This window comes from Neltuma alba, unplaced genomic scaffold (assembly GCF_004799145.2).
Source record: "Neltuma alba isolate B1F8T4 unplaced genomic scaffold, ASM479914v2 tig00010857_pilon, whole genome shotgun sequence".
Classification (NCBI taxonomy): Eukaryota; Viridiplantae; Streptophyta; class Magnoliopsida; order Fabales; family Fabaceae; genus Neltuma; species Neltuma alba.
Window position 1 is genome coordinate 291428 of NW_021635651.1, and position 72089 is coordinate 363516.

At 31.8% G+C, this 72089-nt stretch overlaps 1 protein-coding gene and 1 long non-coding RNA gene across 2 annotated transcripts; both read left to right on the forward strand.

Annotated features, from left to right (window-relative positions):
• The first annotated feature begins 20600 nt into the window (after positions 1-20600).
• Positions 20601-21422, forward strand: LOC114759505 (uncharacterized). The gene is made up of 3 exons (XR_003741925.1): positions 20601-20670; positions 20918-20997; positions 21383-21422. It is a non-coding gene; the product is annotated as an uncharacterized LOC114759505 (long non-coding RNA).
• Positions 21423-32610: 11188 nt separating this feature from the next.
• LOC114759511 (BAHD acyltransferase At5g47980-like) lies at positions 32611-35298 on the forward strand. The gene is made up of 2 exons (XM_028948690.1): positions 32611-33466; positions 34646-35298. The coding sequence occupies exons 1-2, from the start codon at positions 32611-32613 to the stop codon at positions 35296-35298; spliced, it is 1509 nt and encodes a 502-aa protein (XP_028804523.1).
• The last annotated feature ends 36791 nt before the right edge of the window (positions 35299-72089 follow it).

The window sequence follows — 72089 nt, forward strand, 5'->3', positions numbered from 1 at the left end:
AATTCAAAAAGTTATGACCAGCAAGGGCAAAAATGGAAGAGTGTACAGAAAATTTCAAGAAAATCCCAGAAAATGGGAAATAATATTCTAAGACTCTTCTATGAAGAGAAAAGACAAAAATACCCCTGAGATAGTTTAAATGGAATTTATGAGGTTATGGCCAGTAAAAAGTACACTGTTTGAGGTAATTATTTAAAATAGTAAGAGACCTCAAAAATGTATGTAAAAATGAGGATTAATTGGATCAAAGGTTATACTAATTTATAAAATTAGTCCTATAACCAAAAGGCCAGTGGAATGGCTTTAATAAATTAAAGAGCAGATTATACTGATAAAAGGGTATTTTAGTAAATGATTTTTATACAAGGCTTAGAGGAAATGTTATGGCCTGAGAAAATTCATAGATACTCTTTAGAATGAAGAGGAATTTATGGAGTAGACAGAAGAATTTTCTGAACCCTGGAAGGCCATAAAGAAAGTCAGAGAAATGTGGGCCAAATAAAATAGGAGGAAACTTAAGGGCTAAGTTTAGATCCAATGGTTATGATCTAATCTTCCTTCTCCTCCACCATTTTTGCGACACGTGGCCTCTTCTAGAAGCATGATGCAAGGATGATGTAATAAGGTGATGCAATGATGATGCAAAAGTCCACTTGAACTTCCAAAATTGCCCTTACTCCTTCTAGCTACCAAGGGCATTTTGGTCCATTCAAGCCAACTTTTTGGCTATAAATAGGCACCCTTCTTCCCCCCAATTTGGCCAAGCTGATGAACACTAGGGGAAATTCTGCTGCCCTTGCATCTAGAGAGAGAAAGAGCTATTTCTAGTGAGAGAAAGTCCACCTAAGTTCAAGTTTCAAGATCAAGGTATATGGTGGCTGTAGCATCTGATTTGATACCTATTTTGAATTAGTTACTGTACCTATCTGATTCTGAAATTTTGCATGCTTAAATTACACTCTGTAAGCTTTAAATCCATAGGTAGAACACTTCATTTGGATATGTGTACGATTTATGGTGATTTTTCAAAGTTAGGGTTTGAAATCTGGAAACAGTGTTGAACTTTTGGAAGAGTTTCGAGTTCCGTACAATTCCGGTACTGTTTGGCATAGAATTGGTTCCTGAAACTATTTTTCCTTTAAATTTAACTTAAGGAGCTTTCAGTGAGACTCGGAAGCACTCAATTTGGATGTTTCTAGATTTAATTATGAATTTTCAAAGTTGAGCAAAAATTCCGGAGTTTCTGCGTGAACAGTACCCGCGAACCAAAATTTTCAGATTTGGTATTCTTGAATCTAAGGCCATTTAAAGTGGTCCTAATTGACAAGAAATGGATCTTAAGGATGGAAAATGATAAGATTTATATTAGAAAAGTTAGAAAGAAAACCCTAAGACTAAGAGAAAGGGTTGAGGTTCAAGAAAGCTAGTCTAAACTTTATGTAATCTAATGGTCCTAATGGATTGTGTGATCATTATGGTTATGTTTAGGACCTTTGGAACATCCAAGAGGATGTTTGGTGATGTTGACTGAATGCCCACATGGTTGGAAAGTCAAGGGAGTCAAAGGAAAAGTAAGAGGAAAGCTTGAGGTGCAAGGTAGTGAACTTACCCTTTATGTGCTTGACATGGTATGCTCATGTGTTGGTTTGTATTTGTTGTTTGAATGATGTTGTGACATAATGATTGTTGCTGGAAATGCTGTTTTTAATATGTTCCCATGGCCATGCATTTTTATACCAAGCATAAAGCATGATGGTATGTCACTAGTTAACTTAAGTTTATGAAAAACTACATACCATACACTAGCATCCATCTTGTGCATGTATGTGGTAATGTTTGCTACTGAGATTCCCCCGAATCTCACCCCTTCGTAACCAACCATTTAGAGTCAATCAATGATGGGCGCTAATGGCATCAGAAGCAAGGAGAAGAAGTGGAGAATTATTGATGTTAATGATTGATACTAATATTCAATGTATAATTCTCCTATGTTATAATTATATTGTGAATGCCATGTATTTAATTATAAAGCTATGGCATGTATAGGAATGTGTGATCATGAATGGGAAAAAGTAAGCCCATGTTAGGTATGCCAAAGAAATAAAAAAAATTAAAGTAAAGAGATGTTAAGGGATAAAACGTAGGTCATGGAGCAGTTAGTTTCGACCTTCAGTTTGACCTACCATATGAATGAGTTAAGCTACGAAATTTGGTATACTTATAGTGCACACCCCAAGCTTTAAAATGAGTGGTGAATCACCTCATTTGGATGTGTATACGAAGAGATATGAATTTTTAAAGTTAAGGCGGAGAATCTGGAAAGTCCAGATTTTACCAAACAAATAATAATCTTAATCTAATAAACTGTACGTTTTCAGTGAAGGTGAGTTCAGTTGAATATTTTTTCCTTAAAGAGCATTGAAAGAGTTTTCTGTAGAATTTTGGAACACCTCCATACGATTTTTCTAGAATTAGTTATGATTTTTCAAAGTTGGACCTGTAATCTGAAAACTGGACAGTGAATAGTAATTTCCCAAAAATTAACGCCCAAATTGAAATTTTTAAGTGTAAGACCATCTAACATGGTCTGGAATGGTTCTAAATGAATGCTAAGGTACTATATAAGTAAGGTGTGACATGTTACATCTTACACACATATATTTATGTGTGTGCTCATATGCTTGGGATGCGGTAAGAAATAAGGAATGGTAATCTTGAATCTATGATCTATATGTTATATTGGGGAAGGTGGTATGCTAGAGATATGATTTTCATGACCACGTGGTTGCCTCCATCCTAGTGTAATATACCTCAAGTGTAACATACCTGCTAACATATTGGATAGTAAACTCACTAAGGTAGCATACCTCTTTTTTGAAGGAACCAATGGCCTATGTGCTCTACCACTTTGGGCAATGTGCACCGCACATGATGGAAGCTCATAAGAGTCACCGATCACATGGTTAGGAGGGATTATAAGCCAGGAACTGAATTACTAATAGATAATGATTATGAATATTTTGTAGTTTTACCTGCTGTGTAGTTTCTAACTTCTGCTCTTGTTTGTAATTGTGATATCTTGACTCATTGTTTGGTTGTTAGTCCCATCTGGTACCTTTTACAAGTGCTCATAGGGGAAGTGTGCAGGAATTTGTGTTACTGAGATAAAGTCTCACTTCATTACTTTTCTTTTTAGGTGAGAGCAGCAGAGGAGGTACAATGAGGAAGGAGCACAATGCTCTGAAAATCTTTTAATTATTTTCGTTGTTTATTTGCCACCTAAGAGTGCATTCTTTTATTTTGGACATTATTGATCATTGAGTTACATGCATTGTTTGTTTTCATACGATTATATTTTCAAAGCTATTAAGACTTTCTTCGGAAGACCTAGAGGCTATGGATCCCCGCGTTGAATGTTGTCATGGCTATTGATTGATAAGCAGCTTCGTAACTTAGTTGATCAATATTCCTTTGGTATTATGTTTTTGAATTTGAGTCTTTACAAAATTGCGTAAATTAGGCACATGAGAGGCTTTTTATAACCATATTATGGGTGGAATCTTTTCTAACATGGTTATGCCGCTGAGCTAAGATTGGTTCTTTTGTTAATCGTGCAGTGAACTGTACAGATGTTTCTTTTTATATTATGTTTATGTGTTGGTTTCTTTTTGAAATTATGGTATGTATGGTAAGTTTGGTTGTTAGGGTGTTACAGGGCAATCTAATCTATTTTAATGAAATCTAATATTGGTGATTTATTCCTATGATTTCAAAATGTCATATGACAATTCTTGACAAAATAAAAAGATATAAAAACTAATTTTAATTACTTTTAGTCAGGATAAATTAGTTAAAAAGGTAACACTCAATCATGTTCTATTTATAAGTTTTAAATTTAGAGAGGGTGTGATCTATATAATAAGTTTTAATTTAAATTTGTCTCAGTATTTAATATGTTTTTTAATTTTGCTCTTGGTTAATTTTATTTAGTGAATTTTCTTGGCTAGTGACTATATATTGCATTAATCAGAAAAAGAAGCTGACTTATATTACGAGAGAAGAAGAGAGATGACTCTTCCTCCTTATAAATATTTTAATTATTTATTCTCTCTCATTTGCTATACACTTTTGTTATTACATTTCTCCTATACATTTTTTTATTATTTATTTAGTATCTCTCCCACTTATCCTCTTTATAAATAAGAATATATCTACAAAAAAAAATATGTATATATTTTACTTAGTTATTACATTTAAGTTTTAACTAATTCTAATTAATTTTTTGTTTTACGAAAATCAATTGATTGATGTTTCCCATAACAAAAGAAGGGAACGGATGGCATGATCCCAGTTTAATGATATTCCCCACGGGCAAAAGTTGCATGGCCTCATAATTTTCAGCGCTCCTATTTCTTTGACCACTCAAAAAGTTGTGGAGGTTATTAATTGGAAGTCAAAAGGCATTAATTATTTGGAATTTGAATGTTCATTGTATGCCCCCCGTTTGAACTACAAACGTCTGCATATCCGTATCTACTTTAGCGCGTTACTCTTCTGATGTGAAAAAAATTTCAAATTATGATTATTATATGAGATTTTTTTCATATAACTAATCTCACAATCAATACCGGGCTAGGCAACAATGCAGATTTGGAATTTAAAGAAAAGGGGGAAACAAAATCATATTAAAAGCTCAAAATGATTATTGTTTCAAAATATTCCATCCATCTCATATCAAGTACAGGAATTAATTATGAAGTTGAATTTAATTTTAAATGTAAAATTTTAATTCATATTATTTTTTATATTTATTATTATATGTTATATATATACAATACATGAATATTTTAATATTATAATTAACTAATTTATTTAATTTTTTTAATATGTCCAAATTAATTACGGACATTGAAAATTAGAGGAGTACCATTTTAGAAAACGTTTTTATCTTTTCTTTCCTGGAGAAAACTTTTTTTTATCTAATGTTATATAGTTTAGGGGGAAAATTATGTTTAAGGACCAAATTTACATATGTAATTGATGGCATGGATCGAATACACGTCACTTCCTATTGTAATCCTTTTGGAACTCCTTTCTCACGCAATCTCTTTTCAAAAAGTAGAAACTGCAAATTATTTACATTAATTCATATATATATTTATATAGAATTTAGTATGCTATAGATACAAATGGGAAAAAATATTATGTTAATGAGTTATAGACTGATCCGCATAATATTTTTTATTAATAAAAGTTAAATTACATAAAAATAGTTAATATATGTTCCTCGTTTAGCTTAATTGCAAGCACAAGGGTCGCAAGTAGTATAAAAAGTATAGTTTCCTTAGAGACTAAGGCCAGACGAGTTAAAAATCACAATTGTACTCATGATTAGGTTAAGTGAAATTAATGTGTAAATAAAGTTGTTTAATGTACTTTAAAAACAAAGATTAAAATCAAGGCAAAATAAACTTGACTTTAAGACAAATAAAGATATGTGGTTGTTTATCACTGTTGTACTTCATAAAACTTGATTAGCTACTTCTTATTTAGTGTTAAATGATAAATTAAGTTAATTAGCCCAAAGTTCACAAATATTGATTAAGCTTTTTCAAGTCAAAACCAAGTTTTGTAATCTTAATAATACTTCACAATCTCTTGCTTTTGTTTAAAAAGATTACACTTTAATAACCAAAACCCTTTTTAGACAATGCTAGGTCAATTGTATCTCTAGTCTATCAACAAACCATTCATTTAATAGCATAAACTTCCGATCTAGCATGTTTTTATCCAAGTTTGAAGATTGATTCGACTTTCTCAAGCTTCATCCAATCAAACAAATCACTCCAAATGGTGGCCAATCACAATAAAGCATTAGGTTCAAGATAAAAACAACATAATATTATCATTAACACTAAGAGAGAGTTGAAACAAGTCTTAATCCATACAATAAATCAAAATAACCCTAGAATGACTATTCTAGCTACACATTTAGCAAAGAGCCACAAATACAAAGGTATTTTGCAGCCATTACAGAAACAACAGAGAAGAGAAGAAGAAAACCAAGAAAATTTAAGAAAGAAGCTTAAAATCTCTTGCAACTTCGAGCCCAATGCTCTCAAGCCTCAAAATCCCCAAACCCTAGCAGAGAACATCTCTAAATAAGCCCCCAAGCTGAAGTTTGCCCAAAAATTACGAGTTCTCCCTTTTATATGCCCTAAATTTTAAGTTATAAAACAAAACAAATAGTTGTGTAGGGACAGGCACTGCAACGGATAGGCTCATTTGCTGTGGCAGACTACATGGAATGGGGAAATTCCATGGAAAGGATTGGGCACTGCGGCGGATATAGACAAGTGCTGCAGCGCCTTATATGGATTGCCTCTAGTTCCTCTCTATTTCAGACACTGTGACAGATGATGCATTTTCAGCCTCCTTTGCTTGGTTCTTCCATTGTTGCTCACTTTGCAACGTTGATCTTCCTCTGATCAACCTTTATAGGTTAAGTCTTTTTCCTTGTCATTCATCTTCTAACTCTTGTTATTTCCTACACCAAGAATCTAAGAAGCATTGGACAAATAATCCCCAATTTTTAGCATAAATTAAGCTTCACATTTTCAAGTCATATTTTCTAACTTTAAGCAAAATACCCTACAGAAATAGCTTCCAACACCCACAAAAGAGTGTGAAAACAAGTTGAATTGGTAAGAATTTTGAGAGGTTATCAATGTATTATTAAAATTTTAAAAACTATTTTAAAAATAAACAAATTACGATAATGTAATGAATATTACCATTGCACACATATAATGTGGTTGAACCAAACAAGCTATAAATTTCATGATTATAGCTTTTTTTTTGGGTACATTTTTTAAAAAATTGGAAAAAATTAATTTTTTTAGTCATTCAAATTTTAACCTACTTGTAACTCAATTTCTTAATTATAATTCAGTTCATCTTAGTTCCTGAACTTTTAACTTGCCTATAACTCGGTCTCTAATCTTTCTCCATTTAACCTTGTTATTCTTATCATATATAAATTATTTTGAATCATTCATTAATTATCTCATGTGGCAAAGAAATTTAACTAACACCATTAAAAATGACAAATGGAGCTTCTAACACAACCAAAAAAAACATTTGTACATTGCCACTAAAACAAATTAACGTTGGAAGCTCCAATTGTCATTTTTAATGCAGTTAAATAAATTTTCTTTTGACCCAAAATAATTTATATATGATAAAGATTAAATTATTAAGGGCTAGAACTGCAGAAATACCCAAGACTTTTTATCAAATCTACGGCTAGCATTATAAACATTTCTTGGGTGCAAAAATGCCAATAAACATTTTTAAATGGGAAAAAATACCACCCTTGATAACTTATGCAAATTTGCATTAGTTTTTAGGGAAAATGGCAAATAAAGACCCTTGAATATATAAAATGGCAAAATGGGACCCTGAATTAACAAAATTGCTACCAAAGACCGGGTCCTAAATATGAATTATGAAATGTTGGGCAAAAGTCAAAAATGCCTATCTGCTTGGTTTTTTTCCAATCTCTTTTCTTCTTCTTTTCGTCTCCCTCTCTTCGTCTATCTCTTTCCTTCTCCCTTCTCCTTCTACCCTAACCCCATTTCCTCATCCCCACCCCCATATCTCTCGATTCTCTCTTCTCTCTTCTTTCTCTATCATCTTCTTTTTTCTTGTGTTCGTCTTCTTTATTTCTTCTCCCAAAGCAAGTAAATGATGGGACTAAGATGAAGGATACCAAGACAAACAAGAATCAAGCTCAACAAAACTTCTACTGGACATTGTCGAAGCCTAGCTCAGGTAAGGAATTGGGTTCCCTTTTGTCACCGAGTTCTGGGTTGAAATTGAAGATAGTTGCAGTGGCGACGGCGGGCACTGCTAGTAGGAAGGAATCGTTCTCATCTTCTGTATCGGATGCTCTCCATATATTGTAGCTTGAGATGAAAGTGTATCATCTTTTGATTCACTCTTTGTTGAATCCATACCCAAAGAAGGGGATTCGAATATTGTCTTCTTTGTTCTGTTCTTCCCCTTGATTCATTGATTGGTTTGTAATTAGAGAACGAAACTAAACACAGAGGGTTCCCCTTTAATGTTCTTTGATTTGTTCTTTGAGTTTATGTTCTCTTTATTCATAAATGAATGGCAATGTGTGAGTTCAATGATAAGCTTTATTTTGTTGGGAAGTTTTTGGAGTGTGGACAAACTGAACTTTTATATTCCTTCTATCTTTTGTTTTTTAAAAAATATATAAACAATTGAAGTCAAGGGCAATGCAAAAAGGGTAAGGAAGTGGACTAGAAAGCATAAGCAGTGCATTTTTCATCTTGTATGAAAACTTTATTGGAACTTATCATTGGTCTTACTTAACTAGTAATTGGTCTAACTGAACTTGTCATGAATCCTATATCAAAAATGCTTGCTGTCAAAGAAATCTACATATTCTTATTTCAATAGAGAAATTTAAAATCGTATGAAAACCTTATCAGAACTTGTCATTGGCTTTACTTAACTTGTCATTGGCCTAACTGAACTTGTCATGAATCCTATATCAAAAGTGCTTGCTGTCAAAGAAATTTCCAAATTCTCATTTCAACAAAAAAATTTAAAATTGTATGAAAACCTTATCGGAACTTGTCACTGGCTTTACTTAACGTGTCATTGGCCTAACTGAACTTGTCATGAATCCTATATCAGAAGTACTTGCTGTCAAAGAAATCAGCAAATTCTCATTTCAACAAAGAAATTTAAAATCGTATGAAAACCTTATCAGAACTTGTCATTGGTTTTACGTAACTTGTCATTGGCCAAACTGAATTTGTCATGAACCCTATATCAGAAATGTTTACTGTCAAAGAAATATGCAAATTCTCATTTCAACAGAGAAATTTAAAATTGTATGAAAACCTTATTGGAACTTGTCATTAGCCTTACTTAACTTGCCATTTCATAAATAAATGTGCAAATTCAGTTATTTTAACAGAGAATCTCAAATTTGTATGAGTAGCTTATCAGAAGTTATCATTTGTCCTAATGAAGTTATCATTTGACTAACTGAACTTGTCATTTCATAAAGAAATATAAAAATTCCGTCATTTTAACAATTTAAGCTCAAATTTGTATGAATAGATTATCAAAAGTTGTCATTCGACTTACTAAAGTTGTCATTGGCCTTACTGAAGTTGTTATTCATCCAATAATTGTGGAAATTGTTATTTTAATGAACAAACTTAAATTCCTATCAAATGCTTATCGGAACTTGTCGTTTACATTACTAAACTTGTCATTCGTTTTAGTAAACTTGTCATTGACCTGACAATTATAAAAATTGTCATTCAAAATGTAAGTACTGTTATAACATCAATCCAATCGTATCATAACCACTACATAATTTTAAATTATGTCAAGTAAGGCCAATGACAAGTTAAATGAGGTTTTCATACAATTTTAAATTTTTCTGTTGAAATAAAAATTTGCAGATTTCTTTGAGAGCAAGCACTTCTGATATAGGATTCATGACAAATTCAGTTAGGCCAATAACAAGTTAAGTAAAGCCAATGACAAGTTTCGATAAGGTTTTTATACAATTTTAAATTTCTCTATTTGAAATGAGAATTTGCAGATTTCTTTGACAGCAAGCACTTCTAATATAGGATTCATGACAAGTTTAGTTAGGCCAATGACAAGTTAAGTAAGGCCAATGACAAGTTCTGATAAGGTTTTCATATAATTTTAAATTTCTCTGTTGAAATGAGAATTTGCATATTTCTTTGACAATAAGCACTTTTGATATAGGATTCATGACAAATTCAGTTTGGCCAATGACAAGTTACGTAAAACCAATGACAAGTTCTGATAAGGTTTTCATACGATTTAAATTTCTTTGTTGAAATGAGAATTTGCATATTTCTTTGACAATAAGCACTTTTGATATAGGATTCATGACAAATTCAGTTTGGCCAATGACAAGTTACGTAAAACCAATGACAAGTTCTGATAAGGTTCTCATACGATTTTAAATTTCTTTATTGAAATGAGAATTTGTTGATTTCTTTGACAGCAAGTACTTCTGATATAAGATTCATGACAAATTCAGCCAGACCAATAACAAGTTAAGTAAAGCCAATGACAAGTTCCGATAAGGTTTTTCATACAATTTTAAATTTTTCTGTTAAAATGAGAATTTGCAAATTTCTTTGATAGCAAGCACTTCTGATATAGGATTCACGACAAGTTCAGTTAGGCCAATGACAAGTTCTAATAAGGTTTTCATACGATTTTAAATTTCTCTGTTGAAATAAGAATATGTAGATTTCTTTGATAGCAAGCACTTCTGATATAGGATTCATGACAAGTTCAGTTAAACCAATTACTAGTTAAGTAAGACCAATGATAAGTTCCAATAAAGTTTTCATACAAGATGAAAAATGCACTCCTCATGCTTTCTAGTCCACTTCGTTATCCTTTTTGCATTGCCCTTGACTTCAATTGTTTATATATTTTTTTAAAAACAAAAGATAGAAGGAATATAAAAGTTCAGTTTGTCCCCACTCCAAAAACTTCCCAACAAAATAAAGCTTATAATTGAACTCACACATTGCCATTCATTTATGAATAAAGAGAACATAAACTCAAAGAACAAATCAAAGAACATTAAAGGGGAACCCTCTGTGTTTAGCTTCGTTCTCTACTTACAAACCAATCAATGAATCAAGGGGAAGAACAGAACAAAGAAGACAATATTTGAATCCCCCTCTTTGGGTATGGATTCAACAAAGAGTGAATCAAAAGATGATACACTTTCATCTCAAGCTACAATATATGGAGAGCATTCGATACAGAAGATGAGAACGATTCCTTCCTACTAGCAGTGCCCGCCGTCGCCACCATAACTATCTTCAATTTCAACCCAGAACTCGGCGACAAAAGGGAACCCAATTCCTTACCTGAGCTAGGCTTCAACAATGTCCAGTAGAAGTTTTGTTGAGCTTGATTCTTGTTTGTCTTGGTATCCTTCATCTTAGTCCCATCATTTGTAACACCTCACATAATTATATCAATATACTCGATAAAATATTTAATTTAAAAGTCCATACATATTTTTAATACTGCAAATAAGTCAAAATTTCAAAACATTTCTAACATCACTTAACAACATAAACTATTAAAGTCTTATAGTCATGGCAAATAAAAATATAACATAGCATGTGCTTGAGGAGCACAAAAGCCTTCACGGCTCACTCCATTGGTGCCTTCCCTTGATTCCTACTAGATCATTCGCCTGAAAAATTGTTAATATAGGGGATGAGCTCAAACGTCTCAGTAACTACTGAAATTCTAACCTATACAAGCAAATCATATATGATAAACCAAAAATCTGTTTATATGTGTGTATATAAATATATTAAAAATCACGGATTTGAGATATCCAATTCAATTTCACTTTTTTTTCCAACAATATACCAATATCATTTTTCTAATATATCCAAAATTAAAGCAATATGATGCCTCCCTTATATCACCGTCCACCCTTATACCGCTGACTGGAGCCATAGGCTAACACATAGTCCGATAGGAACTAATCCATTTTACTGACTTATTCCAAGCTCACCGATACAAGAGATATATCCGGCCAAAGATATAGAGCTCAAGCTCGGACTATGGCTCCCCTCCTTTGTGAATAGGGAGGTGTCACATGTCCCACAACTCCAATGAATTCCCGGCCAAAGGAAAACATGGAAGAAGGGGCCCTGACAAGTGCCATCCACTGTGCACCGAGTGATGGCATACCACGTGGTAATTTCATATCCATGCAATCTCCTTCTATCCTTAGCCCAACAATGCATGTCATATGCCAATAATGTTACATCATAAATACGTCCTCAAATATTTTAAAGATAAGATAGCCATAAAACTTATATACCATTTAATAGCAACTCATGACAAATCCTTAGCCATCAATATTTTTAAACATTGATCATAATTAATAGCAATAAATCTTGACAAAATCAAATAACATATCAAAACATTTATTTGAAATCATAATACTACTTTTCAGTATGATATAAAAATCAGTAAATCCACAATATAATATCATACACAATTCACATGTACAAGAAAGAATTTTCAGAGTTACCTGGCACTCTTTAGCTTACAAATATTCACACAAAGATTACTCCAAAATTCTCAAGTCTACAAAATTGCACATAAATATTTATTAATATAAACTCAGAACTACTCCAAAGCTACTCTAAAATTCTAAGACTACCCTCTAAACCAAAATACATAAATATATTAACTCTCCCAAATCTAGACATTTATAATAGATATTATTTTGAAAAAATAATTTACATATAAGGCTATTTAAATTTATATATATATATATATATTTTAATTATAAACAAACTGTAGCTTTATTTAATTTCACAAAATTCTCAATTTATAATTTTTCAAGCATTCAAAAATTATTTCAAAAATATATATTTAACTTATTCAATATTTAAGCCGATTAAAACATCAATAATATATTAAATAACTCAAATAAATTATTTAACTCAAATTTAATCGGTAAAAACATATTACAAGTCTAAATAACAAACTTTTCAACTAAAATCTTAGTTTAAAATTCTCAAAATAATCATTAAACAAAAATAAACCGATTAAAATTCCTTAATAATGGATCTTTAAATTTCTACGGTCATATATTGTCAAAACTCCATATTTACTCTATACTCAAACGGTAAAATTTTCTCTAAACATGATAAGGAAACTAATAATATAAAGATATAAATATATAGGAAATATTCATAAAGAAAATATGATAACAAGAAGTAGTTTTGTGTACCTAAATGATCTCCAAAACCGTCAGGTACTCTGCAATTTAGCTTTCTCTCTCTTTTCCTCTCCGCTTCTCACTCTCTTCTCTCTTCCTTCACTCTCTCTTCCTCCTCCGTCTCCTCTCCCCCTCTTTTATCCTATTTTCCCTTCACCATCTAACTACCCCATCCCCCATTTTTCCTTCTTCAATTTAATGCCACCCCCCTTATTTCTTCCTCCAATTAATTCTTGCGCCCATGTTTTCTTTGTTCTAGACTATTATTCCCAGCTTTTCCACCGAAGTCGGTGGAAAGCTGGGTATATTTTTTTTATTTTTTTATAATAATATTATTATATATTTTTAATTACAATTTTTTTTATAGAGAAAAAAAATAGTATGTTACATCATTTGCTTGCTTTGGGAGAAGAAATAAAGAAGACGGACACAAGAACAAAGAAGATGATAGAGAAAGAAGAGAGAAGAGAGAATCGGGAGATATAGGGGTGGGGATGAGGAAATGGGGTTAGGGTAGAAGGAGAAGGGAGTAGGAAAGAGATAGACGAAGAGAGGGAGAGGAAAAAAAGAAGAAAAGATATTAGAAAAAAAAAAAACAAGCAGATGGGCATTTTTGACTTTTGCCCAACATTTCATAATTCATATTTAGGACCCGGTCTTTGGTAGCAATTTTGTTAATTCAGGGACCCATTTTGCCATTTTATATATTCAAGAGTCTTTATTTGCCATTTTTTCTAGTTTTTATCTTTATGGGCCCCACACTATTGTTTTTAAATGATTATTTTATTAAAAAAATCCTTACACACTCTTCCCACACCCTCCACTGTCAGACCGTCTTCTCTCTCTCTCTCTTATTTTCAACTTTTTAGCACTCTTTCTTATTTAGAATTCGTACCCTTTGTACTTAGAGCTAGTAATGCGGGCTGGTGGTACGGATACGAGCCAGCCCGTAGCGATGCGGGCTGAAATAGCCCGCACCTTGCCTTGGGGGCTAGCCGGTCGGCCACCTAAATATTTTTTTTAAGAAAATTATTATTATTTGTATAAATTGAACTTAATGTGAAATTTTAAAATTAGACTTAGAGTTTTAAACTTGAGTAGTGAGTTATAATAAAATAATATAAGGATTAATTTATAATTTGAGAAGATATTTTAGAAATTCTAACACATATTTTTCCCAAATAATTAATTTAACTATTTTTCTTATCCAAATTAATTAACTAAATCTTTTATGTGTATATTACATATGCAATTACATGAATGAGGAGATGTCAATGTGGAATTTGAGGGTCAAAATCTTACAACTATGTTGTATGGTATATTGAAAATTGTATAAAAAAATTAAAAAAAAAAAAAAAAAGCGGGCTAGCCCGCAGCGGAGCGAGTTGAAAGCAGTGTGGGTTGAAGTAGCTCGCACCTTGGCGGGTTGGCATTTTACTAACCTGAACCTGCCATTTTTAGCGGGCTGGCAGGCTGGGCTCGTGGGCCCAGCCCGTATTAGTGACTCTATCTGTACTCCTTTTCTCACCAGTCTCAAACATGGCACCTCATGTCAACAACAACATATACCATGAGGACTAATGTGCCGGTACTCTCTTTCTTCTTCTCTCAGACCATCACGGCTTGCCAATGAAAAGATGGGAATGGAATGGTAAGAGATGATGATGAATGAACACAATCTCAAAATTCCCGCTATTTATTTTTTTGGGTTAAGGTGCAATTTTAACAACAAAGTTTTTCCGAAAGAGCACTGGGCACCATAAAGTTTATTTGGGTGTAAAAATATACATGAAGTTGTCAAAAGGGAGCATCTGGCACAATGCCGTTAATGTCCGTCAGTTTGCCGTTAGAGGGGCCCACAAAGTCAGTTTTAAGGTGCATTTTTAACAACAAAGTTTGCATCAAGGGGCATTAGGCACCGTGAAATTTATTTGGGTGTAAAAATATACATGAACTTTGTAAAAGGAAAAAAATAACAAAATTCTTCAACCTCCATAAACATCCATTAATTTTATTCTTTTTGGTCTCACCAAATGCTATATTTTCTCTTTGTAAATTTTTACTTCCAAGCCGATCCATCTTTCTCTCATCATAGTCAACACGCACACTCTCTCTGTCATGTTGTTTTCTGAGCCTCCAAGCCTTTTATATGTATTTAAGCAAAACACATCTTTCCCTTCTAGGATATGAGGTTCATTCCTTGCACCCGAGTACTACCTCCAGTCCTTAATATACGATCCAATGGACTAATTTGAGGAGATTAAAATAAATAAATAAATTACTTTAAATATTATATTATTTATTTATTTGACGCAATAGCATATAGTACATGATCTCTCTAAAATATTTATATGCATCATTAAATTATATATTAGTTTACAAGCCAAGAAAATTAATTTGGAGAAAAAACAATAAATATAATATTTTAAAGTAATTTATTTATTTATTTTAATCTCCTCAAATTAGTCCATTGAATCGTATATTAAGGACTGGAGGTAGTACTCGGGTGCAAGGAATGAACCTTATATCCTAGAAGGGAAAGATGTGTTTTGCTTAAATACATATAAAAGGCTTGGAGGCTTAGAAAACAACATGACAGAGAGAGTGTGCGTGTTGACTATGATGAGAGAAAGATGGATCGGCTTGGAAGTAAAAATTTACAGAGAGAAAATATAGCATTTGGTGAGACCAAAAAGAATAAAATTAATGGATGTTTATGGAGGTTGAAGAATTTTGTTATTTTTTTCCTTTTACAAAGTTCATGTATATTTTTACACCCAAATAAATTTCATGGTGCCTAATGCCCCTTGATGCAAACTTTGTTGTTAAAAATGCACCTTAAAACTGACTTTGTGGGCCCCTCTAACGGCAAACTGACGGACATTAACGGCATGGTGCCAGATGCTCCCTTTTGACAACTTCATGTATCTTTTTGCAACCAAATAAACTTTATGGTGCCCAGTGCTCTTTCGGGAAAACTTTGTTGTTAAAATTGCACCTTAACCCTATTTTTTTCTCTGGGTTGAATCAGATGCTTTAAGTTCTTGGTTTTTCAAGGGCACATAATAAATGAAGGTGGTCGGGTTAGGTGGTGCCGTGGTGGAGTACAAGAATAGTAAGTTGTAGAATCCAGTGCCGTCGTGACTTAACTAGTCCAATATTCCCTATTTGACAGCTATTTTTGCATTGATTTTTTTTTTTTTTTATCATTCTTTGCCATGCCTACACCCATTGAGAAGCGACCATAGTCCAAACATGGGGACTTCTTAATCTCATAAGATAAGGATATGATTGGCTACATGGCCTTTTTATTAAGGGTGATGGTCTTAGAGTATGATATATAGTGGGTAATAGAGTTGGAGTTGGAGAGAGGGAGAGAGTTAAGAAGTTGGAGGGAGAGGAGAAAGGATATGTCTCATGGTAGAGGGTAGGGCAAGAGAAATGTGGGAGGAGTTTTTCTTTTTAATAAAATAATCATTTTAAAACAATAGAGTGGGCCCACCAAAATAAAAATAATGGAAGTTTGCATTATTTAATAGTGGTGGTGTTTATGTTCCATTTAAAAAAGTTTATTGGTATTTTTTGCACCCAGAAAAGGTTTATGATTCCAATCACATATGGTACCAATGCGAGATCGTCCCCTAGACTGATTAGAGAACTTACAGAGAGACATGATATTGATATCTCAGCTATTTTAAAGACGAGTGAGTGGCCCTAGAGCAAACAAGATTACTTAACTTCTAGGTTTTAAACACTTTGATGCACAAGGCTACAACGGCGGCATATGGTTTCTTTGGAAGAACGGGAAATCAAAGATGAATGTACTTGGCATGAGTGAGCAATTTATGCACTTGGATTTAGAAGACAGGAGCTTAAAAGCATTCCTTATGGTGGTTCATGCTAAACCAAACCCTATCAAGCGATGTGTAGTGTGGCAAGTGCTTACAAATATTATTAATATGGTGTCAAGGCCATCGTATATCAAAGGGGACTTTAATGCAACTCTACTTTCTCATGAACACTGCTCTATTTCACAAAATGCACATGATTTGATGTTATGAGCTTCATGAATCTAGGTTGTAGTGTAGATTTCTACACTTGGCGTTTAGAGGAGAGTGTGAAAGCTGATTGTCCCGTAGTTCTTGGACTCGTCAAGGATTCATGAAGGGGAGAAGCCCATAAGACTTCCTTTAGATTTGTAGTAGCATGGGTGTTACATAGAAACTTTAATAGCTTTATTCAGAGTGCTTTAGATGTACAGAATGAGCGGCTCGACAATATCTCTCACTTTATTGAACAAGTACAGTGTTGGAGCAAAGAAGTTTAGGTTCACTTGGCCCATAAACAATGGCACCTGATGAATGGAATTGAAGGCCTAAATAATCTCTCTCAGCGTTGTATCAAATAATATAAGTTAGAGAATCTCTTTCAAAAGTCTAGAGCGAATTAGAGGATTCTTCTACAGGAAGATTTACTGTGGGGCCAAGAGGAAAAGTTTAATTAGTATATGTATTGCCATAGCTATGTGAATTTGAGGAAGAAAAGAAATAAAATAGAGGCTTTAATGAATGATGCTAGTGAGTGGTGTTTTGAAAAGAAAGGTACTAAAACTATGGCTTTCTCATTCTATCAAACTCTTATGCAAAGATGCTACAATTGATGACATGTTACAAGGATAATTCTCCTGTTCAACCATTGATGATGCCTAGCTGAGTGATTTGGCAAAAGAAGTTGTTGGGAAAAAAATTAAGCAAAGCTTTTTTAATATGGGAGTTCTTAAATCGCCAAGTCAAATGGCTTCAATGCTCTCTTCTTCCAAAGTCAATGGGAGCATCTTTGTTTGTTAGTGGTTCATTTCATCCACGAGTCCTTTAAAAATCCCTCAATGATTAATGATGCCAACAATACTCTTATTATCCTCATTCTAAAAAAGGATAGACCAGAAATGATTTGGACTTTTGCCCCATTAGTCTGTGTAATGTGATTTATAAAGCCATCATAAAATTGATCACTGGTAGAATTAAGATAATCCCCCTTACTATTTCTCCAAACCACTATGGTTTTTTGTCTAGCATGGTGGGAGCGGATAATGTGATCATAACACAAGAGGTAATTCATTCTATGAGAATGATGAAAGAGAAAAAGGGATTATGGCTATAAAAATCAACCTTGAGAAAGCTTATGATAAGCTTTGGTAGAGCTTTATTATGAGGTGCTTAGATGAGTTAAAGATTCTGAGCTACCTCTGAATGTGATTAGACGGTGCATCTCCTCCCCTACCATATAGATTCTGTAGGAGGGCACTAAAACCCAAGAGTTATTTCTCTTTATCGCTTTGTTATTTGTATTAAGAAACTTGCTCACCTGATTCAGGAGGTAATCAATGATCATAGATAGCGTCCCTTTAAGCTTAAGAAATATGGACCCCTATTTCCCATCTCATCTTCGCCAATGACCTCATCCTTTTTGTGAAGGTTTTGTTTGACCAAGTAGAAGTCATTATGAATTGCTTGAATAATTTTGTAGCATCTTTAGCCAGAAAGTTAGTCAAAGTAAGACAAGAGTCTTCTTCTCCAGCAATGTGAATCACAACAGTTTACTGCTAGATAGATTCTATAAGAGGATAGAAAACCCAAGAGTTTACTACCTCTCAAGACATATGATGAGGCCTTATTTCTCTTTATCTCTTTGTTATTTGTGTTAAGAAACTTCCTCATATGATTCATGAGGTAATCAACACTAGTGTAAAATACTGATTTAGCTACTACTTTTGTGTCAGTTACACAAGGAACAGAAGTAGTATATAAGTTGGAAACTTTTCGCTTCAATTCCTCACAAACCTGATGCTATAAGCTAACATATGGCTTCTGTTCAATATTGAACAGACTTCATAAGTATTTATAATGATTTTAAATTATTTTTCATTATATATATTAGCTCTTATCCTCTATAAAACAAACATATAATTACTTTACTTTTATTTTCTTAACTTATGCAAAGAAAAAATTTAATCTTTTAATTCAAATACTTGAGTTTTAATTAGTTTTTAAATTATCTTATTCTTTTTACAAAGTTAAAAGTTTTTCTTTTTTTATGATAACCTTGCTTCTAATTGATTTTAGGGTTAAGGTGCAATTTTAACAACAAAGTTTACTCCAAGGGGCACTGGGCACCATAAAGTTTATTTGGGTGCAAAAATATACATGAAGTTGTCAAAAGGGAGCATCTGGCACCATGCTGTTAACGTCTGTCAGTTTACCGTTAGAGGGGCCCAGAAAGTCAGTTTTAAGGTGCATTTTGAACAACAAAGTTTGGATCAAGAGGCATTAGGCACCATGAAATTTACTTGGGTGCAAAAATATACATGAGCTTTGTAAAAGAAAAAAAATAACAAAATTCTTCAACTTCCATAAACGTCCATTAATTTTATTCTTTTGGGTCTCACCAAATGCTATATTTTCTCTCCATCAATTTTCACTTCCAAGTCGATCCATCTTTCTCTCATCATAGTCAACACGCATACTCTCTCTATCATGTCGTTTTCTTAGCTTCCAAGCCTTTTATATGTATTTAAGCAAAACACATCTTTCCCTTCTAGGATATGAGGTTTATTGCTTGCATCCAATTACTACCTCTAGCCCTTAATATAGGATGCAATGGACTAATTTGAGGAGATTAAAAATAAATAAATAAATTACTTTAAGATATTATATTTATTGTTTTTTCTCCAAATTAATTTTCTTGGCTTGTAAACTAATATATAATTTAATGATGCATATAAATATTTTAGAGAGATCATGTACTATATGCTATTGCATCAAATAAATAAATAATATAATATTTAAAGTAATTTATTTATTTATTTTTAATCTTCTCAAATTAGTCCATTGCATCCTATATTAAGGACTGGAGGTAGTACTCAGGTGCAAGTAATGAACCTCATATCCTAGAAGGGAAAGATGTGTTTTGCTTAAATACATATAAAAGGCTTGGAGACTCAGAAAACGACATGACAGAGAGAGTGTGTGTGTTGACTATGATGAGAGAAAGATGGATCGGCTTGGAAGTGGAAATTTATAGAGAGAAAATATAGCATTTGGTGAGACCGAAAAGAATAAAATTAATGGATATTTATGGAAGTTGAATAATTTTGTTATTTTTTTCCTTTTACAAAGTTCATGTATATTTTTACACCCAAGTAAATTTCATGGTGCCTAATGCCCCTTGATGCAAACTTTGTTGTTCAAAATACACCTTAAAACTGACTTTCTGGGCCCCTCTAACGGTAAACTGACAGACGTTAACAGCATGGTGCCAGATGCTCCCTTTTGACAACTTCATGTATATTTTTGCACCCAAATAAACTTTATGGTGCCCAGTGCCCCTTGGAGTAAACTTTGTTGTTAAAATTGCACCTTAACCCTTGATTTTATAATTTACATTTAACTGTTTGTAAATATTTTTATATACAGATAAAAAGGAGGCATTTATTTTTTTATTCTATGGCCTTTGGTTCATGATAAAGCAGTAGCCATTGGTATTTTTCGAATCTCCTACGTCTGATGCAAAATGGACAGTCGTCGTAGGCCTTCTCATCTATGGTTTCTGGTCCAAATTTGGCCAGCCACCACAAGTTTTTTTTTTTTTTAATGTACAGTGTCTATTCCATGTTTGGACGAGACACCACAAGTTGTTCTTATATTTAAAAAAAAATCTGCCCTTTCCCTCCGTCCATTTATTTTTAGCGCGCCTCTTCCTTTCGTCTTGTCTGTCTTTTTTGTTCTCACTGGCAATCTTCAGTACGCGTGGGTCTTCTTCTCTTGCTTTGCTCTTCGACTCTACTTGTGTGTTTCGTTAGGCATTTTCTTCAGTACGACATGAGTTTCACCTCCTACACCCTTTTTCACTTTCATTTTGTTCATGTTTGTTCTCATTATTGTGGCTCCTTTCTGTGGGTGTGTGATGATGGCATGTTGGTTGAAATATCTTCTTCTTTTTCTATTTTTCTCCACCATGTTCGATTTTGATGTCAAGGTTGATCTTATGGTGCAGGGGAAACTAGCCCTAGCGGAGAACCCCGGAGGAGGCATCGCGACAGCCAAAAATGCCGAAGTCCATATGCAATAAAATAGGTTTTATTTTTGTTAAGCCTCTTCTTAGATTTTTCTATGCTCAATGCTCTTGTTCGTTGATTGGCGAGGAAATTAGGATTCTTGTTAACGCTATTAATTTTTTTCCTGTTTAAGTCATTTGTTCATTGAACGAGTTTGAGTTTTTAAAATGTCTTTTCTACAAGAGAAACAATAGATTTCATATCCTCTGTTTTCCCAGCACGATTTCAGCTTATAAAGTGCACAAAATCAATCGATTTAATCACAGAGAAATGCTATTAGATTTGTAGCATTTGAAGTGGAGTCCTTTTTTACCTAACCGAGTTATTCTTGCCTTTTTTTTTTTTATAGTGTTGTGTTCATCTTGTTATCGCATTGAAATATATTGGCTATTGGCCTGTGACAGTGAACAAGAGAAGCTCAAATCTTCTTATAGTGAAAACATATCGAAATGACGGCATCGAGTTTCTGAAAGGTCACGGCTTCGAAGTAGATGGGCAGGTTCATATATCGAAAACTCAAACCTTTTTTGAAGTTTTAAAATTCAATCATGACATCTCAATAGAGTACTTATTTTTTCGTTCTCGTGTTCTGTTTCCTCCTCTCTCTTCTTTGCTATTTCAAGCAGCAAGTCCACTATTCAGGTATGATGTGAACTGATAGACTTGAATTTCAAATAAACTGATCCATTCACTTTTTTGACTATCTTTCAGTCGTTTGATTGAGGTATATCTCATTGAGTAGAATGAATTAACAAAAATATGTATGTTTGAATTAAGACCAATTCCTCTAGTTATTCTCTTGGGGATATAGGTAATTTTGATATTTTTTATATTCGTATCCATCAAAACAAGCATTTGAGTGTTCTCCATTCAGCCTCGAATAAAAGCAAGATATGCTATAAGGAGGAGTTGTTTAGATCAACGAAGTGGAAATATTCTCATATTAGAAATCAACACTTAATCATCATTATAACAGATGTTTCAGCATCAACCAGCCTACTACTTACATAGCCAGGGTAACACACACACACACACACATTCACTAACTAACTCATTTAATCACTTCTATATGTGAGTCCTAGTGCTTGTTATTGGATCCCTTGATTGGAGAAGTCCAACTACGTTTACTCTTTTATCAGTTCCAGATTTCAAGGTTATTTTTTTAAATTATTTGTTAGCTTTGCTTTTCAAAGGTAACATCTCATATGAAATAATGTTCTCCAGCGGAGGATTTGTCTTTGGGTTTCTCTCATTCCTGCAGCAATACTTTCAGCTTAAAGAGAATGTCAGCCAAATTAGGCAGAGTATCTGGCTTTTATATTTATGTGTTATTACAAATTTATGCAATTGCTGAAATTTAAGTTGGCTTTGGCATTTTTAGTCCTTCTAACATTGGATATGGAGAAAAATGCTTGTATGTATTAGTTCATGAGTAGTTGGCAATTACTGGATTTGTGTTTTATTATTACTATTTTTTTTTCAAAAAATGACTACTTACGGCGTCTGTTGCACTGCGCAACAGAAGCCGTAAGTTGTGACTTACGGCGTCTGTTGCACTGCGCAACAGAAGCCGTAAGTTGTGACTTACGGTGTCTGTTGCTTTATGACAGACACCATAAGTCCTATCTTTCGCTTCTTTGCCTTCTACTACACTTCCAATAGAGTAGCGAAAGCATATTTTTAACTGAAGCCAAAAGGGGTATTTTGCATTAGTGCAATGATCATAGATAGCGTCCCCTTAAGCTTAAGAAATATGGACCCTTATTTCCCATCTCTTCTTCGCCAATGATCTCATCCTTTTTGTGAAGGTTTTGTTTCATCAAGTAGAAGTCATTATGAATTGCTTGAATAATTTTTGTAGCATCTTTGGCCGGAAAATTAGTCAAAGTGTTCTTCTCCAAAAATATGGATCATAACAGTTTATTGCCAGATAGATTCTGTAGGAGGGTAGTAAAACCCAAGAGTTTACTGCCTCTCAAGACATATGACGAGGTGGCCTTATTTCTCTTTATCTTTTTGTTATTTGTATTAAGAAACTTGCTCATATGATTCAGGAGGTAATCAATGATCATAGATAGCGTCCCCTTAAGCTTAAGAAATATGGACCCCTATTTCCTATCTCTTCTTCACCAATGATCTCATCCTTTTTGTGAAGGTTTTGTTTGACCAGGTAGAAGTCATTATGAATTGCTTGAATAATTTTTGTAGCATCTTTGGCCAGAAAGTTAGCCAAAGTAAGACAAGAGTCTTCTTTACTAACAATGTGAATCACAACAGGGCTGCTCAATTAAGTGACAAAATGAGTTTTAATCTTGCAAAGTATCTAGGGGTTTCGTCTACCATGAGAGGGTAAAAAATGAAACTTATCAATATGTGCGGAAAGAGATGCGTGCGATTTTCTATTTCTCGATGATTAATAACACCGAGTGTTTTCATAACTGATGTATATAAGCTGTGTTTACATCGGTTCCTCTACCTTCTACTATAAATAATAAATATTACACCATATGCATATACATCTGGTATAAATATTGTATCGTTATTTACAAAAATATTAGCACTTCATTTATTACATTGTTGGCACAATAACCAACATAGATAAGGCAAGGTAAAAAAAGATTTTTTTCTAGTAGTAACAAATACCAATTTGGCAATGATTGAGTCCCTCACATTGAACAAACATGTGCTAGATCTTGACTATGGAATAGCATATGTCAATATGAGATACTTGGAAAAAAGGTTAGGCAAGGGAAGAAGCAAATTGTAACTAGAAGAGGAGAAAGAAACTTGTAACGTGGAAAACTTGAACATAACAGGCATTTCTCCCTAAAGTCTGCATATAATCTTCTCTAGAGTGACAACTTGACTCCTCATCCATTGTGGCAGAAAGTTTGGAAACTGGGTTTATCTCAACACTGTAAGTCCTCTTTTGGTTATTACTCTAGGATCATCTTTTAACAAATTATGAAAGGCACCGAAGGGGGATTAGTGCTAATGCATCCGGCATTTGGTGCGATGACAAGGCTGAAGATACCCTTCATCCTCTTCGGGATTGCTCTATTATTAAGGGGTTATAGCTCTCTCATTGAACAGGATCAAACCGAACTCTTTTTTTTTTTTTTTTTTCCTGTGAGGTTTGGGAATGGGGCCGGTTGAATATTATAGAAGCTATTAGGAGCGATCTTGCCCATTAGAAAGAATTCTTTGTGATACTTTATTGGCTCCTATGGAAAAGGTAGAGATGACAAAATTTTTGAGAATGTGGGGACTGGTATACCAAGCCTCCTTCAAAGGACTAGGGCAATCCTTGCAAGTTTCAGTGCATCTCAAGTTCCCCAAGCTTTTATGATTAACTTGGGAACTACAGATGCATAGAAAATAGAGCTTTGGACTTACCTCATGGGAATGAAATGTACTTAGGTTGCTGGACATATATATAGAAGGATCCTGCTTCACAATGATTGTTCTGAGGCACTAGATCTCATGCGAGAAGGAAGAAATGAAGATCATGGACATTGAAACTTAATAAATGAATGTCGTATTATGGTTGAAACTGATTGCCTAGCAAAAAGTGGGTTGGACCTCTCTTATGGATTTCATGAAGTCCCTCTTATAGAGCTGCATTCTATTTTCACAGCTTTATCAGGGTACCTAAAAACAAAAAAAGGGTTAGCCAATGGATCAACTGAAGAAGGTGAAAACGCACTCTTGCAAATTGGTCCTAAAGTTCAGTGAAATATTTTATTGTATGATCAACAGTTGTAATTAGGTTGAGTAGAAAAGAGTTCATAATTACATTTAAGTAACATTGTGTATTTTTAAATCTTACATATATAAAAAAATCACATAGAAAAATGTACTACCTTCAATTCTAAATATAGAAGCTAGATAAGATATTTGTTTTGATCATAAATATAACACTCCAATTTACTATACTTTCCTTTTCTTTCTTTCTTTTTGCCAAAGCACCCGATTGATTACACTTATTAAAAAGGTTTCTATTAAGACTAGTTTTAATTCTGATGCTTATATTAAAGGGTTATTAGTAATTAATTTAACTACTTTTTTTAAATTTTTATAAATTAATTATTTAATTTTTAATTCTTATATTAAGAAGTGAAGAGAGTATTGTTCCTGGTAGACCCGTCAACATTCGAATTTGGCTAAATATGATTAATGTGTTATTAATAAAGAAGAAGAGAGGATCAACAAGAGAGTATTTCTCATTCTAGTAAAGGGTACTTAATATATTATACATGGTTTCTATTTATAGGTACAGATTTACACTATTGATAAAATCTATAGATTACATAATAACAATAGATAATTAAGGGATATATAGATAATGAGAGATATGGGAGATTATAGAAGATATTGGGAGATATGTGGACATCCACAAAGATATTATTATATTCATAACACTCCTCCTTAAATGTCCACTATACATTCATGTAACTTATTTAAAAAGAAAATTCAACCAGAAAAAACCCTATGGGACAAAAACCTAGAGGAAGAAAAAGAGCATATCATTTATTAATACACTATGCAATGCTACCTCATAAAAAACCTTGCTAGGAAAACCCAGTGGGAGAAAACCATAGACAAGAAAAAAGAGTGCAACGTGTATCTACTCCCCGCATTGACAACATTAGTTGACATCTTTGAGTTTGCAAAGTCTAATATAACAAACAAGCCTTCCAATATTGTAGTAATGAAAACATCAAATATTTAATTTCATAATCTTTTGAAAATCATAAGACAAATAGTCCTTTTATAGTTTACCCACATATAGATCATACTCTGATCTCTCAACACGAGGATCAAATGAAAATACTTTATTTACATAGCCAGTAAGATTAGTCTTAGATATCTTTAGATAAAATAATATCACATCCACAGTACCTTTGATGTAACAAAGAATGTTCTTAACTTCACTCCATCATTTTTATGTTGATGAAAAACTATATCATGCTAATTAGAAAATGACATGTCAAGTTTTGTGTGGCTAGATAAATATATATGTACTCAGTGACACTAAAATATAGTGCTTCTGGACTGAGTATTTATTCATCACTTTCTAGATGTCTAAATAGATCGTTAGTCCACATTTAAAGATCTCACAGCTATCAAAACACATAACAGACATGGCTTAATTGTCTACATAATGGATGTGACTTATCCATATTTATTCTTCCCAAAGCTTTCGTTTCAAATTCTTTCTTTCTTTTAAAGTAATTCGCAGCTTTTGAAAACTTATCAGCAGTTTTGATGCTATCATCATAAATAGTGTTGATATCAAACTCATTTTTAATCTTTTCACAAATGGACAAGTTGAAATATGTTTACATCATTCCTTCAGTCGATATTAACCATATATGCCTTATATAGAAACTTAATTGAGTAGTGTTCTTGAGACATAATTGTATGCTTTTAGAAACTTAAATTCTTCAAGGACTTTTATATATTATGATCCAGATCTATTTATGTATTGGAACATTTGAATTTACACAAAGATTTGAATCCTTGTGGGATTCACCTATAATTTCACTATATAGTGAGTCATATGTTATAGTCATATATTTCCAACACGCACATGAACAAATTTCATTCATTACCAGACTGCTAGATTGATAAGATATGTAATTTAATCCACCACAAGACTTTATTTTTCCTTTTATTATACAAATGCCTATTTACATGATACTAATATTACACTTCACGTGCTTGGGCTAGAGATAGACAAATCCCTATTATATTGTGTCTTCTCTTTTTTGTTGGCCAACTATTTTTCTATTTGTATCTTATGACAAATTTATATATAAGATTGTCATTTGATCATGTGATATCATCACTAAAATTATTGTCAACAATTTTATTTCTTTATCGGTCTCCTTTTCTTTTATGACATAACATATTGAGATCTCTTTATTGCTTTCAAACAATTAAGTCTCTTCAAGGGTCAAATAGTTATATCTTAACCTCTTTTGCAATTCATGTCTCCTTAGTATAATTATCATCATCATTCGTTCATTTTTTTTTTCTTTTGGAACCGATCATATTCTTATGTCTTTGCATGTCTTAAAAAATAGGAGTATTTTTAACTGAAATATAAGAATTAAGAATTCTCATTTAGGTCAGTAATTGCATCTAGCAGATATTAATAATATTTTGTGAATGCAATACTTTATGAACTTCTAGTTGATACTACTATATTTGAGAATCTATATTTAATAATAAAAATGCATTCTATGTGTTCTCTTTTTCAGCTTTTCATTTTCTCCCTCTCATGCTGGGAACATGTATTATAGGTCTTCCAAATCCATAAATCTCCTTTAAAAACATTATTTTGTTTCATTTAGAGACAAAAAAAAGGTTCTTATCCAACATTGATCCCAACTTACTTTTAATATCCATCTATGTGTATTATTGCGGTAGAATAATAGATATTACACATTCTAAAATGAAAAATGTCTAGTTCCTAATCAAAAGTCAATTATAATGGGAGAATTCACAATACATTGTTGGCTTGATGCATTTATGTGCAAAAATATATAAAATTAATCATCCCAACATTAAAATGGGAATTTTGTTCTCTTAAGCTTTGATCTAACTACTTATGAAGGCTTTTATTCATCATATAATCATCAGCAACATGAGGAACAATCACTAACAATTTCAATGAGAATCATATTAATTTCATAATCAGGAATTTATGTACTCAATGTAATCATTTGAACATATTTGCAAACTTCAAATTACAAGTTGATCATAAACATCTGTGACCATTTTATAGATGCACCTTTTACTCATAAGGTATTACTTTGATCCATATGTGTCTAAATGAGCCCATATATAATCTTGATACATTATAAATATGCACGGATCTGATTTTGAGCAAAGCTAGTGATGTTCTCTTATTTAGTTTTTTTTAGAACAATCAGTATATAAAAATTCTTAAATCATATACCATTTTAAAGAATCTTCTGGTTCTTTAATAAATGTCAATGCATATTTTTCATTATATTTTGCATTATTATGATCCGAGATGATCTGACCAGTCATGCTAAACTATAAATGTATAAACTTCTGATTTATTATAAAATTATTTTCAATTATTGGTAAACTTCTTGTTACCATATCATATTATTCATTTTTCACCTTAATATTTCATAAGGAATATATTATCAATTATGAATTTTATCTTCGAGATAATAAATCATAATATAGCTCTTCTATAGCCTTATTTTTCATCGTTTACTCAATGGTAGAAACTTGTGCACTCATGGAGAGTCAAGCACCACTGACTCTTCTAGAGTCTTTTCAAAAGGAACATGAGATATAAGGAATGACATGAATATTAATGATAACAAATTCCATCTAACATGATTCACACTTGTATTCTAACAATCTTCTCAAGTGTGCGTCATATAAACATACTTTTTTTATTTATGTATTTCAAATAGAGTGAATGGCGTATAGTAAGCTAATAACATATCTTTAACTTAAAAATCTGAGTGCTTCTTAATTCAGATATAGTCATGGATTTTAATTCAATTAAACTATCATCTTAAGATCCTTTGATGAACAAACATTCTTATATATATATATATATATATATATATATCTCTGTGTGTGTGTGTGTTTGTGGGTCATAATTTTTATTATTAGTTCTTTTTCTGCCCATAAAGAATGGGGAGAACTACATTAGTTATTCAAGAACTATATTGATTTTGTTACCAGTTCTTCAGCAACTTTATCAATCTTTTGTTATTAGTTCTTTTGAAACTATATCAATTTTTTTATTACATATATTTCTTCAGAAAACATTATATATAGTTCTTCAGGAACTAGCATATATTATTATTTCACTATATGATATACTTCACTTCTTGTTATGCTTTTTTAAAATATGAAATATTTATTTTTTTTCACAACATATATATTTTCTTAATATTTCATTATTCAAAAACATTACTCTCTTTTTTGTATGTATTCTGTAACACTTCAAATCTTATTCATAAATTTATAAATCTAACAAGAATTGAAAAGATCTATAAGGACTAAAATCAAATTAGATAGTTATGAAGATTTAAATCATAAGCCTTCGGGGCTATTTATAAGTCATTAGTCTCTAAGACTCTATATAATAAATATATTTTTAGAATATCATTTATGTCACTCTTTGAACCATTAGTCTTCAGGGCTTTAAAAATGTTATAAGTTATTCTTTTCATGTCATTCAATAACATGAGTGTAATTGTTATTGGCTATTTAGTAATAGAAAATTATAATATTAATAGATATCAAATTGAATGTCAAGAATATATGAGAATAAGATAAAAATAAAATTTAAACTTTAAATTAATTAAAATGTAAAATATAAATGTGATATGAAATAAGAAGAAAAGGTAAACTCTTATACTAACACATCCTTCACTATATAGTCAACAGTTTCTCATTATAAAATATATTTGAGCCATTAGTCTTATGAGCTACATTATTTATAGCTTTCAAATAAAAATTCTAATTATCATAATTTTTTTTATAAACAAGCCATATAGTTAGCCATATAATGATCCTCCATAGAATATATGGCTTTAGGTCATTTAATAATAATTAAAAAAAGATATAAGGGTTCATAGACATTTAATTTGAAGATAGAGAATCAAAGATATATGATGTCTGGTCATAAGATAAAAAGTTAATGTTATATGGCTTCTAGCCATTTAATCTCAAAATTAAAAAAATTGAAGATATTTGGCTTTTTAGCCATAAGTTAGAAAGTTAAAGTTATATGACTCCTGGCCATTTAATAAGATAAAAAAAAATCAAATATATATGACTTTTAGCCATAAAATAGAAGATTAATGTTATATGACTTCTAGTCATTTAATAAGATAAAGAAAAATGAAACATATATATATATATATATATATATGGCTTCTAGCCATAAAATAGAAAATCAATGTTATATGGCTTCTAGCCATTGAATAAGATAAAAAAAAATCAAATATATATGGCTTCTAGCCATAAAATAGAAAATCAATGTTATATGGCTTCTAACCATTTAATAAGATAAAAAAAATCAAATATATATATATATGGTTTCTAACCATAAAATATAAAATCCAAATTATATGGCTTCTAGCCTTATATTAGAAGATAAAGAAAAATCAAATATATATGGCTTTTGGCTCTAAGATAGAAAACCACATCTAAATGACTTTTGGTTATTTAATAAAATAAAATATCAAATATATATGGCTTCAAGCCATTTACTAAAATAGAGGATTATATATATATATGGCTTCTGACCATAATATAGAAAATCAAAACTATATGACTTTTAGCCATTTAATTTGAAAAGAATAGAAAATTAGAGTTATATGACTTCTGGCCATTTAATCTCAATGAGATGAAAAATTAGAATTATATAGTTTATGACCATTTAACTTTAGATGGTAACCCTTTAAGGATACTGCAAGTATCCATTAGAACTTCAGGTTCCATTAAAATAGTGATATCAAGTCAATAAGGAATAGAGGGGGAAAAAATCCTCCCATCACAATTAGTTTAGAAGATATAATATCTATATCAAAATTAAATTCTAGCACTAAAATGTGAAGCGAAATCTCCAATTTTAGTCATGGAACCCAATGTATAAAACAATAGTAAAAGATCTTTTCAATTCCATATAATGGTTCAGATTATCCTAGAAGATCGATTACAGATATGAATACTTTGAAACACCACATATACAATGTTCAAGATATTTTCATTTGAATAGAACATATGATATTTTAGGAAAAAAAATCATAGAGGTGATATTCTAAAGTTATGTTAAGGATCAAAGGTATATCATGCGTACCTTAGTTAGAGCTTCGTGCTGATAGTGTTATAAATAAAGAAAGAAATAGAGAAGAATAATAAAGAAGAAGAGGGGATTAACAAGAGAGAGTATTTCTCATTCCATTCAAAAATACTCAATACATTATACATTGCTTCTATTTATATGTATAACGTTACATCTTTGATAGAATCTATAGATTATATAATAATAGGAGATAATTATGGGAAATATTGAAAATTATAAGAAATAATGGGAGATATATGGACATCCACAAAGATATTATTATATTCATAATATAATGGATATTAATATTTTAAAGAGTTTTTCATGGACACATAGATGACTTTAAAGTCGCAAATTTGACTTTTTCCTAATAAACCAAATCAAGAGGGAGGCGCACATTCTCTAGTAAGATTCCATTTCTTGCAAAATCAGCCTCCAACTAGCTACGTCCTTTGGCGCCTCATTAATGTAAAAAATTGTAGAAAAATAATAAATTCTAACTTGATATTATTGTTTCATATATTTTTTATTATTCTTTAAATTGGTAAATAATGCCAGTGAAAGCAATGTGTAAATTCTTCCTCTTTCGTTGTTCATGAAATATTACCATTACATTGATTCAGTTCTAAATGTAAATTACTTGTAAGCTGTAACACATTTCTTTTATAGCAAAAAATATATTAAATTGACAATTTTTTTTAATTTTATCTTTATTAAAGTTTTCTTTCTCTATTCTTAAATAGGAGTAAAATTAGGATAAACAAATATTAAATATACTACAAGTGATTTATATTTGGAACTGGAATGGTATATATATAATATATACGATAGATTTTTCTTTCAAGAATCATATTGATATATATTGTTTATCACATATATTAATTTCTGTCTTACAAATTATTTGAGATTTCGACGTCAACACTTAATGAAGTTTTATAGTGACAATTATTTTGAAACAAAAATTCCAAAAAAGTATGCTTGCTACAAATCTCCACCATATCTTGGCATAATTCCTTTTATATATTTAGCTAAGACAAGTTAATTATTCATTTAAATTTTATTTTAGGCTCTTTTCTTTTTCCTTTGTTTTTTTTTTTTTTGAGCTAGATATTGAGAGATGGACGGATATTTTGGACTAAATGATTATATATAAACCAGAAATTCAAAATACATTAATTACCTACTAGCCAGTACATCGAATGTCAAACGAGACAGCTTGATTTCAATTTGTTTTTATATTCCATTTATTGAGATTTAATTTGATTTTTCTCGATGGCCAAAAAACTTGATTTTTCTAGATAAGATCCATTGAATTGGGGACTCTTCCACCCATAATTAGTCAAATCAATTAATAGCCTATATCCGTATACTTTTGACGCAACCAAAACAAAAAAAGATATCTACTTCATTGATTTTATTTATAATCTTAAAACACATTCTCAAAATTTAATAACCTTTTCATTTTACTCTTAATATATATAAACTTTAAAAAAGTATACATGAAAATAAAATAAAAATAAAATTATATTTATATAATAATTTAATGAGGTGGCTTATATTAATAACAAAAAATTTTTTTTTCTTTGCCCTATAATTATGTACATGACTAACAAGCTCTAATAACTTTTTATGCAGAATACACACACACATTCCTTCATATTAGATATTCATGACTAACAAGATCTAATCACATTTTATACAGAATACACACACACACATATATATTCCTTCATATTAGATATTCATAGTGATCAGTTCGTCCATCACAAGAGCAAAACAATGAAAGAAGTCGAAGTAGAAATCATTTCCAGAGAAGACATCAAACCTTCGAGTGCAACACCTTCTCACCTAGGAATCTTCAAACTCTGTCTCTTGGATCATCTCATTCCTGCTCCTTATGCTCCAATTATCTTCTTCTATCCCTCACATACCCTCTCAGCAGAAAACCCTAAGAATAATATCCTTCACCTTCTGAAGCAGTCTCTATCAGAAACACTAACCCTCTTTTACCCTCTCGCAGGAAAAATCAAAGACGATTTCTCCATTCACTGTAACGATGAAGGAGCCAACTTCATTGAAGCTAAAGTTAATTGCTCTCTTTCTGAATTCCTTACCCACCCTGACCTCGTCTCACTGCATAAACTTCTTCCCTGTGACCTTAAGATTCCCATGGAATCATACGTAGGATCCTACATTAGTAACATCCAAGTCAATGTATTTGATTGTGGTGGAATCTCTATTGGTTTGTGCATTTCACATAGGATTCTTGATGGGGCTTCACTGAGCAGATTTCTCAAGGTATGGACGAGTATGGCTACTGAAGAAAATCACAAGGAACTAGTGGTGAAACCAGAGTTACTGATGGCGTCTTCCTTGTTTCCGATGAATAGTGATGATAGTTTGTGGTTCAGAGAATCGTCTATGGCTATGTGGGGTTCTATGTTTAAGAAAGGAAAGTTTGTGACAAGAAGGTTCTGGTTCAGTAATTCTGCCATAGCTGAACTCAAGGTCCAAATAATGGTTGATTCTTCAGTATGTGGTGATGATGATGATATGGTGAAAAATCCTACGCGTCTGGAGATTGTTTCTGCAATTTTGTGGAAGTCTTTCATGGATGCGTCCAACGCACAATCTGGTAAGTGATGAATGGTTTTACCAAGTAGATTTAATTAATTTAATTATGTAGCTTCAGTTTTGTTTAAATTAAATAATTAAGTTATTGTTGCTAGCCATTAACTTTCGGATTATAATTTGAAAATCAAACCCTCCCAAAAGCTGACCTTTGTTGTTATTGTGTGTATAACTTGGTGTGAGTCTTGCTTTATTTTAATGCCATACTGGTTATGATAGAGAGGAGACTTTAGTTAGATTGCCAATTTTTATCTACTTTCAAATATATATTACTATCTTTTGTACTTAATATAAAAGCTAGATAATTAATTTGCAAAAATTAAAAAAATTAATTTAGTTAGTTATTCATAATAAATGAGTGTTATCTTTCTTAAAATATATATCCTTAATCATGTACATTAGAATAGAAACCCTTTAACATATGTAATCACCATGAACACTATTTTAGGAGGAAATAAATAAATGTGAGAGACAAAGTGTATTGAAATCTTATATTTAAAACCAAAATGAATATCCAACAAGCTATTATATTTAGGACCAGAGGTAGTATGATTTATCAAAAATTTCATGTAAAGCATCACCTATTATAAAGTTTTCCATTAGTTCTCAAAATCTTTTGAAATTATTTTATGAATTCATGTGCCGCTTAATTAATAATTGCTATAGTTAAATAATTGATGTTTAAGAAAATTCACATTGGGTATTACATTTAGAATAAAAAACTTTCTAAAAGCAGCAAGTACCACTAGAGGGAGTGGTCAAAAAGAGACAGAAAAGATGCGACTTCCATATAAATAAAGCGCACTTTGTTCTGCTTTGTCTTTTCTATTGTGTACAAGAAAAATGGCCAATTATTGTATCTCGGATGCACCTGAAAAATACTTCAGGATACTAGATATAGCATAAAATACTTTAGGGTATTAGATGCATTACAAAATACTTTAAGGTACTGGATGCACCAAAGAAAATACCTTGACCGGGATGCTAGATGTACCTTAACTCTATAAGTTATGCTGTAATTAAGTAATTTTTTAACCTTCTTAATCTCTCTAAATTAGTCAATTATGTCTTATATTAAAGACCGAAAGTAAAATATTAAAATTGTATGTTTTTTATTTCAAAAATTTATGTTCACCTTTTCTTCTGATGATTTACTTTCCTCTATATATATACACATACTCAGATTGCTGCAACAAGAGTACCCAATTGAAAAGAGCTTCTTTGGTGAGTCAACTGGTGAACCTGCGTAAAAGAATAAAAGACGATGAAGCCAACCTGGGTTGTCCTGCAGAAAACGCCATTGGAAATCTTCTCTGGTTAGCTTTTGCAAAGTCCAACATGGCAGACAACAAGAATAATAATAACGAGACAAGATTAGATGGGTTGGTGAAGAAACTAAGGAAAGCATTATCAACAATAGACGATAAGTTCATTGAAAACATGCGAAGTAACTTTACTAGGAAGTCAACAGTGGTCCAGTCTCTGAATATCAAATCAATAATGATAGGTGATCAAGAAAATGAAGAAGAAGAAGAAGTTGATTGTTTAGGGTTTAGCAGTTGGAGCAATTTTGGGTTCTATGAGGTTGACTTTGGTTGGGGCAAGCCCTTGTGGGTTAGCAGCATTGGCTCGTATGGTTCATTGTTTATGAACCTCGTCATTTTGGTGGATTCATGGTTTGGTGATGGAATAGAAGCTTGGGTTACCTTGGATGAACCGTTCATGGCTCATTTGGAAACCAACCCTGAGCTTCTTGGTTATGCTATATTGGATCCAAGTCCTCTGGCAACTGGTAAACAACTAGATTCTGGGCCTTGGGCTTTGTACAAGATCTGATACTATAAGTGATATGAATAGAAAAACTTGTTAATTGTTATTGATGTTTATGCCATACTTGTGATGAAGTTTCTTTACCTCAATAGAAGCTATAATCTGATTTTTATCTAGTTTTGGCATGATATGATTAATCAAACGGAAAAACAATGCTAATCCAATTTTTAATGTAAGATATATTTAACTAACTTGATTAGATTAATAAAGTTTCTTAACTTAATTATTTACTATAATAAATATGATATATTTTTCCTAAAATACATTTATTTAGGAAAAGAACTCATCACTTGGCTGAGGGAATATTGATATATGTGATTTGTGGGGAAATGGTAAATATGAAAAATATGTCTTACATTTAGAATTAAAACTAATTCTTTAGCTAAATCCTATGTTGAGGATCTTAGGAGTAATTTTTTATTTTAACAATTTAAAACGCATCCCCTATGGAAGAAGGGACCCACACACGCACCTCACTTTGAACCACTTGGGGTATAGAGCTCACAACTTCCTCTTGATAATTAAGATCTCTATTTAACTCTTAATTCCAATTACATACCTCTAATTATCATCAAAGAATCACTAAGGAACTGCTACATTCTCAAGTGGGTTTTGTAACATTTTATGTTTATACCAAATAACTTGCCTTGCGGAAGCATTTGGAATCACTTGTGAAGACTCCAAGTTATAAAAAATCACGTTTGAAACTTTATATGACCCTTAAGTATGAGAAAATACTTAAAAATTTGAAACTTTTTCATTTTCCTAGTTCAGGTAGCGACTTAGTGCTTCTAGGTCGCGACCTCAACTTCTCAGGTTGCGACCTCAAGTCATAGAATGCTTCTGCGTACTATTCACATTTCACTGAAATTTTTACCAACTTTAAAAATTCATAACTAATTGTAGAAAAATTGAAATTGAGTGATTCCAAGTTCTATGAAAAGCTCTTTGGATAAACTTTTGAGGAAAAATAGTTTCTGAACTGGTTGCCTTGAAATTTGAGTCCATTTTTCTTTGAAAATCTTACTGTTCATTTGGTCATTTTTGGATTTTTACTTTATTTTTGCTTAATTTTAGAAAGGCATAACTTTTTGCTCGGTTATCGGAATTGGGAAAACTACCTCTCATTTTAAAGAGAAAAATAAGATCTCTTTGGTCGCCAAATTTCATAAACTAACTCACTTGTTTACTCAAATTGTCATTAGTCAAACTTTAATCCCTTTCAGTTGACTTTTTACCCCCTGGAAGGGTAACTTAACTTAATTGACCATTTACTATCATAATATACTCTCATTAGCTATATTAGCTATTTCTAATCATGCTTGTATACTTCTAACCTTAGTCATACTATTGGAAACTTAAAGCATGCTTAATATTACATTTTTCCAGAATAGAAAGGTTCAAAGCCATATAATGGGGGTGTTTGGATATAACTAAACCATGATTTGGAGAATAACTTCTGGAGAATAGATTCTGGGGAGAATAGATTTTTTGAAGAAGTGATTCTGAGAAGTGAGAGTGTTTGGATAGTTGTTACCAGAAGCACTTTTTACATGTACAAATTACTAAAAAAAGCATAAGTTAATATGATAATTACAGAAAAAATATATTTTATAATATATTTTAATTTGAAGGAATAAAATTGTTAATAATATATTTTTTATTAACTAATTAATAATACATAAGATAATATATTAATAAATAATTAATATGTATATATATTCATAAGATATAAGATTAAATATATTTATAAAAAAATATGTTTATAAAAAAAAAAACAAGATACATATCCTATAGGCTCACACTCTCTCTTTTTTGCTTTTCCCAAAACCATGGTTTTGACTCAAAACCATGGTTTTGGTTTTTTTAAGGGTGTTTGGGTGATTTTTTCCCAAACCATGGTTTGGGTTATCATCCAAACACCCCCAAAGTTACTATGGCTTACTACCTCTTCAAGTAAGAGCCAACTCCTTTCCTTTACCCTTAGTAGTTGAAGGCCCTAGGGTTTGTTTAAACATTGGGGTAAGATTCTTGGGGAACCTTAGTAGCAATTACATACATTATCAAGGTCACACAATACATTGTAAATCAAGCTACACGTATGCATACTTTAACTTTATGTTCATGCTATGACAAGGACATATCATCATAAACATTCATGGCACTCAACATAGCATAAGCCAAGGCATAATTTGCATAGAGGAAACATCATATAACATAACATAACATTCATCCACCTCATAGCATAACAGGTTAGCAAAACACAGCCATAATCATACAAAGTAAGGTGACACTCTAATATAATGAATTGCAAAGCTACCTTGAATGCTTTCCTTCCTAGAATTTCTCTTCTTCCTTGCTAACCTTTCCTTCTCTTGTTGTGTATGGCCTATTAGGCAACCAATGACACAATATTAAATATTGTTACAACTTCATAACTTAACATAACCCCTTAAACCCATTTTTCTTGCTTCTTAGGGTTTATTTTTCTAGCTTTGATTCTTGAACTTTCTTGGGCCTTTCCTATACAACTTTTCATGTAGAATCCATTTACCATATTAGTTTTATGAAAATCCAATCCCTTCCCTTTGAACTTGACTTGGCCGAACCATATATATAATTATAGGGAAAAGGATTTTCAATCAAACTAACATATAATTACTTAATCCTTAACCTTTAACCATACTTAATCTTAACCATACATAACCTAAACCCTTCTTATCCATTTTGAGGAAATTTGGGCAGCACTTTCCCTTAGAAAAATGACTTTTCATCATTATTAAAATAGCCTAAAACCAACATATCATCATTATAACTTGAAATAGAAGAGTTGTAGAAGCTTACCTTGCTTCCAAATGACTTTCTCTCACTAGAACTCTTCTCTTTCTCTCTCTACATGAAAATTTGCAATAGGTTTCCTCCTTGAAAGGCTTCACACAAAATGAACATGTGGGAGGGGGTATTTATAGGCTTCAAATTTCATTAATTCCACATATGTCCTTCTTGCATAAGACTTAATCTTGGCTCTCCAATTTTTTACCTCTTTCCAAATGTACAAATCTTAGGCTATGTGGCTTAGTGTGTTGACACTTGGATGGTGAGTCATTAGGGCTCATGTCATCTCTTCTTATCCAATAAGATTAATTAGGCTTTAATCAAGATTAACTCTCTTAATTCCTTGATTAATTTGGCTAATTACCCTTCTAGAAACTTTTGACTTTTCAAAGATAGATGGTTAAATCCTAGCCATCTAATAAACTATGTTTGCCATGTGTCAAGATCTTATGGAAGATGGCTTAACCTTAATCATCTTACTTATCCCTAATTAGATTTTAATCTAACTTGATTTATTATTTTCTTTTCCTTTTTCTTTTTATTTTCTTTTTTCCCTTCTTGGCTAATTTGGGCATGACATGTGTCCTTAGCAATCTATAGGAAATTTTATCACCCCTGTTGTCTTAACAGTCCACTGAGTCTTAATATAGTACTGGTTTATTTTATCTGATAGCTGAAAAATTCTAGTATCTCAAAATTTTTATATCAACTCACTATTAATTATATCTCAGTAAAGGGAACTTTCCTAATTAATTTCATAATTTTTTCCCCTCTATAACTCCTTAAATTGCCATTTCTGTAAAAACAGACAATCTACCGATATTAATTTAGCTCTAAATTCAATTAAAGCTAACCTCCTCATCATTTAGGGTTGGAAATAATTTTATAAATTCCTAAATAAGTTTATTTTAAATTTTCATAATTTTCTCAGATCTCTAAATATTTTTAATAATTAATATTGGCTAATTTTCCTTAATTTAGCTAGAATATTACTCCCTCCGTTCCTTATTATAAGAGACATTTGATGCTTATGGCATGTTCCTATATATAAGACACTTACAAGTTGTCTCTACTTTTTTGTGTTGATTTACTATTTTACCCATATTTATTATCTCCAACTCACACTCTCTCCCTCCCACTTCTCTTTCTTTTAATAATTAATTGTTCTCTCTCATGCTCTCTCTCCTTATTAATGAGGGTATTTTTGGAAAAAAAATTATACTTTTTACACATTAATTGTTCTTAACTAATTTTAACTGTTTTTTTTATCAACGTACTTCGGTTATTTGTCTCTTATAATAAGGAACGGAGGGAGTAATAATTAAAATAATTTTTTAATAAATTATTTTCAACCTGTATTTACTTTCTAGACCTCAAATACTGTTTCACGACATTAATTCTATTTTTCATGATTTACTAGAAATTTTTAGGATTTCTGGACACTAATTATGATAATACCCTTTATAGACCAATCATTTTAAAAATGACAATTTGGTCCTTTTTCAGTTCTCACCTCAATTATTATGCTATTTGTCTAACTTTTATCTCACCTGGTCTTGGTCAACCCTAAATCTTTCATTAATCATGCTAAAGATATCAGGGTATGACATATTTTCTTATTTCTAGGTTAGAAACTTTGGGATGTTACAGGTTTCCAAGTGATTTATATATATGGAATTAATAAATGATCATATACTACTACTTCTGGTCCTTAATATAAATACTAATTAACTAATTTAAGTAGATTAAGAAAATTAGTTTAGATATTTGTAATAAATAGGTGTTGTCTTATCTAAAATGCCGTTACTAATCAAGTATCATTTAATTAAACATTTAATATGTGCAACTAGAGCTGGTAATATGGGTTGAGCCCGCGAGCTTAACCCACCAACCCGCTAACAAGTGGTGGGTTGGGTTGATAAAAATTAGGACCGTATAAAAATGGAAGTTTTGAGCCCATAACCGCCAAGCCCAAACCCGCGGCGGGCTAACTCACAGGGTTGGCAGGCCAACCCGTTTAACTTTTTTTCCTTTTTTTTTTTTTTGCAAATTTTTCCCTTTACCTCTCAGTCTCTACACTCTTGGCCCAATCCACAGTGCAACAGTGAGCAGTCCATGTCCAACAGTCTAACACGACAACACCAACACGGTCCCATTTTCACATTTTGCTTGCGTGTCGCACTCCTCCCAGACTCCCACCTCTCCCAGACCCAGTCTCCCAGTCGCCCTTGGCTAGTTCTAACTCCCAAGTCCCAAGTCCCAAGCCCCAAGCTCTCTGCTCTTTGTCTTTGCTTTGCGCCTTTGTCCTAGCTCATGAGTGATGATTGAGCACTTGATAGTTGATATTTGATAGTTATTTGTGTAGTGACATTGTGTTTGTGACTTTGTGGTAGTGTTAATTTGGATTTATGTTTTAATTTGAGATGTTTGTTAAATTATTAAGGACATATCATGTTCATTTAATCATATGTTTAATATTTTGATATATTTGAAACTTGAAACTTGGAACTTTGGATGGGTTCCATGTTTTATTTATGATAATTTCTATTTGCATGTTTTATTTTAGGTATTAAGGAATTTGGGACTTTGAGTAGGTTTTGTTAAAAAAAAAAAGTTTAAAAAAAAACAGGCTGGGTTGAAAAAATTCCAGCCCGTTAGAAAGTGGTCCTAAAAAGCTCAGCCCGCCAAGCTCCAGGCCCGCCACGGGCCAACCCATAATCGGTGGGTTGGCCCATATTACTGGCTCTATGTGCAACTACTGCAAGAATTATTTTAGAAAAACTAGATAAATATGAGAGACAAATTAAAGTGAATTAGTATCTTATATCTAGGACCAAATTAAAAGTCAAATTAGCTCTTATATTAAATACTAAAAGTAGTATTTTAAGACTAAATTAAAAGTTAAACTTATGAAATTAATTCAAACATTTCCTTTTCTCTCAACTAGCTAGATTATTGATATCGTATAGAATTAGTTATGAATTTTAGATAGACTGTTTGTGAAAAATGGATAACTCACTTGGAAATGAGATTGTCTCCTGGTAATCCTTCAATGAAAGTTTATTAATTAGAGGTCTGTCATTTAAATTAATAGCTTAATAAAATGTTTAATTATCATTTTTCATCAATCATATATGCGTCAATGATCATACAAACAAAAAGTTAAAAGTAGGTAAGCAAGTGAAATTTGTCCTTAATGTTGTCGGCCCATGAATCGTTGATAACACAAAGTTGGTAAATTGAAAGGTTATGCATAGAATCATAATATGATGAGAGAGCTAAAAGCAGACAACATCTTTAAAGAATAGATTTTTTTTTTTCAAGTATTTGTTTTTTTTTCTTGATATATTTTTCAAGTCTTTCTACTTCCTCTTTACTTTATGTTATGTGTATTCAAATTGAATATGAATGGTTGAAATTTAATTTTTGTTCAAAAAATATTAGGAGAATACTGAAATATCAAATTTTATTTAAATGATACGAATTCAAAAAATAAAAATAAAAATAAAAAGGTAGAAAGAATGAAATAAAAGTGAGAAATAAGGGGACGAAGTCAAAGGCCTCTAGTTACGTAAATAGGCCTATTTAGATGGCCCTTTAAGACGTTTTGTAGAGTATTAATTTGATAAATAATGACTGCTGCTGCGCCTTCAACACCAAAAAATAATAACAAGAAAAGTTAAGGTGCGTCTAACAAAAGTATTTTTTATATGTGCATCTAACAAAAATATTTTTTAAATATATTTAGTATTCTAAAATATTTTGTAGTGTATCCAACACTTCTAAGCATGTTTTTAGCTATGCCAAGATGAAGCATTGAAAGGGTTAATTAGTATTAGCATTGGCATTCGGACAACTTTTTTTTTTTTTTGAATGGAGACAACCTATTTTTTAATGTTTGGTATGAGGCATTTGTTTGCTACTTGCGGTTGGTGAAAGCCATCTAGATAGGGGTGAGATGCTACTGAAAATTAGAAGCATATTCTCTCAGAATTCCTCTCTCCTTTTCTTTTCAAAATCGCATCTCTGCCGTAACTTGACCATTTTGCTATTTGCTTCCGCAAGGCTCTGCACGGAAAATGACATTGTTCCACCATAGATTACTGGGAAAGCCAATGCTTTATTTTTTTTTCAATGATTGTCTTTCGGAGAATGAGACATGATATTTGCATAGTTTGTTTTATACAGATTTGAGAAATATAGAATGAATAAGGATGTTTTTGTTTATTTCATCGCTATTTAGGCTAAATTTTAGTGTCAAATCCGCATGAAATTTTTGATTAAGCAGGGGTCTACAGAATGATCATGGAGTTCGGAAAAATGATGGGAGGGGGGTTAGGCTTATAAGTTTGCATTTCCTTATGATAACGGCTTATAAGTTTTGATGCTATTTATATAATTAATAAAAATAGCAATGATAATAAACCTATTTTCACATTTTTTTCACTCCTGAGCAATTTGAAATATTTTTATATCATTGTTTAACCGCTATTTACTAAATTTGTTATACATATATGCTTTCATATAAAGACTTATTTAACTTAATTAGGTAGTGTTCCTAAGAACATAATTGTATGCTTCTAGAAATTTGAATCCTTCAGGATTTTCATATATTGTGATTCAAATCTATCCATATATTGGATCATTTTGAACTCACACAAGGATTGGAATCCTTATGGAATTCATATAAAATTTAACTATATAGTGAGTCAATATGATTTCTAGACGCATGTGAAATATTTTCATATATTATCAAACTGCTAGATTGATAAGGTACATAAAAATTTAATCTACCACCAGATTATATTTCCTTTTTCTTGTACAAGCGCCCATTTATATAATACTAACATTATATCCTTCAAGTGCTTGGGCTAGAAATACACAATCCCCATTATAATATTGCGTTACGTCTTTTCTTTCTATTGGCCAACTATCTTTTTGTCTGTATCTCATGACATACTTTTATCTAAGATCCTCATTTGATGATGTGATATCATCATGAAAATTATTATTGACAATTTTATTCCTTTTTGGTCCTTTTTTCTTTTATGAAAAGACATATCAAGATCTCTTTATTGCTTTCAAGCATTAAAACCTCTTCAAGGATCAAACAGTTATATCTTAGCATCTTTTGCAATTCATACATCCTTAGTATGATCATTTTGATCATTTGTTCCATTTTCTTTTCTTTTGGAACCGATTATTCTCTCATGCTTCGGGCATGTCTAATATAAAACATAGGAGCCCTTTTAGTTGGAATACGAGAATTAAGAATTCTCATTTAGATCAGTAATTGCATGTAGCATATATTAGTGATATTTTATAAATGCAATACTTTATGAACTTCTAATTGAGGATTAGCATTTGATAGTAAAAATGCATTTTGTATTCTCTTTTCTAGCTATTTATTTTCTCCTCCTCATGTTGGGAAACATGCAGTGTATGTCTCCTAAATCCATAAGTTTCCTTTAGAAACATTCTTTTGTTTCATTTAGAGACAAACAAGAAGAAGGAGTTCCTTATCCAACATTGGTCCCAATTCACTTTTAATATCTATCTATGCACAGTATTATGGTAGAATAATAGATATTGCACATTTCTAAGATGAAAACTATCCAGCTCCTAACAAAAAAACCAATTATAATAGGAGAATTGATGATACATTGTTGGCTTGATGTATTTATGTGTGAGAATATCTCAAATCAATTGTCTAAGCGCTAAAATGGGGATTTTGTTCACTCAATTTTTTGATTTGGCTACTTATGGAGATTTTTACTAAACATGTAGTCATTGATAAGTTGAGAAACAATCACAAGCAATTTCAGTAGGTGCATAATTTGGGACATATGCACTCAAGTTGATCATAAATACCCATGTGATCATTTTATACCTGCATCTTTCATTCATAAGGCATTAATTTGGTCCACATGATGTCTAAATCGGCCAATATATAAACCTGACACATTGGATATATGCAAAGGTATGATTTTAAGCACAACTAGTGATATTTTTTTATTTAATTCTTTTGAGAACAAATAGCACATAAATGTCATTGCGTATTCTTAATATTTTGCATCATTATGATCCAGGATGATCTAACTAGGCATGCCAAATAACAAACATATGAACTTCAGGTTCATTATAATATTATTCTCAAATATTGATAGATTTTTTTTCATCAATACAGATAATAAATCATAATATAGCTTTTTAGAATCCTTATATTCTCATCTATCATCCAGTGGGAGAAACTCACAAATTGTAATATTATTCTTGACCATCAATGGTGATAATAAACCATAGTATAGCTCTTATAGAGCTTTATATTTTCATATTTCACCTAACGAAAAAAAGTGTTCATTGTAATATTATTCTCAGCTATTAATAATGATAATAAATCATGATATAACGCTTCTAGAGCCTTATATTTTCATCTTTCATTCAATAGAAGAAATTCATACATGTTTGAAGGGTTGAATTTACAACTTCTTACTTAAAACAAGACTCAAACAAGTGTTTAGTGTCAGTTGAATCTAACACTTCTGACTCTTTTAGAGCCTTGATTAATATGTAATTTTTATTATAATATTCTTAACCATATAAATAAAAGAAAAGATTATATTCTTTATGAACTAAAGAAATTTTGAGAGGATTATAAAGACAAATCCATTATAATGAATAAAATATAATCAATTTATTTTTGATATTTTCTCCTAAAATCTACTTATAGGGATAAAAAGATATTTTTCTATAAAATCTTTTCATATTTTTTCTCTTTTTTTTTGACAATACTAGATAAAATAAATGATTTTGAGTGATAGGGTATTTAATTATAATTTTTCCCAAAAGAATAAGAGATGCGACTTGAAAAAGAAAACCTGGGATCTTTAAGCGTAATTGTCTCTGAAAAGAAATGGGGTCTCTGAAACATCCTTCCTTTAACCCCTTAGAGTACGAATTTGGAAGCGTTACGGTTCAAGCAATTCATGAACCAAGCCCGTAGATTGAAAATTTGCAATTGGTTCTAAGGTTACTATTCACTATTTAAATTTCAGATTATAGGTCCAACTTCAAAAATCATAACAAATTCTATAAAAATCATATTGAGGTGCTCCAAAATTCTACTCGAATCTCTTTCATTTATCTACAGGGAAAAAATATCAAACTAGACTTATCCCTACCCAATTTGTACCATTTAATCAATAAATATTTACTGTTTATTTGGTAAAATCTGAAACTTCCATATTTCATACCTAAACTTTGGAAATTCGTATCTCCTTGTGTATATATCTAATTGAGGCGATCTACCCTCATTCTAAAGCTTGGGATGTGTATAATACGTCTGCCAAGTTTCATGGCTTAACTCATTCATTTAATAGGTCAAACTGGAGCTAGAAACTGACTGCTTTAGGACCTACGTTTTATCCATTAAACAATTCTTACTTTAATTCTCCCTTCGTTCGAACATGCAACAACTAGTCTTATGGATTCCCATTCATTCATATACTTTGAGCTGCATGTCATTACATTATACATCAAACATTACATCACATTTCATGCTTGACATATCCACAATTAATTACATAATTAGCGATGTCAATCATTGCATTGAATCGCATGTAAATTCTCCACTTTCTTTGCTTTCATCTTCTTGCCCTTCTTCATGCATGCCTTCTCTTTATCATTTGACCTAATATGGTTGGTTAAGGGAGGGTGACATTCGGCAGAATCTCAGTAGCAAACAATAACCACCCAAACATATATGGCAAGCTTGGCATTCATAACATGCTTGCAACTTAACATTTCTATAACATAGTGACATGTTTGGAAATCATCATGTATTAACTATAAAACACATAGGCCTATAAAACATTTCAAACATATTCACAATCACAATATATGAGTTCATAAAATCATATAAACACAGAACATGTCATACATGCAAGCAAATACCAAGCACATAAGAGTAAGGTAAAGTTTGCTACTTTGTATCCTTAAGCTTTCTTCTTACTCCCTTTCACTTCTAACCATTAAGGTTGCCTAGTCAACAACATCCAAACCTTCTCTTGGATGCCTCAAGGTCCTAATCACAGCAACAAGGGTCACATTACTCATTAGGACCAAGAATTACACAATATGGAAGACTTATGTCCTTAAACTTAATCCCTTTTTCCTTAATTTATAATGTAATGTTTTCGCTTTGTAAAAATTGTTCTCTTAAGCAAATCCTATACAATTTTGCCCAAAGAATCCAAATATGAACTTAGATTCATCAAAATCCAACTCCTTCTCCAGGTTCTAGGCCAAAACTGAAATCTGCCACTTAATTTCCAGTTTTGATTCTAATGCTTCCAACTTCATTCTTTCATATTATCCCCACAAAATTTTTCATTTTAAACATATTAGAAGTATCAAAATCATCAAAATCATCAAAATCACATCCTAGGTACAAAGAACCAGTTCTAGCTGAAGCATTTTCTCAAGTTACATAATCATGAAATCTAACCAATTTCAACATAAAACCACTTGATTCGTGTTCCTTTCAAGCCTTTGAACATTATTCTAACATCAATTTCATCTTTCTCTATCCATAAAAATTTTGTCCAACACGCCCCCTAGGTTTTCAAGCTCCCAAAAATTATTAAAATCCATAACCAAACTCAACCACAACAAGGATAGTGAAAACTACATCAAAAACCATTAACATACCTTGTTTTAGAGCTTGATCTTGCATGGGACCACTTGGCCTTTCTTTCTCCCTCTTCTTTCTCTCTCTAGAAATCATTTTGCAAGAGTTTCCCCATAGGCCCATGGCTTGCATGAAAATGAGGGGTGGGGAGGGGGTATTTATAGAAAACAAGACTGAATCTGAGCCATTGATCTTAAAAATGTGTGGCTTGATCTGGACTGTCCATTTTCTTTTTTAATCTGGTCGTGACAAGTGTCCCATGACATCATGATTACATCATCTTGATGACATCATGCTTACATCATCAATTTATATGCTTTTAATCCAACTGTACACGTGTCTTGCATCCAATCGTACACGTAATACCTTCTTTTCCCATCTAACCATACACTTCTTTCCTCAGTATTCCTTCATCATTAAGGCATTAAAATAGGGAGGAAATTAATATAAAATTCGTGAAAAATATAACCCTTAGGTATTCGTCTACCTATCTTGCCATTCTACACCATATAGAGTACTTTTTCGGGTCCTAACTTACTCGGGACCACTGGGACATGTTATGGTACCATTTTCTCTCCTCAAATAAATCCACATAACATTATATGACATGCCCAAAGAGAGAATGATGCTCTTCCCTTGTTCTTCCATTAAAATAATTAAAATAATTAATAATAATATTTATTTCGGAGTGAACTTGACCGAATTCTTTCTACCGATCTACAACTCCGACAATCTATCTCTAGGTACCAATACTATTTATTCATTACAGGAAATTCCTCTAATTTTTCTTAAGTTCAAAGTCAACCTCTAGACCTTTGACTTTGACTTTTCCTGGATAGTGTATAAATAGGCTTTAAATTCCATTAAAGCCAACCTCTTCGCTTTCTGGGGACGGAATTATTTTTAAAACCTGTGATAATTCCTCAAGTATTTTCTCTCATTTTCTTCCAATTATCTGAGGCCTTCCTATACTTTAGATAATTCATTTTCAAAAAAATTCCAAATCAGTCAAAACCCTGGGAATTCCACAAATTCCTTTGAGGAACATTTTCATCATTTTTAGCCTCATACAAGCTTCTGAACCTTATCCCCATTTTTCTGGAATTTTTTTTAAAGTATTCAGGCCTTAACATATCATTTCTCATTTTCTGGGATTTTTTTGAGATTTTCGGGCATAATTTTTATTTTTACCTTTACTAGCCTGAAACTTTACAAAATTACAAATTTGCCCTTGGTTTGGCTTAACCTCAAAATTCACCTCATTAGGGCCTCCAATATAACTATTGGTCTGCATTCATCTCTATTTCTTATTCCTGGGCCTCGAGACTTCACTAGAGTCTCTAACTTTCTCTTTTCTTAGTCCTAGAAAACTTTCTCTTTGCGATTTAGTCCCTGGGAATCCCTCTGTCCTTCCAGAGAATCTCTGGGACCTCTGCTAAAAAAAGTCTGATAGCCTGCCCAATTCAGGATAATTTTAGTACTTCTAGGCCTAAAATTCAGGATGTGACAGTCTCTAAGAGCAATTTATCAGAATTTGAAAAACTAATGAGTCATCCATTTAGTAAAATAAAACTAGAATATTAATATATATGTCAAATTAAATATTACAAATATATAAAAATAAGATAGGAACACAAATTTAACCTTCAAATTAATAAAATGTAAAATATGAATATAACATAATGAGAAAAAGTAAATTTTTATACCTTATATGACGAATACAAATCTCCACTCTAAGATTAAATTTTATCCTAACAAATTGGAGCTATATAGAATTAATATAACTACTAGCTACTTTATTATTATACTTTATAACATATTAAGTCAATTGATAACAAATTAAAATTATCATAATCATAATAATAAAACTAACATTTTACATAAAAATCTAATAAAAGTAAGGTTATAATACATATCAACATACCTTTATGTGTTGAATATGATTCTCATAAACAAACATAGCACGTCATCAATAATTATAATCAAGAGTTCCTTGCAATTTAAGATATTTGAACCATTAGCTTTTTAGGCTATATTATATATAATTTTCAAAGAGTCTAATTATCATAATTTTTTTCTCGGGTTAAGGGTAAAAATATCTATGAAAGTATACCAAAATTTCACCTAACGTTATGAATTTTCTGTTGGTTCAAATCTACCAACAAAAGTTTAAAAATAGGTCAATAATACCAGTGCCATTAACATTCGTTTTTTTAGTACTGGGACCCATATTTTTTTAATGAAATTACTAAAATACCCCCAATTAAAACAAAAAAAAATTAAGAGTAAAAATACCCATGAACTTGCACCAAAAGTTCACCAAATACCATATAATTTTTTATGAAGGTATAAAAATACCCCCAATTTGGAAAGACTATATTGCATTAGAGTGTATTAGAGATTATTAATTATAATAAATTTTTATACTTAAAATAACTCATGTAAAGAAATTTAAGCTTAAATTGAATTACTCTTTAAATATAAGTTATTTATATTCCCAATCTTTTCTTTTAATAGATACCATAGGTATCTTTTGAAAATAAGTTGATTGTACCAACAACATATGGAGTTATGTTTATCCTCCAATCTACGTTATCAAATTTAATAGTTAATCTAAATTCTTTTTCACATTTATATTTAATTCTTTACAAGAATTGAAAGCCACTTTTGATAATGGAACCTACTATTTTTAATAAAAGTACCAAAATATCCCTAGTAAGGCAACAAAAGGAAAAAGAAAAGAAACCACCATCTCCCTTTAACTTATCAATAGTCCTTTTTGCTTATCTCCTTAAAAAAAAAAAAAAACTCGCCCTCTTACAAGATGGATTCATATTCTTTATTTCAATTAAACTCTAAAGCACCCTCATTTAATTTTTTTCTAGAATTAAGAAATTTTTTAAAATTGAATTAAAAATATGAAAATATCAAATGAATACTAATCAAAGGACCAAAAATATAAATATTTATTTTGTTAACTTTATTTAACAATTCTCTAACATTCAACCACTCCGGGATAAGCAATAATGATGTTAAAATATAAAACATGATAAGTTACAAAAAGATATTTAATTATTATGTATAACATTTATCCTATTAAAATATTTTGAGCCATTACAATTAATATAGTAACTATAACAATTGGCTGATTTTTATAAAAAAAGAAAAAAATTGTTGATCAAGAAAAAATTTACTATGAAACATTAACAATCTTTTTTAATTGTAAAGATTGGGGAAAATTTTATTATAATCAATAATCTCTAACACACTATAATGCAATAACCTTTCAAGATTTGGGTATTTTTTGTACTTCTATTAAAAATTATATGGTGTTTGGTGAACTTTTAGTATAAGTTCATAAGTATTTTTTACCTTTAACTTTTTTTCATTGGGGGTATTTTGGTATTTTTATTAAAAGAATCATGGGTCCCACTGCTAAAACGGATGTTAACGGTGCTGGCATTATTGACCTTTTTTTAAATTTCGATGGGTAGATTTGAACCCAAAAAATGTTCATGGTGTTGGGTGAATTTTTGGTATATTTTTATAGGTATTTTTTTTTATCCTGAACCCTTTTTTCCTCTATAAACAAATCACATGATCCTTTTTAAAATCAAAACTATATGGGTTCTACCCATATTATAAAATAGAAAATCAATATATAGGTCATGATGATTTAATCTCAAGATAGAAAATTATATATATAGCTTCTGGTCATGTAATTTCAAGGAGATAAAAAAAACAAAATTTATATTGACAAATATATCTCTAATTTTAATAATGAATCCAACAGTAATCTTTTAAGAAGATTACAAGTATCAATTGAATTTACATCAGTTGCTAGTATTTGAGCTCTTTAATGGTTTACTACTACATCTTGTGGTCTTTTGGCTCCATAATAAATTTTGTCATTTATTACTAGTATTTGAGCTTTCTAAGGGTTTACCCCCACATCTTAAGGCCTTTTGTCATTTATTGCTAGTATTTACTTGAATATGACTTCTAGCCATATTGTAACAATTAAACTCTCAAATTCTTGTTTTGAGCATTGGCTATGTGTGATCATAAGTATCGATTAGAACTCTAGGTTCCATCAAAATTAATGACATCAGGTCACTGAGAGATGTATAAAAATATCGATTGAAACTTCAGCTTCCATTGAAGATAGTGATGTTAGATCATCGAGGAATAGATAAAAATAAATTCCTCATATCACAATTCAAAAAGTATAATACTTATATCAAAATTAAATTACAGTACAAAAATATAAAGTAATAGTAATCTCCAATCTTAGCCATGTAACCCGATGTTTAAAAAAATGGTAAAAAAATTCTTTTAATTCCATTTAATGGCTCAAATTATCCCAGATAAGTTGACTAGGTATGCATATACTTTAAAACACCATAAATACAATGCTTGAGATATTTTCATGTGAATAGAGTAAAGGATGCTTGAAAACAATTATAGATGCTCTAAAGTTATGTTGGGAATCAAAGATATATCATACGTTCTTGGTTAGAGCTTTGTGCTAATAACATGTTATAAAACTAAAGAAAGAGTAGAGAATAAGAGAGGAGAAAAGGGGAAAAAAGATAGGAGTATTTCTCATTCCATTCAAAGTACTGAATACATGATATATGGCCTCTATTTATAGGCAGAGCTCTACATCTTTAACAACATCTATAGATTACATAATAATATGAGATAATTATGTGATATAGAGATGACATGAGATATTGGAGATGATAGGACATAGGAGATAATGGGAGGTATATGGATATCCACAAAAATATTATTATATTCATAACACAAACATAATTTTGAAGCTTCATTCTCACTTTTTCAATCTCTATCCCAATCCCAATCATAATATCATTCTCTCAACATTCAAGTCTAGGCACCAAACAAGGCCTCAAGTGTTTTCTTATACGTATTCAACATCGTGAATTATTTTTTGGTGCATCAAAATACCAAAAAAATAAAATAAAAGAGATCACTATACTTTTTTAATTTCTAGCAAAAAGACACCGGGTTTCTAAATGTCCAAAAACAGTTAAGAAAGAAAACTAAAGGACTATAGTAAAAAGAAGCAAGGCTAAAATTTACAGTATGTTTAGGGTAAATAATAAATAATCAAACAATTTTGGTGCTATTAGTTAGGAATGAAAGTAGGTTAGGCTTGGCTAGCCTATTTAATAAATAGGCTTATCTTATATTTGGACCTATTTCCAAGCTTCTTTAGGTAAACAGATCATACCTATTTTCACAACGACTAGCCTACAAGCTTACAAGCGCGATCTATTTAGTTTTTTTTTAATTTACATTATTATATATAATAAATATAAATTAATTTTATAAATTATTTATAAAATTGCAAACTTTGGTTTTACCCTAAATTTTACGTGACAACATTCCTACATAAGATCAGCCTCTTTTTATGCATTAGTCATTTAGCGCTAACTCTCTTTTTGTTTTTTTTTTTTTCTGATGGTTCAAGATGATAATGCCAGCTTACTTCCTCTCCCTTATTTGTGTTGTTTGCTAAAGCACAATAATTGTTGTAAATTTATTTTAGTGATGCTTAAATGAAATAGAGCAGATCCTCTCAATATCTTTTTAATTTGCATTAACCAATCGTTGGTTAATCAGTAATCACCTCTGTCACATCCCAAATTTTGAGCCTAGAAGTACCAGAATTAGCCTGAAATAGGTAGACTACCAGACCCTTTTTGGCAGAGGTCCCAGAGATTCCCTAGAAGGACAGAGGGATTCCCAGGGACTGAATTGCAAAAGGAAAGTTTTCTAGGACTGAGAAAAGAGGTTAGAGACTTGGAAAAAGTCTCAGGGCCCAGGAATGAGAAATAGAGATAAATGTAGGCCAAAGGTTATGTTGGAGGCCTCAATGAGGTGAATTTTGAGGTTAAGCCAAACCAGGGGCAAAATTGTAATTTCATAAAGTTTCAGGCTGGTAGGGGTAAAAATGGAAATTATGTCCGAAAATCCTAGAAAAATCCGAGAAAATGGGAAATGGTAGGCTAAGGCCTGAATAGCTTAGAAAAATTCCAGAAAAATGGGAATAAGGTTCAGAGGCCTGTATGAGGCTAAAAATGATGAAAATGCCCCTAGAAGGAAATTGCGGAATTCCCAGGGTTTTGACTTATTTGGAATATTATTAAAAATAAATTATTTAAAGTATAGGGAGGTCTCCGATAATTGGAAGGAAATGGAAGAAAATACTTGAGGAATTATGACAGGTTTTAAAAATAATTTCGTCCCTAGAAAGCAAAGAGATTAGCTTTAATGGAATTTAAAGCCTATTTACATACTATCTGGGGAAAGTCAAAGTCAAATGTCTAGAGGTTGACTTTTGACTTGAGAAAAATTAGAGGAATTTCCTATGATGAAGGAATAGTATTGGTACCCAGAGATAGATTCTCGGAGTTGTAGACCGGTAGAAAGAATTCGGTCAAGATCACTCCGAAATAAATATTATTAATTATTTTAATTATTTTAATGGAAGAACAAGGGAAGAGCATCACTCTCTCTTTAGGCATGTTATATAATGCTATGTGGATTTATTTGGGGAGAGAAAATGATAACAGAACATGTCCCAGTGGTCCCGGGTAAGTCAGGGCCCGAAAAAGTACCCTATACGGTGCAGAATGGCAAGATAGGTGGAGGAACGCCTAAGGATGGTATTTTGCACGAATTTCATATTAATTTCCTCTCTATTTTAATGCCTTAATGATGAAGGAATATGGAGGAGATAAGTGTACGATTAGATGGGAAAAGGATGTATTACGTGTATGGCTAGATGCAAGACATGTGTACGGTCGGATGCAAGACACGTGTACGGTCGGATTAGAAGCATGTGGATTGATGATGTAAGCACGATGTCATCATGATGAGGTAAGCATGATGTCATAGGACACTTGTCACCATAAGATTAAATGAGAAAATGGACGGTCCAGATCAAGCCACATATTTTTAAGATCAACAGCCCATATTCAGTCTTGTTTTCTATAAATACCCCCTCCCCTTCCTCATTTTCGTCCAAGCTCATGGAAACCTTGGGGAAGCTCTGGCAAAATGGTTTCTAGAGAGAGAAAGAAGAGGGAATAAGAAAGGCCAAGTGGTCTCATGCAAGATCAAGCTCTAAAACAAGGTATGTTTATGATTTTTGATGTAGTTTTCACTACTCTTGTTGTTGTTGAGCTTGGTTATGGACTGTAATGATTTTTGGGAGCTTGGAACCCTTGGGAGAGGTGCTGCATGAAATTTTTAAGTGTGAGGGGAGATGAAATTGACCTTAGATTAATGTTCAACGGCTTAAAAGGAATACAAATCAAGTGGTTTTATGCTGAAATTGGTTAAACTTCATGATTGTGTAACTTGAGTACTGTTTCAGCCAGACCTGGTTCTTGTGCCTAGGATGTGATTTTGATACTTCCAATGTGTTTAAAATGAAAAATTGTGTAGGGATAAGATGAAAGAATGAAGTTGGAAGCATTGGAATCAAAACAGCAAAATTTAGTGGCAGATTTCATTGTGGCCTAGAACCAGGGGAAGGAATTGGAGTTTGATGAATCTAAGCCCATATTTGGATTCTTTGGGCAAAATTGTGTAGGATTGGCCTAAGGCAACAATTTTTACAAAGCTAGAACACTACATTATAAATTAAGGAAAAAGGGATTAAGTTTAAGGATTTAAGTCTTCCATATTGTGTAATTCTTGGTCTTAATGAGTAATGTGACCTTTGTGACTGTGATTAGGACCTTGAGGCATTTAAGAGAAGGTTTGGATGGGGTTGAGCAAGTAACTTTAATGGTTGGAAACAAAAAAGGGATTAAGAAGAAAGCTTAAGGACACAAGGTAGCAAACTTGACCTTACTCTTATGTGCTTGGTATTTGCTTGCATGTATGACACGTTTCTATGTTATATGATTTTATAAACTCATGTGTGTTGTGATTGTGAATGTGTTTGAAATATGCCATAGACCTATGTGTTTTATGATAAATACATGATGATTGCCAAACATGTCATTATGTTATAAAGATGCTAAGTTCCAAGCATGTTATAAATGCCAAGTTTGCCATGTATGTTTGGGTGGTTATTGTTTGCTACTGAGATTCTCCCGAATCTCATTCTCCCTTAACCATCCATAATAGGTGATATGATCAAGTGAAGGATACATGAAGTGGAAACAAGGAAAGAAGAAAAGATTTGGAGAAATTTGTTGTATTTCGTTGTACACTGTATATACCATTGTATATGGTAAATGTGCCACTGATGTTATATGATGATAAATGATGATGTTGGCTTGTGTAATTAGCTATGATAATGTATGGGAATGGTTAGTGTATGAATAGAATGGTATTATGTATGGAAAGTCTTAATCATGACCTGTTAGTACAAGTCAAGGGATAAGCTATCCCTAATTGAGTAACAAAATAGTGACAGAGTAAAAGTATGGCAACTGATTGACTCTGCTCATAAAATTTTACATGAGTAAAGTACACATTCTGAGCTTTAAAACAAGTGGTAGATCACTTAAAACGGATGTGTGTGCTAAGAGTTATGCCCTCCCGAAGTTGGACTTGTAATATGGAAAATACCCAGTAAACAGTAACCCAAGAACGAATCCCAAGTTCAATTTACGGGTTTGTTTTGGGAATCGCTTGAACCATAACGCTTCCAGGCGCGTACTCTGAGGGGTTAAAGGAAGGATGTTTCAACCTCCTTCCAATACCACGCTTTGCATACCAAATATTTTTTAAAAGATTATTTTTTTAAAATGATTAAAGGTTAATCAACATTAAAATATCAGCACTTTATTTTGGTTGGGACCTGGAGCTTTGGCTCCCATTTCGATTATGAGAACGGTCATGAAAGATGAAGACTGGGATGGAACAACTTCATACATTTTTGGATTCATAGTTGATTGGGACCGGGAACTTCGGCTCCTAATTCATAGTTACACTCTTGACATAAGCTATTTATCAAGCAACCCAAGTGTAAATTACCAATCTTAAACAAACGTTTACTCTCTCTCCCTCTGCCATTTACAACGGAGATTATATTTTAGAGACAAATAAATATAATATAAGAAATACTCATATTTATGCCTGCCATCAGAGCAAAATGTGGCGAGACGGCATATTTCTGCAAAGCTCAAGGTCCACTCAGTGGGTGAAGGTTTCACACAGCATCGTCAAAGTGTCCATTGTCCAACCCAACAATGTGTCTTGAAAGTAGTCATCCCCTTGGCACAAGGTCGAACACTTGTTCCCAATATAGTACTATCTCCAGTTATTAATATAAGAGTTAGTTAACTAATTAAGTCAATGAAGAAAATTTGTTACGTTAGTTATTTGTAACAAATATGAGTTGAATTTCTTAGAATACCCTTGCTAATCATATATATTAGCTAAAACTATCAATTGATGGAATATTTAACATGTGCAACTACTACAAGGACTAATTTAAAAGAATTGATAAATATGAGAGGAAATAGATTTGGGTCTTATATTTAGAACCAAATTAAAGCTTAAATTAGCTTTTATGTTAAAGATCGAAAGTGATATATCACACTACAAACAAAACAGCACCTTGCAGTGGTTATTTTGATACATTTGCAGCAATTATAACCGCTATAAATGTTTTTGTAGCGGTTTCTAAAACTGCTACTAAAATGGGTGTTGCAAATATAATTTGCAATGGTAATGATAAACTGCTAGAAATGTGGTCAAACCACTGCAAAATTTTGTAGTAGTTCTAACAAAAACTGTTGCAAGGATTTGCAGTAGTTGTCAGAACCACTGCAAAATCAGTCAAAACCGCTACAAATCTATTTGGAGGTATGATTATTTGTAGCGGTATATATTCAAATTTGCTATGGTTCTAAATCGTTGCAAATATAGAGCCAAAAATCTAGAGAAATATCATTTGCATCGGTTTTCAGCAACTACTGTAAATGTAGTAAAAGTTTGCAGTGGTTTAGAATAATCGCTGCAAATTTGAAATCAACGTTTGCAGCGGTTGTTTGGAAACTGCTGCAAATGTTGTTGATGTTTTTTATTTAAATTTCGTTGGCTATACAAAATTTCTTGAACCGCTGCTAGTGTAAATTTTCAATTAAAAAAATCTTAATTTTTTTATTTTTTGTAATTGTTTTTTCGTTTGCATAATTTTGATTTTTATTCACCAAGCATTGAAAAAATATATGACTAGTTTAAACATATGAAATATACATATTTTTTGGAATTTGTATATTTTATAGAAATTTAGATTCTGATGTGTTATTATTAGTTGTTAAAAATTATTTTCACTGTAATAAATAATTTATATTGAGTAGTTCATGTTGAACACATAATATCTTGTGGTATAAACTTGCAAAGAAGAGAAATAAACAAGTTAAAAAAATGAATAAAATGAATAAAAATAAAATAAGAGAAATATGGTAAATTAATATTTAATAATTTACCTCTGATAATTTTTATTAGAAACGGAAGTGAAACAGAAACGCAAGTGAAATTACAAGAGGAAAGTTGGAAGGAGAAGAGAGCAAATGGCAAGTAGATGGGGACGTATTTATAAGAAAAATGTAAATTTTGTAGCGTTTATGGCAGCGGTTAAGAAAACCACTACAAAAATTTTAAATTTGCCACAGTTATAAAGAAAACCATTGCAAAAGTTTTAAATTTGTAGCAGTTACAGTAGCGGTTATTAAGAACCGCTGCAAATTTAAACTTTTGCAACAGTTTTAAAGGAAACCATTGCAAATTTTAAATGTTTGCAGCAGTTATGGCAAAAACCGCTGTAAATTTCATTTTGGGTAATTTTTTTCCAAATAATGTATAAAATAAAGAAATTTTCATATAGTTATATTGTAGCTTAAATACATTAATATTTATGGTAAAAAAATTACATATACATATAAAGATTCTTGAACATTTTAGTCTTCATCAACATCCTTGCCGGGATAATGGTCTACTTCATATCCACCGTGCAATGCATGCAGTAAGAAACAATAAAAATAAATTTATTTTAAATATATATAAGAAATGTAGTTAATAAAAATGTAAATTGAATAATATGCACCTGAGAAGGGGTAAATTCTCATCTCCATCAGGGAAATAATTATCCAAGTTAGTTGGTTAGAAAGACTCACTCTCATGGTTGATCTCATCACCATCACCCATATCATAAACCTGATGTGCCTCCGAAGCAAGTATATATGGCTCATCATCCTCTGATTCACCAGTGTGAATAAGCCTTGAGAAATTGATAGATGTTATGCTCAATTCATCATTCATGATACCACATGAAGTTGTGGTGTTTGCCCAGGAACACTTGAATAGAGTTACAGTGAAAGAGCAATTATAATTTAATTCAATAATGTCCACCAGCTTCCCATAATATGGGACACCCCTAAAAGTCATATTGTTATCGTTGCTGCTTGCATAACTCCTAGTTCCAAAGGTGCCAAAAACTCCACAGTTCTGGGTAAGCAAACCTTGATCATGTGCAACTGTACAAAACTTAAATTTTTTGATCTTATATGCTATAAACCAACGTGCATGATCAATTGGACCAAGTGCAAGCATAGAAAGATCAGACAGGTGGGAGATGTTGTCATTTGCTATTTGGAGTGCAAACCAAGCAGGAAATTCCCTATGGACTCGTTTGGCCACCTCTACAGACGTGTTCATATGACTTTGTATCTGACGCTTCACATGACTTCTGAACTCTCTATATAAAAAAATAAGTATATAATGAATAATATTACTTGACATGTCTAAATTTTAAAGGTTAATATGAAAAGTTAATGATTATCTTATTGAATGAAAGGATCAACTTCACTGCAATTTATTAACACATGCTTATGTGCCTGCAATTTTTCCTTTGGAGTAAGCTTTATATTTTCATATCCTTCAACAGGTTTACCAACAGAACGAAACATAATGCTTGTTGTGGATAAAGCATGTTAAGGGCGATCATCAACTCGAGGCGGACGATTGTATGATGTCTCGATATCATTAAAATACCTTGAGCAAAAATTGAGAACCTGATCCCCTAAATATCCTTCTTCTATTGAACCCTCTGGCTAAGCTTTATTTTAACTAGCCATCAGTGTTCTTTTCAACATTGTGCCCTCTCATGTGCTCTGCTGTCTTGGATGACATATACAGTCGTTGTAACCGTGGCTTTAGAGGGAAATATCTTAGAATCTTTGCAGGTTTCTTTTTTTTTTTTTTTCCCTTTTCATATTGACTTCCACCTAGAGGCTTGGCATCGCTTACAAGTCTCTCGGTCCGCATCATCTCCCGAATACGACATGCAATCATTTGGACATGTATCAATTTTACTATAATTTAACCCCAACTTACTGATCATTTTTTCCCTCATAGAATGAATTCGAAATATCCGCATTGGTAAATGCATTACCCAGTAATTCAAGCAACATTAACATTGCCTTATTAGTAATTTCACACAAACACTTGATGTGATACAATTTAATCAAGAAAGACAATTCAGAATATTTTGCACCTGTGAATTAATTTTTTTCCCATCACTTATAATCTAATTTATTAAGGTGCTCATTTAATTAAAAAATACTTGTACCCAGAAATAAAGGTTTTCTCCATCATTCATGAGCTCAAAAAAACCTCTAGCATTGTCATTTCTTGTGAACTCTGGATCTGGACCCTGAACCTCATCTTCTTGTAAGTTGTCCGCATGCATCCCAAAAGCATCACACATTGCATCATTGATGGGAACAGGATCTTCTACATGCATTGCTGCCTGAGAATTTACTGGAGGCAAATTATTGCTTCTTTCATCATGCATCGCCCAAAATGTATATCCTAAAGGGAAGGGTTTAACTATTAAGTGCTCCCTAACTACCACCCTCACATGCCATTTCCTAAAGTTGCATTTAGGACATGGACCGAAAATATTACCACTTGCACTTGCATAGGCTATAGCAAAGTTGAGGAAAGAATCTAAGCCAGCTAAATATTGTGGTGAAGTTCAAGGCATGCCTATCCATGATTTATCCATTGCTATGGAAACTCTGAAAGTTGAGAGTTGAAAATAAAGTGAGCATGGAAGGGAATTTTATAGATTTTGAAAATAGGAATTTGCAGTGGTTAAACAAAAAAGCTGTTGCAAATTTTATATTTACAGTGGCTTTTTTGAAAAAACTGCTGCAAATTTGCAAATGATTAAAAAATCTGCAGTGGATTTTTCTAATAATCGCTGCAAATTTTAACAGTTAGAAATTTACAGCGGTTATTTCCAAAAACTGCTGCAAAATCTCACATTTGCAGCAGTTTTAAAGTAACTGCTACAAATTTATAAATTTGCAGCGGTTATTTTGAACTGCTACAAATTCATAAATTATGTGACAATGCAACATTTTTTAAATTTAAGCCATGTTTTTATTTTCTTTTCTTCATAACTTATGTTAATTTTTTTTTTAACATATCTATTAAACTAGACATAATCAAAATACAACAAATATAATATATTAAAGTTCTACAGAATAAAATCATAGTCATAATAAAACATTTAAAGATAAGTCTGAAAATGCTAATACAATGAAGTTTATGAATGGACTTCATCATCATCGCCATCATCATCACCGTCATCATCATTGTTGTCATCATCACCTTCCTGTTGACTTGCATGTTGTCTAGCTTGGTCAACACTAAATAGGGGACGACGTGCAGGATCAAAAAGAATATTCATATGAGGCATCTGGATGTCTTCTATAGGCCCGTTAAGGTTATATGTACTAAATATCTTCTGAAATATTTGGGATGCAACCACCACCATTTCTTCTCGCATCTCCTATCAAACCTCCTCCTTCAGCTCCAATCTCAGTAGTTACAGTTTTAAATCATTATAGGCATTTCTGCCTACCCTTCGTGATGTCACCATGGAGACTGGGATGATGAAGCGTTGCCTCTGTACTTGCCATAAATCCTACTAGACTTGGCACCAAAACCAAGGCCACGAACTCGACCAGGATGCTTAGGTTGATTTAGAGCCATCTTGAGGGAAGCCATTACATCCACTGAGCCTTGCGTGGGATGACCGTTCTTCCAAAAACCTATTTAGATCAAAATTTTCAATTTATTCGAAAGATTAACCATGATAGAAAAGAAGAAACATTAACATTTTAAAATCACTATCATGGTTAAAAGAAATAAACTTATATCACAAGCACATTGATAATTAACTTGGGCCTTGGACTTGCAAAGTCCAAAAATATCATTCAACTCTTAGCCCAAACAAAACTCATACTTTCAAAAGAGTGTCATGTGCAAAGTCTTAGAGGCCTCTTGCCTTCTAACAGCCCTCTCATCAATTAGCAGTAATCAAAATATATCAGTTTACAACATTAGAATAGATGAGTCCTATGTGGCAATATATAATAAGTCAGCACATAAAACAAAAAAAGGGAGGCTATACAAGCTATAATAGCCTACGAAGCCTCCGAGGCCTTCCTTGCCAGATCGTCACCTAAACTATTACCTAAAAATGTTAAACCACGGGGTGAGACAAACGCCTTAGTAACCAACTTTCCAACTTATCATACATACTAACACGTGCTCGTGAGGTGTCAAGTGGGATAGTTATTAATTCTCGAGAAACATAGATATATCTATAGAAATATAATTTCAATCATCCAAACCCTCACTATGGGGCTAACACACAAGCCACATAAGTTTGTCCCTCACTATGAGGGATCAATCCGACATATAGGTCTATCCTACTCTTTGGAGGACGAATAAGCAGTCACAAAGGTCAATCCCTTATTATAGGCCTATCACACACTTTGGAAGACAAATAAAAAGCCACAAAGGTCTATCCCTTACTCTGGGGACGAAAGAGGAAGCCAACCAATGTGCACCAATGGCGGCCTTACCACGTGCTAAGTGTCACACCTCTCTTTATAACCCATTATATGTCAATTGGAACCAATATAAGTTGTTTCGTAATATTGCCGGATGAAAAATTTGAAATTCAAGATTTTACTGTTTATCCTGACCGTACACTGTTCATATGAAATGGGCCAATTTTGAAAATTCATAACTAAATTTAAAAAAATCAAAACAAGGTGTTTCCAATTTTCACGTGAATCTTGCTAAGATTTTTATGAAAGAAAAATAATCATTAGGTCTAATTCCATCCAGAATAATTCCAGGAAATTCATCAATGTGTACTGTTCATTTGGTAAATTTTTGAATTTTTGGTATTTTTGCCCAACTTTGGAAGGGCATAACTTTTAGCACACAACTCCCAATTTAACAAATTACAACTTTTTTTAAAGATAAAAATGAGATCTATTAGCCTGCCAAATTTCAAGTCCAAACTCCAATAATTACTCATTATTTTATGTGCCACAAGTTTGAGACTTTTTAGGGAACTTCTATCCCCTAATTACGATTTTCTTGATTTATTTCCCCTTTTTCCTTCAACCACATTCCTTCCACAATGCCTCAAGCATAGTCCCAACATTGGAACATGGAATAACAATATAATTTACATCAAAATATCATCCTTAACTTGTTACAAAATCCATGTAAAGTTCATTATACATTGCAAAAGTTTCTAACATAACATAATGTGCATAAAGCCATTTCATGCTAAGGCCAATTCCTTCTCTTGATCCATGCTTGGTCCACTTCCTAATTAGGGCATAAATAACATAGGAGGAATGAGATTTCAAAGAAATCTCAGTAGCATATGAATTATAATTGTCATGTAAATCAATGCAAGTTTAATTGTGAAATGTCATGCAATCTAAACCATTCCTATTGACATATCACAAAGCATTTGGCCAAAGTATAACCAATATCAATCAAACAATCAATATCACCACAAAGTTCCTCCAATCCAAGCAACAACAATCACAACAAACAAGCAAGATAAACAATCAAATTATAATTCAAAGCTACCTTTGCAAAACTTGTCCACTTAATTCCTCCAAGGAGCAATGCTTCTCCTTAATTCCTCTTCTCAATGCCTATTAAACTAAGCATAAACATAGGCCATATTAATCATAAGACAATTTAGTTCCAACACTTTAACATTACTTAACAATTTTCCCCCCTTTTGTCTTTGATTTTTAACAAATTGATTCCTCCTTTAGAATCAACCATCTCATGACTCAATCCTACACAATTTTTCATGAGGAACCCAATAGTGCAATCAGATTTTTAAATTCAAACTCCTCCCCCATGAACCTGGTTTGGCCAAATAGGGGTCCTTAGTTTTCCAAAAATTCTATTTTTGATTCCAATGATTTTAAACCCTTTCTAACAACATGTCCCTACACAAAAACATGTTTTAAAGCCATTGGAATCATCAAATTAAGCAAAATCCTAGTGGTTCTGCATGAACAGTGCTGGACGAAAATTCTCCCCTTAAACCCTAACTTTGATTTCATCCAAAAATCAATCCATACACCACTTAATCTTCCTTATTCCACTTGATTATTAAGGTTTCTATCATTTCCTAATCATCACACATCTCAACCGAATTTCTCAGAATTTTCCAGCATTTTTCTAGCATTTTCCTAAGCAAAAATCCTTGTTTAATCAATGTAAAACTTAGAGATATTGATGTTTGGACATACCTTAGTGTTTTCTTGAAGTAAGTTGGATGATTCCTTGCCTAAAACTCCTCAAGAATTTCATGCAAGATGGCTGGATAAACAGTGACAGAGTTTCTCCTTATTTTTCCTAATTTTCTAACATTTTCTTTGTATTTTCAAGGAGTATTTATAGAAAAATTCCATCTGCCCTCTTGCCCCCTGCTTTAGACGAAATTAGACACCTAAGGAGGTGTATGTGGCAGCCATCAAGTGTCTCAAACCTTCAGATCTCACCATGTGGCATTTCTCTAGATTTTTCCACACAAATATTTCTTAATTTTGCATTTTATCTAATAAAACTGGTGGAATCTAGAAAGTGCACGAAATTGGGCCTTTAATGGGTCTATTGTGAGCCCCACAAATGATTTGGACTGGCCCAAAAATATGGCCCACAAACCAAATCACTATCCCAAACCACTCTGAAACTTTATCGGTTATTATTCACTAGTAACATTCTATAAATTTTCCAGACCTTTAAAAATTCATTTCTCTCCATGATAATTCACCTTTTAATATGGGAGCATGATCTGGAAATTTTAAGAATTTTTCACCACCTCTAGGTATTTATTTTGAATTTTCTTTGATTAGGCCTTTATTGGTAAATCTGAGGGAAAATAAATTTCCTAAAATTAATTCCTGAGCTTCCCAAGCCTAAAAGAAATTTTATAAATTCAAACACACATTTAGATAAATTTTTCATCAGTCTCCCAAATTTATTGAGACCTCTACCTCATTAAAATAATTATTTTCCTTCATTTCCCTAATAATTTCCCGAAAAACCTTTGTTTACGGGAAATTTCATAATAATTTATTTTCACCGAAATTCCACTTTTTGGGTCTCAACCAAGTTTCCAAAACCTCTACTCTATACTTTTCCTATTTTTCAGGGATTTTCTGGAATTTTTCTCAAATTTTCCCGTTTTGCCCTTCCTAGACCGATAATTACGAAAATGCCAACCTAGACCTTTTCGGGATTTCATATCAAAAGTTATTTCATCTCTCCGTCTAGTTCCTACATTGACCCTCATCCCAATTTTTGATCCTTTATTATCAAATGAAAATTTTTGGGATGTGACAGTAGGATAGGGCTCAATCCAAAATCCAAATAACCACCAATCACTAACAAAAATGTCTTAATCTTTTATCAGTATAATCCATAAGATATAAATCATATATCTTTTCTAAACTTCTCAATCACAATTTCAAAAATCCCACAAGACAATTTTCATAGCTCATAAGATATAACATATTTACTTGAGTTCTAAATAACAAATATTATTCTAAAATAACAAAATACTCACAAACAACATATTAGCACATATAACAAGTTGAAAGTGGTTACTTCTCATCAAAGCAATAGAAAGAGTTACCATGAGGTCAATCCTTTACTTAAGCAACAATTAATCTACACAATTAATATAACAACATATTAATATAAGCTAATTAATTAATTAAGCTTATATATCAGTTAAATTCCTAATTTAATTTAATTTTCATTCTAAATTCTCACAACTCTCATAACCTAAAATTAAGTATTTTAGAACTAACTTATAATTTTCTAACAGGCCAAATTATTCATTTGCATCCTCCGGATTATTTACTTTAATAAAAAGAATTTTTCAAAGTTTATAAATATAAAATAATTATATTTTAAATTCTAAAAATCTCATTTGAAGTTCAAACTTCAAAACTAAACCATAAAAAATTTAATAGTACCTCAAATATTTATATATAAATAATCCAATCAAAATTCTAATGGTATAACTATGTTTTTCCATAAATAATAAACATTTTAACTAAAATAATTATTTTAAAACTTCCAGCCACCCAATAAATAAAATTGAACCGATTAAAATTTCAATAATATGTCAAACAACCCAAATAAATTAATTAACTTAATTTTAATTGGTATAAATATGATATATCTCATAAATAACATATTTTTTAAAAAAATTAATTTTTAAATACTAAAATCAGCAAATGGACAAATCTAAACCAGTAGAAATAATCTACTATAACAAATCTACAATAATGTGGATAACACTCATCAAAACTAAATACTTGCTCCAAACTTTATATCAAAAATTTTCTCTAAGTAACATAAAATTACTATCATTAGACTGATCTGATTGAGTAGAACAACTTTCATGAAAAAAGTTTTGTAATTAGAAGTAGTTTTACTTACTAAAATGATTTGTAATAATGAAGAAAGAAAGAAGAGAGAGCGACGCTACGAGTGAATGGAGTAACACGCGGAGAGAGAGGGAGAAGATGAGAAAAAGACCACGGGAAGGTAAAAAGAAAACTTTCGAGGTAAACTGAAGTTAAAGACCATATTTAAAACGGAGAAAATAATAGTTTGGAACCCTATTCTTTTTCCAATTTTCAAATATTTAAACCCTTAGAATAAAAATTAAGATGTTACACTGCGACTCGCGAAGTTCAGTCTGATAATGCTTAATTTTACCATGCCAAATTATATAAAATTATATTAGTAATTAAAATGTTGATTCAAAAATCATACATAATAATAACAAGAAGTAATCTAGTACTTACAATAATGTTCTCAGCATCTTGCGAGTTGGGAGTGCCATCCTTTCGCTTATGAGTTTCAATATACAGATCACCAAAATCGACCAGCCTCTCTTCCCTTCTAGCTCATTCTTCCTACATAGCGACACAAACAAGAATTCTATAATTATATTACAATAATTAATTATACAAATAATATATAGTTATATTAACTATATTATGTACGCACCATCTCACTCATGGTCACAGTAAAAGTCTTCGATCCATTAGTATGAAGGATCGTCTAGCACCCCCAGTTCCTCCTGTTTGTTTGAGAAACCGCCTATATCTCACATGCAAAATAACTAAAACAATTACTTGTAATTTTACACAAATTAATACAAAGATAAAAAATATACAAATCACCAACTGCTCAGATGATCTCCTAAAGTATACAAATCTTGCCCAATCCTCAGTCGGGACGTTCTTCGGCACATCCCTCATCACTTCATATATTGGTCTTGTTCCATCCCCATTTCTAACAGTACACAACCACCCTCTTGTATTCTTCCACGCATCGCCCATTTTTTGAAGGGCATAATTCTTACGCTCATCCATCACAACAAATCTTTTCTCTACCATCAAGCTGCAACAAAATTTAAATTTACTTCTAAATTAAATAAAACATTTGAACATGACAAATAGTACTTGCAGTCACATTATTTACCTTTACAATGTTAGTCCAAATCAAGTTCTTCCTGTTTGTTTTCATCTTATGCTAGTTCTCATAATATATGGGAAACTTAACATAATTGTGCCCCAATTCAACAAGGTATATGTTAAAAACAGTGCCCCCAGCACCAATTGGCTGGTCCGTCCTTTCATCCTAGTCTATAAGTATACGATGGTCTATATCCAACACATATACTTGTCTCATAACAATGTGGCCTCATAAATATGTCCTTCAGGGTCTGCAAAGTTAAAAACCATAATTACATTAAATAATTAAAAAATAATTAAAAAATATAATTAATTTGACATACGCATAATCCGAATGTGAAATCCCCTCCCCCATGCAGCTAAATGACGAGGGACATTTTGCTCCCTTTCCACATCTTCATTAGTGAAACTCTCCACTTGTTGTATCATCTCTGCATCAAAATCATCTAAATCTAAATTAACATATATGCTCTGCTTATCATCGTCATCACTATAGGGTGACGAAGGGCCCTCATCATGAGCTTGATCTCGACGAGGCGGCTCTGAATATTCCATAGATGCCTTTCCATGATGTCAAGACATAATTATAACTATATATTAAAAAAATACAGAATTACAAATTCACGAATATCCAATTTAATCAATTAATTACATAATCAAAATTATTAGATAATTATGTAACAAATACATTTTTACAAATTTTATGTGAATAATTATTATAACTACAAATCAATATGTAAAGTACAACGAAATCAAATTATTTATAAATAGTTAATGTTAAACAATTATTTAAATCAATATTAAAATAATTAAATGTTTATAAAATAAATATATAAATTATTACATTAACATATAAAAAAATATCAATAGTAATAAAAATTTAATAAATAAATAATAACATTTACTAAAAAAGTTTATATATTATGATCTAAAAAAGCACGTAACAATGTTCAGATATAACAAATTAATTACAATTAATATTATATCAACAATCAATTCAATTCATATATTCACTAAATTTATAATCTATAACTACACAAAATTAAAAAGAAATTAATTATGCAGATAGTTAAAAATACAAACATAAATAGATAAACATATTCAAATACAAAAAATAATTTCTAAACAATAATATAAAATGCATTCTTAATTGAATAAATTTTATATACAAAACTGCACTTAAAACTTGTCAAAATAGGTACCAACGTAGCAAAAACACCAACGTACATGATAGATATATAAGGAGCCTCCCTAGGGAGGCTTCTAAAGCAGAAACCGTGGCACCGCGGTTCTGACAAACCACTGCAGAGTTTGCAATGGTTTGTCAGGAATTGCTACAGAAACAGTTCGCGAACCACTGTTATAACCATTGCATAGTTTGCAGCGCTTATATATTAACCACCGCAAACTCTCATATTTTGCAGTGGTTCAATTAAAACCGCTACAAAATATGAACAACTTTTGCACCGATTCTTACAAAACCGCTGCAAATTTGTACCAATAATTTTACTTGCGGTTATTTATCCCTAAACCGTTGCTAAATACAGCTACAATTGTTCCTGCCATATGCCTTTCGCGCCATTATTTTGTGGCGGTTTAATTTTAACTTAGGCAAACGCACAATAAACCGCTGCAAACATAAATGTTAAAATCAAACCATTTTATATTTGTAGCGGTTTTTTTTAACCGCCACAAATACTTGGATTAGTAGCAGTTATTCATAACCATTACAAAATAACCGCTACAAAACATTTTTTTTTGGTAGTTCAAACCCAAAATAGTCCACCTTCTTGCGTGACAAACTCATTTCGCCTTCACACTCTCGAAACACATCTTCTACTTCGGCTGCCTCCGTCTCCACCTCACTTTCATCGACTCACTTGCCTACTGGCCCAAAAATGGATGCTAACCAGCTGTTGGGACTTGGGAGTCGAAAGAGAGAGAAGCCAACGGTTGAGGATGGTGCATTGTGAGCCTTGGGATCGTTTGGATGGATAGGATCTTAGGATTCTTAGAGATACTAAGAAAAAGGACGCTGAGAGGTTCTGGACCCAATAAAATATTATAATTTTAGTAGGAAGAGTTTGCCACAATTTATATAGGAAAATTAGAAGAGGTAAAATCTATTTTTACATATAAAAGTATTGATAAAATTATTGATGACATGGAGAGATTGTTATATCATATAATTTAATATATATATATATGAGTACTTTATTTTGCACCTTTTTTTTTTTTTGAGAAAATGTGTACAAGATATTATTACTTTGGTAGTAAAATGTTTTTAGGAAGTTTCAATGAACCCGATTTTGATGAGTTATGTGGGGCCAACACGTTTTCGGCCTTCAAGAATCTAGAGGTTTCAGGGCTTCTTAAGTCTTGTACTACCCCTAATTTTTAATATAAGATCTTATTTAATTTTTATTTTAGTCCTAACTAAATATAAGACCTCCAATTCACTTTGTCTCTCATATTTATTTATTTATTTTTAGATGGTCCTTGTAATAATAGTAGTTCTACCTAATATACTTGATTAATAAGGATATTTTAGAAAAGACGACATCTATTTATTATAAACAACTAATTTAACTAATTTCCTTAATCTACTCAAATTAGTTTTTTTAACCAGCAATCTAGTCAAATTAGTTAATTAGCTCTTATATTAAGATCCGGAGGTAAAATATTCTTTCTCTTTTCTAGCAAGTTAATTGGCATCAACGTTTTTAAAATGGACGTCGAATTTTCACTTGTATTTTAATTACATTATTTTTTGATTAAAAAAAATTAATTATATAAAATAAAGAAAATGACACGAGTCTAGAGTTTAGGTAATGCAGAGCTAATAAAATATCGGTTTTGTAAAAAGAATTACTTAAAAAAAGATTGAAGCAGCATGTTGACATCATTTTCTAAGAGGTCACAAAATTAGAACGATCACATAGATGAAAGTAAAGCTTGAATTAGCAGCCTATACATCAAATAATATAGAACTACTCTTCAATGAGTTAATGGAGGACAATGAAACAAGCAATTCTTTCTTTGGGTACAAAAGAGGGGTAAATGCCCAAATAGAGAAGATGAAGTGAAACAAGGCAATTTCAATTCGTTCAACAAACAGTCCAAAAATCAGGTCAAAAAAAAAAAAAAAACAAACAAACAGACAGTCAAACCCCAACCACAAGTCCTTATTACCAACAACATCGATCGTCTCATTATCTACAACTGCAACCTTTGAAGCTTTCTACTACTTTTCTCATCTTACAAATACCTCCCAAGCCTTTTTAACCCTAGTCATAACACCAACATTATTCTCTACATCAAACACGCTGTTTAATTTGCAGATTTTATCAGGTCGTCATGGATCCCCGCGATTGGCCTCCTCCGCCAGGTCCACCACCACCAGGTCCACCCGGCGGTCCTCCACCGCCATCAGTTTTCGATCCACCACCGCCAGGTCCAGGTGGTCCACCACATCCACCAGGACCATTTGATCCGCCACCGCCAGGTCCAGGTGGTCCGCCACCACCGCCAGGTCCCTTTGATCGGCCACCACCGCCAGGTCCAGGTGGTCCGCCACCACCACCAGGTCCATTTGATCCTCCACCGCCAGGTCCTTTTGGAGGACCGCCACCACCAGGGCCTCCTGGTCCGCCTCCACCACCTTATTAATCAGCTTGCGTGTATGTGTGATGCATAATTATAAATAATGTTTTATTTATATGATTGCATGAGCTGGATAATATCGATCAGTGCGTCAATTTAAATCTGGAGCCTGTACGATCGGTGGAATGATGGCAAATATTTGTATGCTACTTGTGTTACCCATTTCTTATATTAGCCTGTCAGTTAAAGCGTGTGGAATGCAACTTATTATTAATTCCTAGCATATTCATCCCTCTTTTTCAACCGCGGATTTCGTCAAAGACATAATTTTATTATTCACCATAATAGTTCGCCTCACACACACACACACACACATATTATTTTTGATACACACACACACATATATATTCACAGTAAAATATAATACCTACTGTTTTGACGAAAACAGAGATTTATTTTTTTTTTTCGTTTCTTTGTATGCATTAGACGGGGCTTAAAATATAACATCTAAATTCAATGCATTACAACGTCATATAAAAATAAAAGGAAGTGACACTTCAAATAATACCACTTAAAAATGCAAATGAAAGCCAAAGATCCATGGATCTGGCCGCACAAGAAAGGTCGCACGTTATGCTTATAGGTATGAGGGGGTTTCTATACTAAATAAGTAAATAGCTATGTGCATTTCATTCGACCCTAGCTAAGAAAAAAAACAGAATTATGCAAATGAAAAGATAATCTGGCAAAATGGCCTGACGATGATGAGACTTTTAGGCATGTTTTGAAGTATATTTATTTTTATGAAATGACCTTACTGCCTTCATGTAAAGGAAAAAAATTCCAGCGGAGACTGAAGAATTATCAGAAAAGAGGTCACTTGAAGATATATGGCTATCTTCAATTTAAAAAATAAAATTTTAATTATATGAAATAATATCAAAACTTTAAATAACGACGACTATTATTTTAAAGTAATAATTTTTCATGACTATCAATTTTTCTCCATTCTCCCTCCTTCCTTCATCACCACCAGCAAAGATAAAAAATTCGAACCAACTATTATATTAGATGAGATTGGTTCAAGAGGGGATAGTTGAATCAGACTCATCATAAAATTAATGGCTATAGTATAGGTTTCAAGTTTTAATTTAATTCTTTAATTTTAAAATATATTTTTTAATTAGTCTCATAACTTTAATACCGTTATGATGATTTAACGGAAAATGTTGACTTGACAAATTTAAATTGTAACTTTGGAAAGATAAGCCAACAAAATATGTTGTAAATTTTACTTCTTTAATGTAATTATTTTTTTATAAATGCTTACATTCTTAATGTTTTTGTATTTCTAATATTTTATTACATATCTAATTTTTTAAATACTTAAATTTTGAAATATAAAAATAATAATGTTTAAAAAGGTAAAATTTAGAACAGATTTTGTTAGCATTTGCGTAGTCACCATTTAAATTTGTTGAGTTGTCATTTTTCGTTAAATAAGACATAATAGTGTTAAGATTAAAGAACTAAAAATGCACTTTATAAATTTACGGAAATAAACTGAAATTAGAGGTAAATCTAGAAGACCAGATATGTAATTTATCTACAATTAGTAAATTTCAAATATATCCTAATTATTTTACATAAAAAAGTATAATAACAAAGGTGAATAAAAATTGGTCTCAAATAAAATAAATAAACAATAAATAAACTATCTTTATTTTATATCTTGTACAAATTAAAGTTATTTTAAAAAAAATTAAAAAATT

Excerpts from the sequence above, each read along its gene's own strand:
- LOC114759511 (XM_028948690.1), top strand. The coding sequence starts at position 32,611 with ATGAAAGAAGTCGAAGTAGAAATCATTTCCAGAGAAGACATCAAACCT. Across the intron at positions 33,467-34,645 it reads TGCGTCCAACGCACAATCTG|ATTGCTGCAACAAGAGTACC; the intron begins GTAAGTGATGAA and ends ACACATACTCAG.